Source organism: Zingiber officinale, chromosome 6B (assembly GCF_018446385.1).
Source record: "Zingiber officinale cultivar Zhangliang chromosome 6B, Zo_v1.1, whole genome shotgun sequence".
NCBI classification, from domain to species: Eukaryota; Viridiplantae; Streptophyta; class Magnoliopsida; order Zingiberales; family Zingiberaceae; genus Zingiber; species Zingiber officinale.
The window spans coordinates 57,519,284-57,591,372 of record NC_055996.1 but is presented as its reverse complement, the minus strand read 5'-3'; the positions used below and the strand labels follow the sequence as shown (position 1 = coordinate 57,591,372).

The window sequence follows — 72,089 nt, the reverse complement described above, 5'->3', positions numbered from 1 at the left end:
GGCAAGGTCGTGTCCCATACACAGTTGTGTAGGAATTCCCGAGAAGAAGAACGACTTGGCTATGTCTCACACACGGCCGTGTGAGGCTAGCTTAAGAAGGAAAGGAATAAGGTCATGTACCATACATAGCCATCCAAAAGAAGCCGAGAAGGAGCCTGCATTGCCCGTGTCAATTGACACGGTCGTGTGGACTTACTCGAGAAGGAGAAGGATTGGGTCGTGTAGATCCACATGGTCGTGTGGAGCAACTTAACCCTGGCCATGTCTATAAGACACGACCATGCCTAGGCCATGTCGGCCACACCCCCAAGCTACTTCTCTCTTCCAAACTCTTCTCATCTTCAACTTTTCTTCTCAACCTCTTAGATCTAGACCTCAAACCTCTTTTCCTAAACTTCATCAAGATCTAGATCTCAACAATAATTCTCCTCTCCTATTTTCAAGATCTATAATTTCTTTTCCAAAAGATCTTACTTTTTAAGATCTATTCTTGCAAGATCAATCCTCTCCAACAAAACAACACCTTTCTCTATTTGAGCTTGACAATATATCTAATCTTTTGAAGAAACTTTGTAAGGGAAGCGGTGGATCAAGTGGAGGAAGGGAGCCAACAAAGGAAAAAAGGAAAGGAAAAGGTCACAAAGGGCAAAGGAAAGAGGATTTCATGCGACGAAGGTAACGACAATGAATTCAATATTATTTTTAGAAATGAAGATCAAAAATCTAGATTTGATATTCTTGTCAATAGAAAGATTGTGTGTATATGTTATATGGACCCAACTATTTTGAGAAGTAGGAGGCCCAATGTGTGATGTTGGAAGGTCATTTTTCTTTATCAGATGATCAGTTTAGAGAGGTGCGGATCATTTTCAGTTTACGAGAAATTTTCAAGGTCAAGTGGTTGAGTTGGTTCAGGACTATGATATTTATCAAGCTAGGATGAGAGAATTCATGCAGGGTATGAGTATTACTAGTCAACAAGTTAGTGCCCTTTATGAATATCATAAGTTCCTGAGTGAAACTCCGGATTTCCCTAGTTTTCCTATTGGTCATCCACGTAGACCTCCACCTCCTCCTCCACCACCATATTGATTTCATCTGGATGATGAAAAGTTTAAGTCGCGGGGGGGAGGGGGGGGGGGTTTGCAACCTGAATTTTTTGCATTTTCAGTTTTCAATTTTCTGCATTTTGTTTGTTTTTGTCTCGCATTTATTATGCTTGTTTGGTTTTTTTTTTTATTGTCATTTGACTGTCTTTTGAAGTGTTTTGTGGAATTCATTTTGGAAACATCAATCCTCACTTATATGCTTACTTGTCTAAAAGCAAAATTTGTTAGCACGTTTTTATCTTGATTCATGATGTTGTAAATGATGCTAGTATATTTAATGTACCTCTTTTCTCTATCTTAAGTAGCATGATGTGAGCTAAGTATTGTATAGAGATAAGTTTGAGTTTTGGCTTAACCTTAAGGATCTTACCCTCACTTACTTGAGCTTGAATAGTTGATATCATTGAAATAGTCATAATTCTTCCTATTTGTTTAGTACTTGGTTTCCTTGGTGATTTCTCAAACTTCATTTTGGTTACTGGATGAGGCTCGAATCATGTAAGCTCATTTGGAAAAATCAAAATATCCCAATATTTATGCTTATGTACATATGTGTTAAAGTGTTGCACCTTGCAATCACTTAGAAAAAAATGAAAAAAAGTGAAAAGGAAATGAAAAACAAATGTTGAATAAGAGACATAAAAAACAGTTGTTTTGAGTGGAAACTAGCAAGTTACCCCTTTGAGACTGCGTCAGGTTACTAGGGAAATAACTACTATGATTCTCTTGATATCAAGCACGCCTTTGAAACCTTGGGTTGATTGAGAAATATGAACCAAGTGTGTGGCAGGTACGTGCCTATCACCAGAAATATTAGGAACTCAATTGGATGACGACTTGACTAGGATGAAGATTGAAACTTGAAAGGTTTGGGTCATTTATTTGCACTGTGCATAAGAGACTTATGCTTAAGCCATACTTGAGTTATTTCTATGATCATGTTTATCAATGAAACTTATAGATAGAGTTAGGAAAGTGCATTAGGGATTATGATGCATTATTGAGCACGTGAGTCTAGATTGCAACATTATGCTTGAGGACAAGCAAAAGTTTAAGTCTGGGGGTGTGATGTGCATAGATTTTATACACTTGTTTATCATGTTTTGACTCACATTACTATACTTTACGCATGCTTTATTTACGCAGTTTAATAAAAATCAAACTGAACAGTAGTACGATGACTCGAAAACAACCCTACTCAACTACATCCATAAAGCTCAAAACATATTCCTACTCCACTACACTCGTAAAGCTCAAATCCGACGATAAAACCAACTGACCTCTTCTGCCATCTAGACAGGCATGTAGTAAAAGCAAATCCAAAATCAAATCCATCGACATCACAAAATCCATACAATGTCCATACCATCAAACAGAACAAGTTTAGCATAATCTAAATAAGAAAACAAAAGACCAACAATATCCTCGTGGTCTGCAGGGGACTAGCGACTGGAACTCCCTCCTGACAGCATCAACCTGAAATATCAACGGAGGAGAGTGTGAGTCCAACACTCAGCAGGTACAACTGATATACATAGTAAGAAAGTAACATCTAGCACTAATCATGCGTACAGTCTCCTGACGTAATAAAAGTAAATGCAATATGAAATGAACAGGAGAATACTGTACTAACCAGGACCTGGGACAAGGATAAACAGTCCGAGAGGTATAGGAATCCTGTATGCATGTCAAGCATGGACATCCAACTAATATGCAGCAAATAAATGCAACAAACACAATCACAAGAAATAAATGCATCAATGTGTATGATGGCAATGCAGTCATGGTCACCCCTGACGCCAGTCAGCCATCTCACACCCAATGGTGGAACCGATGGGTAGGGCTGTGACAACCGTGCACTCTGCATCACTACTCCTGATTAGTGACCGAGTGGACGGGATGTTATCGGAGTACACACATACTCCTACCCCAAATCATAAATGGGGGAGCGCAATGCTCTCATCTCCTGGTACACGATGACGAGGAGGGGTCTCGACGCGCTACCACGCTGCAATCACACTACCCATGAGCGGACCAACGGAGCACCGAACGAGCAAATTGATGTGCTACCACGCTGCGTCACGCTACCCATGAGCGTCACAACGAAGCACCGAACAGTGATGAAACTGGCGATGTGCTCGATAATAATGGAGCAATCTATCACACAGCATGCAATCATGCGAATGGTGCATGAAACTAAGTATGGTAATATACTGAACCAATCTATATACATATATGATGTGCACCATAGTCAATAAATCATATCATGGGTACACAGATCAGATAAGGTATCACACCTAGGTCTGAACATGGTGAAGCATGGTTAAATCATTACCCCTAAGCATGTATAATCAGGTAAGTAATAACATGAGATGCAAAACAAGCAATCAACCAAACATGTAATAGGTATCGGGTAGTGACTAACCGAAACAATTAAGAAACATAATTGTTGCTATTTGTTAAATTCACTACTATGCATATCAAAGACATAAAGTCAAAAGTACCCGCCTCCGATAAGAAATGTCCAAACTGGTAGTCAAGATACGTGTCTCGCGTCAAAGTCCTGTATCAAACATATAGATATATTTTATTTAACTACAATTCTCACAAATAGCTAAATAAAACCTCTAACCCTAAATTAGGGTAAAACGCTAATCCTACTAGTAGACAAATTCCAAACCTAATCCATATATATATAACCAACTTAAACTTAACTAAGTTTATGTATTATTCATTTCTTATCTTTTTCATAGCTCCAATTAGGTGTATGTTGTAACAAAAAAAATTACTTTCTCTACACCTTACCTCATTTCACAGCCACTGCTTATCCACAGCTAGGGATCGTAGTTGCTGGGAATCCTCAGAGGAACACCATTACTCTTGTTGGAAACTTCCGCACTGCCCTGACAAAAGAGGATCAATGAAGCAACCATGAAGTTTATTTACTACCACAATCCAGCAGCAACATTATCTATCAAAAACTTTCCAAATGCCAACAATTCGGACTAAATCAACCTCCCATTAAAAACCCTCAACTGACTCAAGATCAACCACAGTAGATTAAAACTCTAATATGCTATACAAACCAAATTTAAATCAAGTATTTATCCCTCCACAACAGAAATTGAAAAATGAGATCCCTACCTCTACTCCAGATCAGTGGAAGGAAGAACTCGGCATCTGGAAACCAGAGGACAGCATGAAGGAGGCCGGCGCTGTTCGAGTCGAGAGACGGCAGCATCGGCAGGGCATAGTGACGGCAGCGAGGAACAGATCTATGGCACGGTGTCACTGACGATAGTGGGGGATGAAGCTAGGCGGCTGCGACAGTGGAAACTAGGGCAGAGGCAAGGAATCGGCAGGGTCGCAAGCCCAAAGAGGAGGAGGAGTCGGCCGACTCATGCTCAAGCGTTGGCAAGGAGGGAGAATCGGGAGGGCGGCTCGGGAAGGAGGAGGAGAGACCGGCGCTAGACTGAGTTGACGGCGGCGTCGCGTCCGGCGATCAGCACACAGTGGTGCGACCAGCGTTGTTTCGCGCGGAGGCGGCGCGCTGCAGACCTAGGGCAATGGCACGGGATCAGGCTGAGAAGAGTCGAGGAAGAGAAGAGAATCGACAGAGGTGTGGCGCAATCGAGAAGAAATCAAATGAGAGGAGAAGAAGAAACTGCCGCGGGCGGTTAGGGCTTCGGCATCGGCACGCGCGGGGAGGGAAAGAGTCGGGCACGCGGGGGAAGAAAAAAAAAGGAAAAAGAAAAAGAAAAGAAAAGAGGAAAAAGGAAATAAAACTTTTCCACATTAAAACAGGGTAGCCTAAACAGGCCTTTCCCGGGCACCGTTTTTATCCCCGTTAACTTGTCCGTACGAGTTCCGAAAAATTCCTGAAAATTTTCTAAAAATTCTGGAAAATTCCCTTATTAATATTCGCCTATTTTCGGCATTTTACATTCTCCCCCACTAATAAAAATTAGGTCCCCAAATTTCGTTATCTACCATCAGCAAATACTATCAACAGATATAGAGTATAAATGTTGAACGATAAATTAAATCACATACCTCAAGTGAAAAGATGGGGATATCGAGCTCGGATAGTATCCTCGAGCTCCCAAGTAGCCTCCTCATCCGAATGATGTTGCCATCCGACTTTAACTAGCCGAATAGTCTTGTTCCTCAAGTAATGCTCCTTCCGGTCCAGAATCCGTACCGGAACCTCCTCATAAGTGACGTCAGGCTGAACCGAAACTGAGATATTTGTCAGCACATGCATCGGATCAGGTACGTATCTCCTCAGCATAGATACGTGGAATACATCGTGGACGCCTGCCAGGGACGGTGGTAGTGCTAGCCGGTAAGCTACTGCTCCAATCCTCTCCAGGATCTGGAAAGGGCCAATGTATCGCGGAGCTAGCTTACCTCTGAGGCAAAATCTCTTCACCCCTATCGTGGGTGAAACTCGCAGAAATACATGGTCGCCAACAGAGAACACTAGTGGTCTACGTCTCCGATCAGCATAACTCTTCTGATGGTCCTGCGCCTCTGACATCCTCCGTCTGATAGTACGGACCAACTCTGCATCCTGCTGAGCTCTATGAGGTCCCAACATCTGGGCCTCTCCAACCTCATCCTAGAGGCTGGGCGTCCGACAAGGCCTACCATACAACTCTTCAAACGGTGCCATTTGGATAGCCGAATGAAAGATGTTGTTGTAGGCGAACTCTACCAATGGCAAATGGTCCTCCCAACTGCCTCCGAAATCCATAACACATGACCTCAGCAGATCCTCTAAAGTCTGAATGGTCCGCTCTGACTGTCCATCTGTCTGCGGATGGAAAGATGTACTAAATCGGAGCTGTGTGCCCAAGGCCTGCTGCAGACTCTGCCAGAAACGAGACGTGACCCGGGGTTCTCTATCCGAAATGATAGTCAAAGGAACACCATGTAATCTAATGATCTCCCGGCAATATAGATCTGCCAATCGATCCAAGGAATCAGTCCTCTGGATTGCTAAGAAGTGTGTGGATTTGGTTAATCGATCAACGATTACCCAAATCGTGTCATGGCCTCGTCGTGTTCTCGGCAAACCCACCACAAAGTCCATGGTAATGTGATCCCACTTCCACTCAAGAATAGGAATCCGCTGACGTAACCCTGCAGGTCTCTGGTGCTCATCCTTCACCTGTTGACAAACAAGACATCTAGCTTCAAAATCCGCGATGTCTTTCTTCATGCCGTTCCACCAGTAGGAACGCCTCAAGTCTCGATACATACGGGTCCCGCCTGGGTGGATCGTAAATCGAGAGCGGTGGGCCTCCTGAAGTAGCTCCTGTAAAACCGGATGAGACTGAGGTACACAAAATCTGCCTCGGAAGTATATAATACCCTCCTCGTCTCGTGTAAACTCGGTCTACTGCCTAGAAGCTATCTAACTGCTAATGAACTGCAAATGCTGATCACCAGCCTGGGCCTCTCGGATCCTCGTCCTGATCGACGACTGAGCAACCATGGTAACAAGTATACCCTGCTCTGTATGTCCCTGCTCCTCAAGGTCTAACTCGGAGAAACCCTGAACTAAGTCTGTATCTGAAACTCAGTGGCAAGCCAAAGTCGCTCTGGACTTCCTGCTGAGTGCATCGGCAACCACATTAGCTTTCCCCGAGTGGTAGCTAATGGTACAATCGTAGTCCTTCAGGAACTCCATCCATCTCCTCTGTCGGAGATTAAGCTCCTTCTGAGTGAAAATATATTTGAGACTCTTATGATCAGTAAGAATCTCAAATGAAATACCGTATAAATGATGCCGCCAAAGCTTCAGAGCAAAGATGATGGCAGCTAACTCCATATCATGAACTGGGTAGTTCATCTCATCCTCCTTCAACTGTCGAGAAGCATAGGAGACTACCCTGCCGTGCTGCATCAGAACAACGCCCAAACCCTGAAGAGATGCGTCAGTGTAGAGTACAAATCCATCCTCTCCAGAAGGTAAAACCAAAACAAGAGGCGACACTAATCTCCGCTTCAGCTCCTGAAATCTGGTCTCGCAATCCTCGGACTACGTGAACTTCACACCTTTCCTGATAAGATGTGTCAGCGGCATAGCAATACGCGAGAAACCCTCGACAAAACGTCGATAATAACCGGCCAGTCCCAAAAAACTACGAATTTCCTATACTGACTTCGGCTGCTCCCAACTGGTGACAACCTCGATCTTCTGAGGGTCTACTGAAATACCTCTGCTCGAGACCACATGTCCCAGAAAACTGACTGAGGATAGCCAGAATGCACACTTGCTAAACTTCGCGTACAGCTGATGTCGTCTAAGAATCTCCAAGACTATGCGAAGATGCTGTGCATACTCCTCCTCAGAATGCGAGTAGACCAATATGTCATCAATGAAAATGATAACAAACTGATCCAGATACTCCAGAAAGATGCGGTTCATCAAGTCCATAAACACAGCTGGAGCATTGGTAAGCCCAAATGGCATTACCAAAAACTCATAATGACCGTATCTGGTACGGAAAGCTGTCTTCTGAATATCTGAGCCTCTGATTCTCAACTGATGATATCCGGATCGCAGATCAATCTTAGAATACACTGATGTACCTCTGAGCTGATCAAACAAATCCTCGATCTGTGGTAAAGGATATTTATTTCTGACGGTCACTGCATTCAGCTGTTTGTAGTCAATACATAACCTCATAGTGCCGTCCTTTTTCTTGACAAATAATACCGGAGAACCCCATGGAGAAACACTAGGGAGAATAAATACCCTATCCAAAAACTCCTGGAGTTGAACCTTCAGCTCGTTCAACTCTTTTGGTGCCATACGATAACGAGCTTTTGATGCCGGTGCGGTCCCCAGAATCAGCTCAATAGCGAACTCGACTTGCCTTCTGGGAGGCAAACCTGGTAACTCCTCTGGGAATACATCCGGATACTCTCGGACTACCGGAACATCGGAGAGCTGCGAACTACCGCTGTCCTCAGTACTAATCAAAGATAACAGAAAACCCTGACAGCCATGTGACAGCAGCTTCTGAGCCTGAATCACCGAAATGATCGATATGTCGTCATCTCTGATGCAGTGAAATCCCACGAGGGTTGGTTCGGAGGTCAGAATGTGACCACCCTCGTCTGGCAATCAACTGTGGCATGATATGCTGACAAACAGTTCATGCCAAGTATAATATCAAAATCGACCATTTCCAATACTAAAAGATCCACCGTAAGTATTAGGTTTCCAAAATCTAACGGGCAACCTCTGACCTCTTGGGTGATGCCCAAAGTATCACCAGACGGTAGAGAAACAGTCAATCGCTGGGGTCTGCAAGTGGGTAATCTACCAATCTCCCATATAAAAATACGAGATATAAAAGAATGTGAGCTACCAGTATCTATTAGTATATCTGCAGATAAGGCATAAATAGAAATCATACCGCGGAAAACAGATCCGTTGGCTCGCTGCACATCCTCTCTGGTCATCGCATGAATACGCCCAGTCTCTGGCGGAGCAAGAGGTGGTAACGCTGCCTGCAACTGCTGTGTCTGGGCAAGAGTCTGCCACTGAAGTGGTACTGGATACTGCGCCAGAGAAGTCTGCAAGGGTGACGACTGATACTGTACCGACGGCTGACACTGCGTCCGATACTGAGCATGTGGCTGGGGCTGCGACTGATACTGCCCCTGTGTCAGATAATGAGGTCCCGGAACGGAGCTCTGGGGTACTATAGGAGTACTGGGGTACTCCTCTCCGAGCATGACAAGTGCAGCTGCTGAAGGGGAAGCTGTCCCCTGTTGGCGATGTGAGGGTGAAAATCTCCGCCCTCCTCGTTGAACCCATGCCTGACTGTGCTGTCCTCCCTGAGCAGTAACTCCGAAAGAAGTATGCTGAGCCTTCAGCTGACAATCTCGACTCTGGTGCCCAGGCAGTTTGCAATAAAAGCAAACTGACTGTCCTATAGTACAGGCTGTGGTGATGTGATCTCTGGACCCACATCTGAAACACCGAATATCACTGGCGGGTTGTTTCCGGTTCTGCTGTGGAGACCGGAAACGTCCTGAAGAAGACTGCCCTAATTTCTGAGGCCTACGAGATACCCCAGAAGTACCCTGATCTGACCGACTGCGCCTTCTCTGCAGTGGTGTAGCCTGTGATTGCTAGATCTGTGCAGATGTCTGACTCGGCTACTTCCTTTTCCTATCTGGAAAAAACTCTCTACTGAGCTGACTCAATAATGAGGGCTCTGTCCAACATCTCCGCATAAGATGTGATACCAAGACCGGCAAGTCTTAGTTGCAAATGTCCATCCCGCCCCTGAATGAACTGCTGCATACGTGAACTGTCCTCAGCAACTAGCTCTGGATAAAATCTGGCCAATTTGTCAAACTCTGTATTATACTCTGTCACCGACCGGTTGTTCTGTCGTAAACTCAGAAAATCCTGCCGGTGAGCCATCTGATAAGCTCGTGGAAAGAAACGACTCTCAAAAGCCTCTCTGAATCTGGCCCAAGTGATGTTCTGCTCGCCGATGATGGAACGCTGAGTAATCCACCAAGTGTCGGCCGCGTCCCGTAAATGAAAAGCAGCTAGCTCTGCTTTCTCCCACTCGGAGCAAGCTATATAGAAGAAGGTTCGCTCCATAGTCTCAATCCAAGACAGGGCCACACTCGGATCACGGTCTCCTCGGAAGAGTGTGAAGCGACTCTTCATCGACTCTGCCAACACTGGAATCCTGGCTCCTGCCGCCACAATGTCAGTGAGGTGTGTCGGAACGACTGTCGGGACTGGCGGAACCACTGGAGCTGGTGCTACAGGTGGTACCGTTGCATAAACCGGAGGAGGTACTCCCGGTGCTGCTGGGTAAACTGGAGCATATGCCGTCGGTGGCACTGTAGGGTGAACATAGGTGGTCGCGACTGGAGGTACAGTAGGTAATGGTACCGGATGTGGAGCAGTCGGTATCCCTGATGCAGGTGCTGCTGGGTACACTGTATGTACTGGGGGCACAGGTGCTGCTGGTGCCGGATACACAGTGGGTCCAGGTGGCGTTGGTGCCGGGTACGCCGTAGGCGGCGCTGGAGCAGGTGTCGGGTATACCAATCGTACCCCTGATAGTACCGTAAATATGGTAGGAGTGGATACCGTCGGTGCAGCCGAAGTAGGTACCTCTAAAGGAGCCATCGGGGTCTGAGAGCCCGACGCGCCTGCAGTACCCTGAGTCTGTCCCTGAATGACAGGCTCATCAACAGTAGGCATCTCTGGCATATCCAGAGATCCCGAGGTCCTCGTACGTGGTCGCCCAACACCACGTCTCGCAGCTATTCGAGTAGATCTTCTCATATCTGTTAAATTATATCACAAATATTACTACAAGTATAAATAATTACTAAATAACATCATACCTAATTGTTGTCTGGAGATGTTCCGTCGCTGTCCAGTCTCTAAATTGACCTCCAAATTCCGTACAAGAAAATCACCGGAAATCCATAATAAAATCCGAAACGGAAGTCCAAACATATACGTAATGGAAAAATCCGTGCAACCTAAATAACTACCCAGTTTGACTCGCAAACTTGGGCTAGCACAATATATCCAGAATACTAAAAGCAGGTATCACACCCTGCTCTGATACCAATAAATTGTTATCAGATAAATCCCGAAAATCCAACACATGGAAATCAAACAAGTATCGCCAAACTTTGGCGCTCAGATACCATATCAATTGGTATCAGGTTATCCCAAATATCCAAAATATGAAAACAAAGATCGTAAAACTTAAGCTCTGATACCACTAAATTGTCACGCCCCAGAGGAGTCCCTGTCCGAAGAAATTTCGGCAGCATCTCACCTGTACGGCGGGCAATCTGAAACTTTACTACATCACCATATACCTCAGCCACAAGCGGCTGGAATAATAACAATAATAAATAGACAACAACACAGACAACCTCACAGTTTATATAAATTTCAGCCTCTGGCTAACACAACCACGTAGTTTAATAATGATCAAACTGAACAGTAGTACGATGACTCGAAAACAATCCTACTCAACTACACTCATAAAGCTCAAAACATATTCCTACTCCACTACACTCGTAAAGCTCAAATCCGACGATAAAACCAAATGACCTCTTCTGCCATCTAGGCAGGCATGTAGTAAAAGCAAATCCAAAACCAAATCCATCGACATCACAAAATCCATACAATGTCCATACCATCAAACAGAACAAGTTTAGCATAATCTAAATAAGAAAACAAAAGACCAACAATATCCTCGTGGTCTGTAGGGGACTAGCGACTGGAACTCTCTCCTGACAGCATCAACCTGAAATAGCAACGGAGGAGAGTGTGAGTCCAACACTCAGCAGGTACAACTGATATACTTAGTAAGGAATTAACATCTAGCACTAATCATGCGTACAGTCTCCTGACGTAATAAAGGTAAATGCAATCTGAAATGAACAGGAGAATACTGTACTAACCAGGACCTGGTACAAGGAAAAATAGTCCGAGAGGTATAGAAATCCTGTATTGATGTAAAGCATGGCCATCCAACCAATATGCAGCAAATATATGCAGCAAACACAATCACAAGAAATAAATGCATCAATGTGTATGATGGCAATGCAGTCATGGTCACCCCTGACGCCAGTCAGCCATCTCACACCCAATGGTGGAACCGAGTGGGTAGGGCTGTGACAACCGTGCACTCTGCATCACTGCTCCTGATGAGTGACCGAGTGGACGGGATGCTGTCGAAGTACACACATACTCCTACCCCAAATCATAAATGGGGGAGTGCAATGCTCTCATCTCCCGGTACACGATGACGGGGAGGGGTCTCGACGTGCTACCACGCTGCAATCACACTACCCATGAGCGGACCAATGGAGCACCGAATGAGCAAACTAACGTGCTACCACGCTGTGTCACGCTACCCATGAGCGTCACAACGAAGCACCGAACAGTGATGAAACTGGCGATGTGCTCGACAATAATGGAGCAATCTATCACACAACATGCAATCATGCGAATAGTGCATGACACTAAGCATGGTAATATACTGATCCAATCTATATACATATATGATGTGCACCATAGTCAATAAAACATATCAAGGGTGCACAGATCAGATAAGGTATCACACCTAGGTTCTGAACATGGTGAAGCATGGTTAAATCACTACCCCATAAGCATGTATAATCAGGTAAGTAATAACATGAGATGCAAAACAAGCAATCAACCAAACATGTAACAGGTATCGGGTAGTGACTAACCGAAACAATTAAGAAACATAATTGTTGCTATTTGTTAAATTCACTACTATGCATATCAAAGACATAAAGTCAAAAGTACCCGCCTCCGATAAGAAATGTCCAAACTGGTAGTCAAGATACGCGTCTCGCGTCAAAGTCCTGTATCAAACATATAGATATATTTTATTTAACTACAATTCTCATAAATAGCTAAATAAAACCTCTAACCCTAAATTACGGTAAAACGCTAATCCTACCAGTAGACAAATTCCAAACCTAATCCATATATATATAACCAACTTAAACTTAACTAAGTTTATGTATTATTCATTTCTTATCTTTTTCATAGCTCCAATTAGGTGTATGCTGTAACAAAAGAAATTACTTTCTCTACACCTTACCTCAATTCACAGCCATTGCTTATCCACAACTAGGGATCGTAGCTGCTGGGAATCCTCAGAGGAACACCATTACTCTTGTTGGAAACTTCCGCACTGCCCTGACAAAAGAGGATCAATGAAGCAACCATGAAGTTTATTTACTACCACAATCCAGCAGAAACATTATCTATCAAAAACTTTCCAAATGCCAACAATTCAGACTAAATCAACCTCCCTTAAAAACCCTCAACTGACTCAAGATCAACCACAGTAGATTAAAACTCTAATCTGCTATACAAACCAAATTTAAATCAAGTATTTATCCCTCCACAACAGAAATTGAAAAATGAGATCCCTACCTCTACTCCAGATCAGTGGAAGGAAGAACTCGGCATCTGGAAACCAGAGCACAGCATGAAGGAGGCCGGTGCTGTTCGAGTCGAGAGACGGCAGCATCGGCAGGGCACAATGACGGCAGCGAGGAACAGATCTAGGGCACGGTGTCACTGACGGTAGTGGGGGATGAAGCTAGGCGGCTGCGACAGTGGAAACTAGGGCAGAGGCAAGGCCCGGCTTCACTCACCGGGACTTTCATCACCTAGCTTCACTCACTAGGGCCCGACTTCACTCATCGAGACTTCTACTTTGCCTAACCTTTGGTTAGGACTTACCTTTGCTAGTCATCTAGTCCTAACTAGACTTCTCTCTCCCAAACATCAAGTCTTGTTTGGGTCAACCCTTGGTCATATTGTCAAACATCGAAACCCTAGAGGTCGATTGCACCAACAGATCCAACTTAGGTCCATTTAGAAAACCTAAGCTGAGACCTTGATTTGATCCTTGTCTCGTGGAGACAAGATCTAATTACTACTACTACTACTATCTTGTTATATTGTGCTAACCTTATTTAGCAAGATAAACATATTTTTATTGTCTGGATTAACTCTTTTATACAAGAAAGAAAAGTCTGAAAAAGTGTGGTTCGAGCGCCCAGAAGGGATCTAGGTGCCCAGAGTTGGTTTGGGCACCCGAACCAGGTTTGCCAGGCGAGTGCTTGGCCAAACACCTAGACGTTCTGAGCGCTCGGAGCTGGCCTAGGTGCATGGACCAGAAAATTTTATCTAGAAGTTGAGTTTGAGCGCATCACTTGGCCGAGCCCACGTTAACAGTCTAGTCGCCCAGAGGTGCCCCAGAGGAAATCACCATAAACTTCACGGACATTTATGAGAAAAGGCCCCAGAGGGAACCTAATATCATATAAGTTGACTGTAAAAAAATGATAATGATTTGATGGGAATACCATAAGGGGAAAGGCCCCAGAGAGATCTCGTTTATGGGACAAGGCCCCAGAGGGAGTCCAATATCGGTTTTCCATGTTAGGTCATGGCCCAGTGACGAGAGTTGCTAATGCCTAGCCACCAGATATCATGGTTTTATAGCTGAGATTGATTAATTGACCATATGATGATAGCTAGTCACTGTCAATGATCAACCTTGCCTTATAAAGATTTTACGATAAATGATCAATTTTATAAACATGGTTGCGATAACCATATAAATTTGTATGATCTGGGGACCCATGCCGATGATCATGCTAAGCTACAATTTTGTTCATGCTAGCCCATACTATATACATATCCATGTTATGATAGAGTTATGTTCAGGTTCATGATATGTTATGTTCAAGTTCATGTTATACTATATATATGTTAGGTTCATGATATGCTATGTTCCTGTTCATGTTATACTATGTATATGTTAGGGTTCATGATTGTTAGGGTCGATTTGTAGCTAAAGGAGGGGGTGAATAGCTCATCGTGCTTCATTTGCTTGCTTCGTTGTTGTTGATATGCAGTGGAAAGACTCGAAACAAGACTCAAAATGCTAACACGAGGATTTACTTGGTACTCACCTCAAGAAGAGGTGACTAATCCAAGGATCCAGCCCTCACTCACTCATTGATGTGCGTAGATTTTATACACTTGTTTAGCATGTTTTGATGCATATTACTATATTTTACACATGCTTTATCTATGCATTTTCATACTCCTTACTTACTTTTATTATATTTACTCTTCTTTGTTCGGAGATCTGCTTTTGTGTGTTTTTTCTGTCTACAGGAGTGGAATTTGGAGAAGAAATGAATAATTGAAGGAAGATAGTGTCGGCCATGTGTGCCACATGGCCATGCCAAAGGAACAGGAAGGAAAATGACCTTGGCTATGTGGAGCAGACCGGGTGTGCAACATCAGCAGAAGAGGGGGTTGACATGGCCTGTGTGGTTTCACACGACCATGTCACCTTTGAAGCAAAATCAGCACACAACTGTGTAGATCTACATGGTCGTGCAACATTTCCAGAGGCCAAGCATTGCCAGGCCGTGTATGTTATGCGGTCATGTAGTGTTACGAACTGCAAGTGCACGGTTACGCCATAAATAATACAAAAGATATTGAACTCACAGAGACGGTTGATTAAACACTAGTTAACCTTGCATGGCGAATTATCTAGACAATCTAAAGTTGTAAACAAACACTTAAGAGAAAGAGAAGATAAAAGAGAGAAAGAGTAAAGAGAGTAAATGAGTATGGAATGATAGATACTAGGATTTGGTTTCGTTGTTATGCTAGTTAATGTCCCTATGCATTGTTCATCTCCTTAACTCCATGCTTACACTCGTGTAGGAGTTCTAACTACAGTCTGGTACTATCCCGTGAAGATCGTATCGAAGAGTTTACCCAAGTTCTACCGCCATTAAGTAGAAGAGGTAATTTAGGAAATCCGATTATAGGGAACATCCTTCTGTCATAAGGGCCCATGGTCCTACGTTCCTAGATTACACAGATCACTTCCTAACGGTAGATTAATGTAATTAAGAAGAAGAGGTAATTTAGGAAGTCTGATTATAGGGAACATCCTTCTGTCACAAGGGCCCACAGTCCTAGGTTCCTTGATTACACAGATCACTTCCTAACATTGATTTGGGAGAACCCTCTAAACTCTAATAAGTTTTCCTAGTAGAGAGTTGAGCCCCGTTTCAAGGAAACACCATAGAAAGTAAGGGATACCTTCTGTCACAAGGTCCCATGATCTTACATTCCAGGGCTTTTGTTGGTTAGTCCTAAGAAAATTGTACCGGTTCCACTGTACTAAAATTTTTTGTACAAGTGCCAAATCTTTCCTTAAATAACCTATTGTGTTCTTTAGAAGTTAAATTAGGAATCGCAGACGGAACTTAACATCATTGATTCCAAATTTAACTTATCTGTTCTTATTGGTTTAGATTTGAATCGCAAGCAGAACTTAACACTATTGATTCAAATCTACCTAAGTTATTAATTCCATAAATATTAATTTCCAAAATTGGCTTCCAGAACTGCATGGCGAGGCACATGACCTTCTTAGATATGGGAGCAACCACCACCACCTAGGCAAAGTATTTTAAGGAAAGCTAATATTTATTTCCTTAAATAACTCTAGGTTAACCAAAAAGAACAATCGAAACACAAATTCGAAAAAGAAAAAAACACAAACTCAAAAAAAAAAAAACTATTTCAAAAACTCTAGAATCATATGCCTCTTGTATTTGGTATTTCCATAAATAACTATACAAAGAAAACTAGTATGATGCGGAAAATAATTACTAGTTATACCTTTCTTTGTAAGCAAAATAACCTCTTGATCTTCTACCGTATTCCTCTTCTAATCTCGGACGTTGTGTGGGCAACAATCTTCTGAGATGAGAACCACCAAGCTCCTTCTTCTCCAAGCTAGATTTGGCCACCAAGAATTCTCCATGAGAAGTAGAGGTCCGGCCACCACCACCAAGCTCCAAGGGATGCTTTCTTTCTCTCCTTCTTCTCCAACCTAGAATCCGGCCACCTTCAAGCTCCATGAGATGATGAGGTTCGGCCATTGAAGAAGAAAGAAAAGGAAGAAGAGAAAACCAATATAGCCGGCCACCACCAAGGAAGAGAAGAGAGGAAGAAAAATAATAGAGTTGTTCGCCATGAAGGCACCTCTACCCCCTCTTTTATATTCCTTGGTTTTGGCAAATAAGGAAATTTTAATAAAAACTTCCTTAATTCCTTTGCCATGAAAAAGAAATTTTAATTGATTTAAAATCAATTCCTTTTTTCAATTTCAATGGCCGGCCACACTAAAAATCTCCAAGCAAATAAAATTTTAAACACAAATTAAAACTTCCTTATTTGCTTCCGGAAATTTATAAAAAATTTCTCCAATAATTTTTCCCTTCATGGTGGATTATAAAAAGGAAATTTTATAAATTAAAATCTTTCTTTTAAACATGTGGATAATTTTTCAAAAGGGAAGTTATCTCTAAAATTTAAAATCTCCTTTCAATCTACAAATAAGGAAAGACATCAAATCTTTTCTTAATCTTTTGTAGAAACTTATAAAAGAGATATTTAATTTTTAAACTCTCTTTTAAAACATGAACATGGTTTAAAAAAGAAAAGTTTTCTCAAAATTAAAATCTACCTTTCAATCTACAAATAAGGAAAGATTTCAAATCTTTTCTTAATCTTTTGTAGAAAGCTATAAAAGGAAAGATTTAAATTTCAAACTCTCTTTTAAAAACATGATATCCACATAAGAAATAATTTTAATAAAAATCCCTTTTTAATATGATGTGGCCGGCCACCTAAGCTTGGGCTCCAAGCTATTGGCCGGCCACCTTAAGGCTCAACCTTTAGACTTGGCCGGCCCTAAGCTTGAGCTTCAAGCTTAGCTTGGCCGACCCCTATTGGTTGGGTAAGAAGGTGGGTATGTGGTGGGTATAAATCTCTATATACAAGAGGCTACGATAGGGACTAGAGAAGGAATTAGTTTTGGTCTCCCGATGAAATTAAGCATCCTATGTTCGCCCCAAACACATAATTTAATTTCATCAATAATAATTCATTCCACTAAAGAACTATTATTGAACTACCGCACCAATCCCAAATTACATTTTTGGGCTCCTTCTTATTATGAGTGTGTTAGTCTCCCTGTGTTTAAGATGTCGGATGTCCACTAATTATGTGAGTTTCTGACAACTCATTTAATTAATATCTTAGTCCAAGAGTAGTACCACTCAACCTTATTGTCATGTCGGACTAAGTCCACCTGCAGGGTTTAACATTACAATCCTTATGAGCTCCTCTTGGGGACATTATCAACCTAGATCACTAGGACACAGTTTCCTTCTATAATCAACAGCACACACTATAAGTGATATCATTTCCCAACTTATCAGGCTTATTGATTTATCGAACTAAATCTCACCCATTGATAAATTAAAGAAATAAATATCAAATATATGTGCTTGTTATTATATTAGGATTAAGAGCACACACTTCCATAGTAACTGAGGTCTTTGTTCCTTTATAAAGTCAGTATAAAAGAAACGTCCTCTAATGGTCCTACTCAATAAACTCTAAGTGTACTAGTGTAATTATATAGTTAAGATAAACTAATACCTAATTACACTACGACCTTCCAATGGTTTGTTCATATCCATCTTGGTCGTGAGCTACTGTTTATAATTTATAAGATACTAATAGCATGATCCTCTGTGTGTGACACCACACACCATGTTATCTACAATATAAATTAATTGAACATCTACATTTGGTATATATAAATGTAGACACTTGACCAATGTGATTCTTATAAATGTATATACAAAAGCTAGGCTTTTATTATACACTCCAACATCTTTTACTCTACATGGTGATCTAAACCCTACATTTACATGGATTGACCTTATACATATCTCGTCAAACACACACAAGGCACAACACACATAGATGATGATATAAGTACTTCATTACATAGGAAAATGCCCAAATACATAGTTCATACATTCACAATCACATCACAGCTACTTCCTACATCCTAGATCTAGAGATCTACTCCATAGCAAAGGATTTACAAATAAGAGACAAGAAATTAAGCATTACACACTCCAAAACAAGAGATAGAGAAGAGAGGAATGCTTATCTATGATCCGCCAATCGTCTTACTTGCAAACCTTGCTCCAGAGGTGGACGGATTGGTGAAGATTGAAGATCTAGGGTTCCCCCAAGGGGGAGAACCCTTCCCCAAGGAATGGGGGTGAGCCCCAAGCCAAAGATGCCCAAGATGAGTGAAAAGGGAAGAACAACCCTTTTTATAGAGCAAGGCATGGCCACCACAAGACCCGTGACACAACCGTGTGGATCTCACATGGCCTGGAGGCGTTTGCTCTCGGCCAGGGTCACATGACCGTGTGGCTTTCACATAGCCGTGCCATGGTCCCTCTCTGGATGCTTACACAGCCGTGTGGTGTTAGTATTAGCTCTAGTACTAATTATGAGATGATTATAATGGGCTCATTTTGTATCACATATCATTATTAATAAAAGATAAAGTTAGTTATTATATTTATTTTAGTTCAGTACCAATTGAATAAGTATAATAATGTCCTTGGATAGTAGGTTCTTATCTACAGTATATCGATTGGTTGAATTGATAGTGAGATATTGTAGAGAACACTACTCTTAACTATTCCTAGTCGAGCATTAATATACAAGGATAATATTAATACTTTGAGACTAGCATGTAGTTCAACGGATAATTTGATCTCACAAGTCATGGATATGAAATATCAGGTTGACACATGGATATATATTAGAGAATATATACTGAATGACCTTCCATAAAATATTTCATGAATCATCATATGAGTGTCGTAAACATTTTCATGTGACTATTGGTATGAATAGTCCTTAGACCTGAAATCACTACGGTTTCCTAGATAAGGAGTTGTATACTTTGGTATCATCAAATGTCACCCATAACACGGTGGACTATAAAGTCAATCACTGGGTATACAATAAATTATGCGGAGGGATGTGAGTGATGTAGATGGGATCTATCCCTTCCATATGACGGAAGCGATATCTGTGGGCCCCTTGATTAGTAGGACACAAGAAAGCAATGCCATGTGTAAATGAGTCAATATGAGATATTGAACTTATTTGATTGAGTGTGTCTACTTAGAGATCAAGAAACACAAAGGTTGATAAGAGGATGACACGGTCTATGCCTCATTGATCAATCAAGATATCAAGGATAGAGGGACCAAGTCATACAAGATAATAGCCACGGATAGGTTAGGTCGGATCTCGACTTTCTCATCACTTGGGTAGCAATGATACGTTGCTAGATGTCACTCATGTCTTATGTATCTAAATGGTGATTTGGGTACATTGCCAATGTTACGAGAACCTATAGGGTCACACACAAAAAATAAGTTGATATGGAGAATGGATCATGTGATGAAACATTGGATTAAGTGTAATTCGAATTTGACTCACCAGTTGCCATGCTCAAGTCCATTCAGATCATGCTTGCTATTGCTGCTTACTATGATTATGAGATCTGGCAGATGGATGTCAAAACCACATTTCTTAACGAAAATCTACTCGAGGATGTGTACATGACACAACTTGAGGGTTTTGTAGATCCAGAGCATGCTGGAAAGGTTTGTAAGTTGTAAAGATCCATTTATGGATTGAAGCAAGCTTCTTGAAACTGGAATCTTCGATTCGATGATGCAATCAAAATGTTTGGTTTCATTAAGAATGAAGATGAACCTTTTGTCTACAAGAAGGTTAGTGAGAGCGCAATCATCTTTCTCATATTGTATGTAGATGACATACTTCTCATTAGAAATGATATCCCTACTCTTCAGTTAGTGAAGACTTGGCTTTGGAATTATTTTTCAATGAAAGACATAGGTGAAGTAGCCTATATTTTAGGTCTTAAGATCTATATAGATAGATCTAAAAGATTGTTTGGCCTAAGCTAGAGTATATACATTGACAAGGTGCTTAAACGTTTTACCATGGAGAATTCCAAGAAGGGATTCCTACCTATATCACATGGTGTGAGTCTTTCGAAGACTCAATGTCCTTTTTTAAGGTAAAAAGGGATCGTATGGATCAGATTCCTTATGCATCTGCTATAGGGTCTATCATGTACTCCATGCTTTGTACTCACCTAGATGTCTCGTATGCGTCAAACATGACGAGCAGATACCAGTCAGATCCAGGTGAAGGTCACTAGACAGCAGTCAAGAATATTCTTAAGTACTTGAGAAGGACTCAAGATTATTTCTTGATATTTGGAGACAATGAGGAACTTGTTGTAAAGGGTTACACCGATGCTAGCTTCCAAACTGACAAGGATGATTACAGATCGCAGTTAGGGTATGTATTTTTCTTAAATGGTGGTGTTGTGAGCTGGAAGAGTTCAAAGCAGGACACAATCACTGATTCTACAACAGAAGCCGAGTACATTGCTACATCAAGTGCAGTAAAGGAGGTTGTTTGGATCAAGGAGTTCATTACAGAGCTTGGTGTCGTTCCTAGTGTTGGAAGCCCAATATACCTCTATTGTGATAACAATCGGGCTATTACACAGGCTAAGGAACCTCGCTCTCATCAGAGATCTAAACACATACTCCGACGATTCCATCTCATTCGAGAGATCATCGATAGAGAAGATGTAAGGATATGCAGAGTCCCGACTGATGCTAACATTACGGATCCCTTGTCCAAGGATTTTGCACAGGGAAAGCATGATGGTCACACTAGGTCAATGGGTATTCTATACCACAGTGATTGGCACTAATGCTAGTGGGAGATTGTTAGTATTAACCCTAGTACAAATTATGAAATGATTGTAAAGGGCTCATTTTGTATCATATATCATTATTAATAAAAGACAAAGTTGGTTATTATATTTATTTTAGTTCACTGCCTATTGAATAAGTATAATAATGTCCTTAGATAGTAGGTTCTTATCTATAGTATATCAATTGGTTGAATTGATAGTGAGATATTATAGAGAACACTACTCTTAACTATTCCTAGTCGATCATTAATATACAAGGATAATATTAATGCGTTGAGACTAGCATGTAGGTCAACGGATGACTTGATCTCACAAGTCATGGATATGAGATATCAGGTTGACACATGGGTATGTATTAGAGAATATATACTGAATGACCTGCCATGAGAATGTTTCATGGATCATAAACTTTCTCATGTGACTATTGGTATGAATAGTTCTTAGACCTGAAGTCACTATGGTTCCCTACATAAGGAGTTGTATACTTTGTTATCGTCAAACGTCACCCGTAACACAGTGGACTATAAAGTCGATCACTGGGTATGCAATAAATTATGTGGAGGGATGTGAGTGATGTAGATGGGATCTATCCCTTCCATATGACGAAAGCGATATTTGTGGGCCCCTTGATTAGTACGACACAAGAAAGCATGGCCATACGTAAATGAGTCAATATGAGATATTGAGCTTATTTGATTGAGTGTGTCTACTTAGAGATCAAGAAACACAAAGGTTGATAAGAGGATGACACAGTCTATGCCTCATTGATCAATCTAGATATCAAGGATAAAAGGACCAAGTCATACAAGATAATAGCCATGGACAGGTTAGGTCGGGTCTCAACTTTCTCATCACTTGGGTAGCAATAATGCCTTGCTAGATGCCACTCATTGCTTATATATCTAAATGGTGATTTGGGTGCATTGCCAACGTTACGAGAACCTATAGGGTCACACATAAAGAACAAGTTGATATTGAGATGGGCTCACGTGATGAATCATTGGATTAAGTGTAATCTGAATTTGACTCATTGAATTAGACTCAAAGGGATCGGATCCAATTATTTGATTGAGTCGAGTTGCATGAGAATCAATGGGTTGGAATCATTGGGTGAAATTGAGTTCACCAAGGAAGTTTAATGGTCAAAATTGAACCATTGGATTGAATGGTTAATTTTGAGCCATTGGATGGGAAGATGAAAGGGCAAAACCCTTGGTATTCATGTGATGAGTATATATCATTTGGATGATAATTTTGATAAGATGAGAAGGTGAAGAGACCTTTTGCATTCTTCTTCTTCCTCCTTCCCTCTCTTGTCCGAAACACTCATTGAGGTTGCTAGCACAACCTTGTGTATTTTCTTCTCCATCTTGCTTTGTTTGTGTGACAAGCAAAGGCAAGTCTTGTTCGTGTGGATACCATAGAGGCGCGGACGCGTGATCGTGCTGAGATCCAAGCGGTCAGGAGATTGTGTGCACGCATCAAGGGTATAATCCTATCATGTAACTTAGTATAGATTATTTGTATGCAATGTTTCTTCCCTTCGCATGGATCTGCTGGATGGAGGATCTAGTAAATTTCCACTGTGCTTTCGCGTGTTTAGCGCGCTAGATCCCAACATGTGGCTCACACGGCCGTTCCAATCTTAGCCTCTGAAAATGTTACATGGCCGTGTGGCACACACGGCTTGGAAATGCTTAGTCTCTGGAAATCTTGCACAACCGTGTAGATCTACACGATCGTGTGCTGGATACACTGCCAAGGTGACACGGCCGGTTTGCACCACATGGCCATGTGGCACGGCCGTGTGGATCCACACGGCCGACTTCTTCTTGGCCTCGGCTTTGGGTCACACGACCGTGTGGGTCACACGACCATGGCTTTCTTCTTCTCTACCAAAGTCACACGGCCATGTGGATTCACACGGCCGTGGTCTGATTTGCCTATGGTAGGGAAGCACGCCTGTGTGGGTCACACGACCTTGGCTAGATTTCTTCCAAAGTTGTTCTCGTGTGCATTTTCACTCCATTTTCGCTCCAAATAGTGTCCTGTTAATAAAAACAAGTAAAGACCAGATCTCCGAACAAAATATAATAGAAGTATGACATTGTAAAGAAATATGGTGCAATAAACATAGATTATGCTAATGAAATACAAGTAGATGTGCGTCCAAACATGCATAAAAGTGTATATAATCTACGCACATCACACCCCCAGACTTAAACCTTTGCTTGTCCTCAAGCAAAAACTGCATCTAGACTCATGTGGTTAAATAGTGCATCATAATCTCTAGCAAGTCAATCTAATTCTATCAAATGATTTCATTGGTGAGCAAGATACAAAAGTAGTTTAAGTATGACCTAAGTAGTAATCCTCTGTGCTCAGTGCAATAGTGGCCTATGTTTATCAAATTTCAATCCCTAAGCCTAGTCAAGTCATCATAGAACCGTATTCCTTATGCTTCTAGCGATAGGCACTTACCTGCCACACGCTTGGTTCATCCTTCTCAATCTACCCAAGGTCTCAAAGACGTACTCAATATCAAGAGAAACATAGTAGTTATTTCCCCAGTAACTTAACTTGGTCTCAAAGGGATAACTTATTAGTTTCTACTCACGACAACTATTTTTTATATCCCTTATTCATTTTTTTTCATCATTTCATTTTTTTAAGTGATTGCAAGATGCAACACTTTTACACAAATGCACATAAATGTAAATGTTGGGATATTTTGATTTTTCCAAATGAGTTTACATGATTCGAGCCTCATCCAGTAACCAAAATGTAGTTTGAAAAATCACCATAGAAACACTAGTACTAATCAAATTCTATGAATCATGACTATTTTCAGAGTTATCTACCATCAAAACTAGGTAATGTGTAAGATATCCTAAAACAAGGTCAATACTTAAACTCTTGCAGTAAAAATATTGCTCACTTCATGCTATCATAGATAGAAAAAGATAGATTACTAAACATACTAGCACCATATGTAACCCATAAACCACATAAATCTAGAACAAACGTGCTAGTATTTTGCAATAAGGAACAAGTAATTATAATGTGATGAGTGATGCAACTAGGAAAAATTTATTATGTAAAAAGAAATAAGCAAAAACTAAACTAAACCAAATGCATCTAATGCATCCCCCAAGACTTAAACTTTTCATTATCCCAATGAAAACTAAAAATGATATATGGAGTAGATTTTATGAAGTTAGAGAAGTTACCAAGTGATTAGCTCCAAATGCCCACGTTATGAACTTCTCATTATGTAATTGCCCTCCTCCTAATCTTTGAGTCCTATAAAAGAAGATAGACAACAAAAATTAAGTAGAGGATAGAACTAAAGACATAAAAGAAAACAAGGAAAATGAACTTGGGTTACCTCCCAAGAAGAGCTTATTTAAGGTCATTAACTCGACCACCTCATTAGATTCATCTAAATCTCACTCTTGGAGGGGGAAGATATTCTAGAACCCTTCTACCAGGGGCTCTTATTATGGAGAAAGCTTTCAACATAGGAGAAATAAAGTGAAGTATCGCTTTCCCCATCTTCGTCTTCTTGAAAATATTTTCAGGTGGTCGAAGACGGTTCAGATTGAGCTTCCATAATTCGGCCCAAGTGAAATCTACACACACAAAAGAAATACAAATCTCCTACAAGCATGTTAAATAAGATAGAACCATAACCATATCAAAATAAGCTGAATAAGTAATAAAAATTGAATCACATCCAACAAAGTCAACAATGGATACCTCTATAATGTTGTCCAAAAGATCACAAGAAATACTAACTTTGCTTTGCTAAGAGATACCTAAAATTTCTAAACATCTGGATGTGACTTTCTTTGAATCAAATGATGGTTCTAGCTCTGGCTCAGATGTTGGTGCTACCAAAGGTGGTGATTCTTGAGACTCTGCTAATTCTGTATAAGTCCCTATACATTGGTCCATAACATGTTCAATCCTTGAAACTCTCATAATCTCAGAAGGTTGTGTGGACAAAGGTGGTGATTCTTGAGATGCTGCTTCCACAACACAACTCCCTACACATCCTTCCATATCATCAACAACACAAGCATCAAAAAATAAACCAACATCAATATCCTCAATAGGAGAATCAATTACAAGAGGATTAATAACTTCACTTGCAGTTTTAAGTTGATCTACCACATCACATTCTTCATCTGAAAATTCAATTTCATCATAACACCCTGTAAACCCAGAAGATAAATCTGAAAACTTGTTATCCTCTGCATTATTATTACAATCCTCATCTGAAGAGTCTTCATCTTTATATACATCTAGAAATTTCCATTCAACCATATTAGAATCACAGAATTTTTTAAAGTCTTTGTTTTCATCGACCTTCACTAGCCTTTGTGGAAAAGGAACCCTTAGTAAAGGTCTTGGGAAAGATTGAACTTCCTTTTTCCCATATTCCCTTTTGGCTTTCTACGGAGATCCAACTTGTTTGTCTAGTATTTGTGTGATAAATCATTGAGGGAAAGGTACTTGTGCCCTTTGGGAACTTCTTAGAGTAATGGAGCTGAGTTCTAGAGGTCTTCTATTGTTCATCTCCTCAATTCTATACAAGTCCTTTTTCATAAGTTCTTCATGATTATTTTGCACTTCTCAACTCAATGTCATTATAATGTTCACTAGACCTTGTTTGTGTAGGAGGGAGATCATGTTTAAACCATTTTGAACTATGCTATCAAACTTTTCCCCCAAATGTTTGAATTCCTCATTCTGTGACTTGTGAATTTCAAAACTCTTGGATGGTTAAATTGCAATTTCTTTGACAGACTCTCTTGCATTTATGGCTTGCACTTCTTGAATTTTTTAGGGAGATTCCATCCAACTTTTGTTTGACCATTCATGGAGGTTTAATGTCACTTGATCAATTAATGTGTATGCTTCGTCCACACTTTTGTTCATAAAAGAACCTCCAGCTAATGAATACAAATAACATTTATCTGATAAAGAAATTCCCCTATAGAATATGTGCAGGGTAAACCATTTTTTCAAATAATGATGAGGGCTCTATCTTTGTAGACTCTTGAATCTGTCTCATGCTTCAAATAATGATTCTCCATCTTCCTGAGCAAAATTTGTGATGCAATTCCTCATGTAAATTGTTCTACTTGGAGGGGAAAAAATGATTCAAAAATTTCTTCTCCAATTATTCCCAACTTGTGATGCTTTGAGGACAGAGGGAATATAACCAAGTCCTTGCTTTATCCTTGATACTGAAAGGAAATGTCATCAATCGAACTGCATCCGCTGACACTCCTTCATAGTTCATCATATCGCAAACCTCAAGAAATGTCTCAAGGTGCAGATAAGGACTTTTTGATACTTCTCCTCCAAATTTGTGACCTTATATCATAAAAATTAACTCTGGGTTTAGTTGAAAACTTTTTTGCTTCAATATTAGGTTGCACAATGGGAGATAAAAATCTTGCAGAAATGGGTGCAGAAAAATTTCTTAAGGGCCTACTTGACATGTTAGTGCTCATATATATCTAAGAGAAAAAAATTTGAGAAAAAACAAAAATGAATAATTAAAGATAAGAAATAAAATGCTATATGAAAAACGAGAAAGAAAATGCAGAATTTAAATTGCAAGAAAGAAAGTGTAGGTACAGCGGAGGCCGGCAAGAGGGGGGTGAATTGCTGCAAACAAAAATTAACTATAGCCTCCTCGGATTTCCACTCAGAAAAGTAATAGTAAAATTAAAACAAGCAAGGAAATAGAAATTAAGTAGTAGACAGGATTTAACCTGATTACATCCAAGGAGGTTGTTAATCCAGGGCAATAGAAAAAGCTCAATAGAAAAATCTCCTTTGCAGAAGGCGGAGAAGCCTTTTACACTTTGGAAGCTTAGAACTATTGCTGGGAAAGAGTACACAATTGATTGTTTGGGTTGTTATTCTTTCCTAGCTCCAGGGGCCTTTATATAGGTCCTGGAAATCTTATCCCGAGAGTCCAAGACGCCTCCAACTGGGTTCAAGGTGCCTCCAGCTCGGTCAGCGGATAAAACTTTATCCGCTGTGCAAACGATCAACTTTGACTGCTGAAGGCACCTTGAACAAGCCTTGAAGGCGCCTTCAAGATTGTTGAGGCGTCTTGAGCTAGATTTTCCAGCACAGCTTCTTTTTCCAGCTCCTTTGCGTGGGCTTCCGATGCTCCGTTCTTTTGGGTGATTCCGACCAACCAGAATAGGGCTCACCCGAACCTAATTCCCGGCCTTCTCCTCGAGCAGCCTTCCGTCCCGGCTTAACGTCCCTCGAACGCTGCGCACGCTCTTCACGCCCACCGGAGTACTCTTCCGCAGCTCTCTCGTCCTTCGGACGCATCGAGCCCGTCGGCTCCCTTCCCGTGCTGTCCTTCTCGCTAGCTGCGTCTTCCGCTCGACTTCCTGTGCTCCTAAGCTCCTGCACACTCAGACACAGGGATCAAACACAAAGCAGGACCTAACCAACTTGGTTGATCACATCAAAACTACCACGGGGTCCAACAATCTCTCCCTTTTTGATGTGCATCAACTCAAGTTCAAGTTAGGGTCAAAACAGATACAAAAAGTAATTTTAAAGAAAAATTACTAAACTAACATATTTAAGCATAAATTTGCAATATGTAAAATTGCAACACAGTTTAAAAAATACTAAAATATTTAATTTTTAATTTTCCTAACTCCCCCTAAACTTGTACCTTTCTCTCCCCCTTTGATCACAGAAAAAATGGGGTACCAACAAGAGAATGTTAAGCAAATTATCAAGCAGCTAGCGAGAATTTTACAAAAAAAATTTCTAAGTTAAACTGAATTTTCCCAAAAAAAATTCTAAGTCAGAATTTTCAAAAAGAGTTTCTAAGTAAAAAAAAATGGTTGATAAACTTTCAAAGAATTATTTAATTCTTGTTTTTAATGCTTTTTCATAAAGTTAAATAAATATTTTCTTTCAATATTTTAGCTTCCAGGTCGTGGTGAGGCACTAGGCCTTCTTGGTTATTGGAGCAACAATCACTTCCTTAGACAAAGCTTCGATAAAGAATTTCAATGTTTAATTTTCTCACTGTAAGCTCTAAGTCTAATATTTCAACTTAGATCAAATATTATGATTTTTAAATTTCCATTTTAACTTCTCATAATATCTCAATTCACAGTTTTTTATAATTGTAGCAAAAAATATTGAGCATGCAGAAAATTGTACATTTTCTATTGTTAGTTTGTCAAAATCTCTTAATTGACAAATTGTGTCCTTTAACTCAATATTATTTAATAGTTTTTCAGTTTTTAATTCAAAATATTCTTTTGACGAAATAATTTGTAATTTACGAAAACCTTTCGGCAATATTTCAATTGAATCAATTAATTTGCCAAGAGGTGGAGACCATACCTGACTTACCTTGTCGGCGGTTGATTCTCCCCCTGTTAAGTTGTTTTCGTCTTCTGATGTTTCTCCCCCTTCATCGATGCTCATTTGTGATGAGCATTCTAGGTCTTCAAGTTGGAGTTTGGTTACTAGTTTTGTCTCGGCACTTACCTCGGTTTCAGACTCTTCTGACGTCGGGTCAGTGTCCATCGAGGAGTCGGATTCAACTTCAATTTGTTCTTCGTGGAGTCTTAAGAACTTTTCCCAAAGTTCTTTTGCACTTCGGTAGTCGCCAACTTTAACGAGATCTTCATCTGGTAGTACGCTTAGAAGATGAAATTCAGCCCGAGCGTTTGCCATAGACTCGTCACATTGGTTACTGGTCCAGAGGTGCATCTCGAGTTCTTCTCCATTCGTTGTCTTTGGTGCTTCATAACTAAATTTCATTATTAATAAAATATTTAAATCTGTGTTAAGATATACCTCCATTCAGCGTTTCCACATCGCGAAGTTTCCGTCGAATTTCGGGGGATCAATATTCGCTCCGGTCATCGTCTTGATCGTTGTGCTTCAGTTGGCTGTTAGTCCTTCTGAGGCGGTCTGGCTCTGATACCAAATGTTGGTGCAGCGGAGGCCAGCAAGAGGGGGGTGAATTGCTGCAAACAAAAATTAACTATACCCTCCTCGGATTTCAACTCAGAAAAGCAATAGTAAAATTAAAACAAGCAAGGAAATAGAAATTAAGTAGTAGACATGATTTAACCTGGTTACAACCAAGGAGGTTGTTAATCCAGGGCAGTAGAAAAAGCTCAGTAGAAAAAGCTCAGTAGAAAAAGCTCAGTAGAAAAATCTCCTTTGCTGAAGGCGGAGAAGCCTTTTACACTTTGGAAGCTTAGAACTATTGCTGGGAAAGAGTACACAATTGATTGCTTGAGTTGTTATTCTTTCCTAGCTCCAGGGGCCTTTATATAGGTCCTGGAAATCTTATCCCGAGAGTCCAAGGCGCCTCCAACTGGGTTCAAGGCTCCTCCAGCTCGGTCAGCGGATAAAACTTTATCCGCTGCGCAAACGGTCAACTTTGACTGCTGAAGGTGCCTTGAACAAGCCTTGAAGGCGACTTCAAGATTATTGAAGGCGCCTTGAGCTGGATTTTCCAGCACAGCTTCTTTTTCCAGCTCCTTTGCGTGGGCTTCGATGCTCCGTTCTTTTGGGTGATTCCGGCCAAGCAGAATAGGGCTCACCCGAACCCAATTCCCGGCCTTCTCCTCGAGCAGCCTTCCGTCCCAGCTTAACGTCCCTCGAACGCTACGCACGCTCTTCACGTCCACCGGAGTACTCTTCCACAGCTCTCTCGTCCTTCGGACGCACCGAGCCCGTCGGCTCCCTTCCCGTGCCGTCCTTCTCGCTAGCTGCGTATTCCGCTCGACTTCCTGTGCTCCTAAGCTCCTGCACACTCAGACACAGGGATCAAACACAAAGCAGGACCTAACCATCTTGGTTGATTACATCAAAACTACCACGGGGTCCAACAGAAAGTGCATAATAAAAACAAGAAAGAAAAGGCAAAAGGAAAAATAAAAATACCTAGAGTAACTCATATGCTAATCAACTAATATTAATCGAAAACAATTCCCGGCAACGACGCCAAAAACTTGTTATGAACCGCAAGTGCACGGTTACGTTGTCTGTAATACAAAACATATCGAACCCATAGGGACTGTTGATTAAGCACTAGTTAACTTCACACGATGAATTATCTAGACAATCTAAATTTGTAAACAAACACTTAAGAGAAAGAGAAGATAAAAGAGAGAAAGAGTAAAGAATGTAAGTGAGTATAGAATGATAGATACTAGGATTTGGGTTTTGTTGTGATGCTAGTTAATGTCCCTATGCATTGTTCATCTCCCTAACTTCATTCTTGCACTCGTGTAGGAGTTCTAACTAAAGTCCAGTACTATCCCATGAAGATCGCACCGAAGAGTTTACCCAAGTTCTACCGCTATTAAGTATAAGAGGTAATTTAGGAAGTCTGATTATAGGGAACATCCTTTTGTCACAAGGGCCCATGGTCCTACATTCCTTGATTACACAGATCACTTCCTAACGGTAGATTAATACAATTAAGTAGAAGACGTAATTTAGGAAGTCCGATTATAGGGAACATCCTTCTGTCACAAGGGCCCACGGTCCTACGTTCCTACATTACATAGATCACTTCCTAATATTAATTTGGGAGAACCCTCTAAACTCTAATAAGTTTTCCTTGTAAAGAGTTGATCCCCGTTTTAAGGAAACGCCATAGAAAGTAAGGGATACCTTCTGTCACAAGGTCCCATGATCTTACATTCCAGGGTACTACTCTACATGGTGATCTAAACCCTACATCTACATGGATTGACCTCATACATATCTCGTCTAATGTACACAAGGCACAACACACATAGATGATGATATAAGTACTTCATTGCATAGGAAAATGTCCAAATACATATTTCATACATTCACAATCACATCACAGCTACTTCTTACATCCTAGATCTAGTGATCTACTCCATAGCAAAGGATTTACAAATAAGAGACAAGAAATTAACCATTACACACTCCAAAACAAGAGATAGAGAAGAGAGGAATGCTTATCAATGATCCGCCAGTCTTCTTACTTACAAATCTTGCTCTTATTGGTTAGTCCTAATAAAATCAAACCGGTTCCACTGTACAAAATTTTTTGTACAAGTGTCGATCCTTTCCTTAAATAACCTATTGTGTTCTTTAGAAGTTAAATTAGGAATCACAGACGGAACTTAACATCATTGATTCCAAATTTAACTTATCTGTTCTTAATGGTTTAGATTTGAATCGCAAGCGGAACTTAACACTATTGATTCAAATCTACCTAGATTATTAATTCCATAAATATTAATTTACAAAATTGGCTTCCAGGACTGTATAACGAGGCACATGGCCTTCTAGGATATGGGAGCAACCACCACCGTCTAGGCAAAGTCTTTTAAGGAAAGCTAACATTTATTTCCTTAAATAACTCTAAGTTAACCAAAAAGAAAAATCGAATCACAAATTCGACAAAATAAAAAAAAAACACAAACTCGAAAATAAATTCGAAAACTCTAGAATCTTATGCCTCTTGTGTTTGGTATTTCCATAAATAACTATACAAAGAAAACTAGTATGATGCGGAAAACAATTACTAGTTATACCTCTCTTTGTAAGTAAAATAACCTCTTGATCTTCTACCGTATTCCTCTTTTTATCTCGGACGTTGTGTGGGCAACGATCTTCCGAGATGAGAACCACCAAGCTCCTTCTTCTCCAAGCTAGATTCGGCCACCAAGAATTCTCCATGAGAAGTAGAGGTCCGGCCACCACCACCAAGCTCCAAGGGATGCAAGAAACAAAACCTCCTTTCTCTCCTTCTCCAAGCTTGAACCGGCCACCATCAAGAGCTCCAAGAGGGGATAAAACCGGCCACTAGAGAAGAAGAGAAGAGGAGAGGGAGAACCTCTAAGGGCCGGCCACACCAAGGAGAAAAAGAGAGGAAGAAAAGAATAGAGTTATTCACCATGAAGGCACCTCTACCCCCTCTTTTATAATCCTTGGTCTTGGCAAATAAGGAAATTTTAATAAAAACTTCCTTAATTCTTTTGCCATGAAAAGGAAAATTTATTTAATTAAAAATAATTTTCTCTTCTCTAAATTATTTGGCCGGCCACACTTCTCCCCAAAACAAGGAGAGTTTTAATTAAATCAAAAATTAAAACTTCCTAATTTGTTTCCGGAAAAATAAAAAAATTTCTCCAATAATTTAATCCCTTCATGATTGGTTAGTAAAAAGGAAATTTTATAAATTAAAATCTTTCTTTTAAACATGTGGATAATTTCCAAAAAGGAAAGTTATCTCTAAAAATTAAAATCTCTTTTCAATCTACAAATAAGGAAAGATATCAAATCTTTCTTAATCTTTTGTAGAAACTAATAAAAGAGAATATTTAATTTTTAAACTCTCTTTTAAATTATGAACATGGTTTAAAAAGGAAAGTTTTCTCAAAATTAAAATCTCCTTTCAATCTACAAATAAGGAAAGATTTCAAATCTTTTCTTAATCTTTTGTAGAAAAGTATAAAAGGAAAGATTTAATTTTAAACTCTCTTTTAAAACCATGATATCCATATAAGAAATCATTTTAATTAAAAATAAATTCTCTTTTAATATGGCCGGCCAATCAAGCTTGGGCTCCAAGCTATGGCCGGCCAATTAACTTGGCTCAACCTTTGGGTCTTGGCCGGCCCTAGCTTGGGTTCCAAGCTAGCTTGGCTGGCCCCATTAGGATGGGTAAGAAGGTGGGTATGTGGTGGGTATAAATCTCTATATACAAGAGGCTACGATAGGGACCGAGAGGAGGAATTGGATTTGGTCTCCCGATGAAATTTAAGCTTCCCGTGTTCGCCCCGAACACACAACTTAATTCCATCAATAATAATTCATTCCACTAAAGACCTATTATTGAACTACCGCACCAATCCCAAATTACATTTTTGGGCTCCTTCTTATTATGAGTGTGTTAGTTTCCCTGTGTTTAAGATGTCAGATGTCCACTAATTAAGTGAGTTACTGACAACTCATTTAATTAATATCTTAGTCCAAGAGTAGTACCACTCAACCTTATCGTCATGTCGGACTAAGTCCACCTGCAGGGTTTAACATGACAATCCTTATGAGCTCCTTTTGGGGACATTATCAACCTAGATCACTAGGACACAGTTTCCTTCTATAATCAACAACACACACTATAAGTGATATCATTTCCCAACTTATCGGGCTTATTGATTTATCAAACTAAATCTCACCCATTGATAAATTAAAGAAATAAATATCAAATATATGTGCTTGTTATTATATTAGGATTAAGAGCACACACTTCCATAATAACTGAGGTCTTTGTTCCTTTATAAAGTCAGTATAAAAAGAAACGACCTCTATATGGTCCTACTCAATACACTTTAAGTGTACTAGTGTAATTATATAGTTAAGATAAACTAATACCTAATTACACTATGACCTTCCAATGGTTTGTTCCTTTCCATCTTGGTCGTGAGCTACTGTTTATAATTTATAAAGAACCGATAACACGATCTTCTTTGTGTGACACCACACACTATGTTATCTACAATATAAATTAATTGAACATCTACATTTGGTATATATAAATGTAGACACTTGACCAATGTGATTCTTATAAATGTTTATACAAAAGCTAGACTTTTAGTATACACTCCAACTGCTCTGGAGGTGGACGGATTGGTGAAGATTGAAGATCTAGGGTTCTCCCAAGGGGGAGAACCCTTCCCCCAGGAATGGGGGTGATCCCCAAGCAAAAATGCCCAAGATGAGTGAAAAGGGAAGAATAACCCCTTTTATGGAGTAGGGCATGGCCACCACACAGCCCGTGACACGGCCGTGTAGATCTCACACAGCTTGGAGGTGTTTACTCTCGGCCAGGGTCACACGGTCGTGCTATGCTCCCTCTCTAGATGGCTTACACGACCATGTGGCTCACACGACCGTTCCAATTTGGCCTCTAGAAATATTACATGGTCGTGTGACACACACGACCTGACAATTCTTAGCTTCTGTAAATGTTGCACGATCGTGTAGATCTACACGGTCGTGTGCTGGATACACTGTCGGGGTGACACGACTGGTCTACACCACACGACCATGTGGCACGGTCGTGTGGATCCACATGGTCGGTTTCTTCTTGGCCTCAGCTTTGGTCACACGGTCGTGTGGGTCACACAGCTGTGTGGATCACATGGTTGTGACCTTCTTCTTCTCTGCCAAAGTCACACCGTCGTGGCCTGATTTGCCTCTGGTGGGGGAGCACGGTCGTGTGGGTTACACGACCTTGGCTGGATTTCTTTCAATGTTGTTCTCGTGTGTGTTTTCACTCCATTTTTACTCCAACTAGCGCCCTATAAATAAAAACAAGCAAAGAGCATATCTCCGAACAAAATATAATGGAAGCATGAAATTATAAAGAAATATAGTGCAATAAACATAGATTATGATAATGAAATACAATTAGATGTGCGTCCAAACATGCATAAAAGTATTTATAATCTACACACATCATGTAGCATTTCCAGAGGCTGAGATTGGCACAGCCGTGTGAGCCACATGATTGTGTGAGCTATCCAGATAAGAAGATTGACACGGCCATGTGAATATCACACGATCGTGTGACCTTGGCCGAGAGTAAAACAGCCGAGGTCGTGTGAGATCCACACGACCGTGACACGACCCGTGTGGCGCCCAAACCCCTTGCTCTATTTAAAGGGCTTCTTCCTCTTTGAAAGGGGGAGGCTCTCCCTTTGGAGAGATCCAATCTTGAAGCTTTCTTTGACCTTTTGACGTTGATTCCGACGATCAAGTGACGTTTCCATCCAAGATTCGACTCCAGTGGCAAGGATTGGTTTCGAAGATCACTCGTCATCTTTAGAGAAGCATTTCTTCTCTATCTTCTTGATTTGGATCGAAATGTTTACGATCATCTTGTCTTTGGTTCTTTTCTTTTGTTTCATGGAGTAGATCTTCTTGTTCTAGGATGGAGGGAGTATTTGTGATGTGAGTTGATGTAAGATTTCAAGGATTTACCATCTTCTTGTTTCAATGATGTTGTTATGTTTTGTATCAATTCAATCTTGTATGGATTGTTGTGTTTTGAATCTAATTACCATTCTTGATTGGTTGTTTGTATTTCTTGTGGATCTTGTAGAGGAATTCTCTAGATTGTATAACCGAGGGCCTCATGATAGGGCTGCCCCGTTAACAGATATTTAGGGGATCACCTTGAAGGGAGAAGCAAGAATCTACAAAGAAGAGGGATAGATAAATGTGTTGTACCCTATATCTTGATGAGAATTGATTAGTGATGAGTTTCTATGCTATATAACCAAGGGGCGTCGTGATAGGGATGCCCCATTAACATACTTTATAGGGATCATTTCTATTTAGTTGCTTAAGGTGTAGATTAATGTCCCTTGCCGATGTTTTCTGCATAAGATAACCGACGACTTCTTGCAAACACATAACAATTAAGGATAGGGTTGGTAGACCATATCACATTGATAAGTATCACAAAGAAACCAAATCTCCTAGAACTTTCATAAAACCTAGTTTCCTACATTACCTTTCTATTTCTATTTTCTAGTTTTGTCTTAATTCGTGTAATTCTTGCTTTGTTGTTTAGCTAATTCGCATTAAGACATCTTTAGTGATTATAACCAGTCCCTGTGGATTCGATATTTTTTTATTACTGATGATGTAACCATACACTTACAGTTCGTAACAAGTTTTTGGCATATTGTCGAGGACTGCGTCTATAACATTAGAGATTATCATTTGAGTTAGACTAAACTTTTATTTTCTTTTCTTTTCTGACATCTAACTTGTAACTAGTTTTCTAATTCTATTCTGAAATTCTTCTTTGCATTCTTTATTCTTTTTGTTTATGAATCAAATTCTTTGTGTTCTTTATTCTTTTCTTTGTAAATTAAATTATGTAATCTTGTTCTTGTATGCGAAGATCTAACTTTTCAAGAGATTTATTTCCTCTTGATCCTGAAATTGATAGAACCTTTCATAGAAGGAAAACCTCGCAAAGACAACAAGAAGAACAAGAACACTTAAACATGGCGAACAAACCACTTAAAGATTATGCAACATTATATGCTAGAGGGCTTCGTTCAAGTATTATTAGAGCATCTATTGAAGTCAATAATTTTGATATAAAGCCTGCAATAATCACTATGGTGTAATAGAATTAATTTGGTGGAGGACTGCATGAAGATCCTAATCAACACTTGGAAGTTTTCTATGAAATTTGTGGTACCATGAAGATGAATGGTGTTCCTTCAGAAGCAATGAGATTGTTATTGTTTGGGTTTTCTTTACAAGATAGAGCAAAACAATGGTTAAATTCTTTACCTCCAAATAGCATCACCACTTGGGAGCAATGTGAGCAACAATTCTTAGATAAATTCTATCCACCAAGCAAGACTGCTCATATGAGAAATCTTATTGCAAGCTTCAGACAATCTGACTCAGAATCTTTATTTGAAGCATGCGATAGATATAGCAACATGCTTAGACAATGTCCACACCAAAGATTGGAGCAATGGTTAGTGTTGCATACATTTTATAATGACATCAATTATCATACAAAGGTGTCCCTAAATTCTGTTGCTGGAGGAGCACTTATGAATAAAAGTTTGGATGAAGCCGAATATATTATTGGAAGTGTAGCACAAAACTATCATCAGTGGGCAACAGAAAGAAGTGGAGGCTATTCTTTTTCAAACTCAACTAAAGCATCAGGAAAATTTGATGTAGATGCAATCACTATGATGTCTGCAAAACTAGATGATCTTACAAAGAAGCTGGAAAATATGGGAACAAGTACTAGTACAGTCAATGCCATTGTATGTTGTTGTGAAACATGTGGGACTTTTGATCATGCTTAAGACTCATGTCCTCTAGGAGCTATCTCAGTACAAATCAATCAATTAGAACAATGTGATGCTATCATGAGCTACAATCAGAAACAGAACAATCCATTCAAACACATACAACCCTGGATGGAAGAATCATCCTAATTTTTCCTATAGAAACAATCAAGAACAAGGACCATCTATGGGGGCAAGACCAAGTTTCTCGCCTGGACAACAAAATTTCCATCAACAACAATCTTCTCAAGGCTATCAATTCTCAAAAATTGAGAAAATGCTTGAGGAAATTATTTCCAATCAAAATGAAATGAAGTAAGAACTTAAGGTGCTATCTCAAAGAATGGATAATTTAGATAAGTACTAGAAAATTTTAGATAGCCAAATTGCCCAGTTAGCTTCATCATCTTCAAGAGCACCAGGACAATTTCCTGAAAAACCTTATGTTAATCCAATGGAGTACTGCAATCGAATTGAACTTAGGAGAGGACGGACCTTGGGGGATCCTCAAGTGACTGCTATAAAAGGGATGAAAATTGAAGAAGAGCTCTCACCTCCAGCACTTGAACCTATTCAGATTCAAGATGAAGAGGAGAGTACCAATAAGGTTGAAGAGACTCTTCCACTTAACCCACAAAATCAAGTGGTCCCTTTTCCTCAAAGATTAGTTATGCTAAAAAAAGATGAAGGGTTTGGCAGATTTGTGAAAAAAGTAAAGGAAATTTGTGTTGAAGTTCCTTTAATTGATGCAATCCTACAAATGCCAAAGTTTTGCCAAATTTCTGAAGGACATCATGCCAAATAAAAGAAGAAGGGGAGACATCGAGACCATAGCACTTACCGAGGAATGTAGCACTTTGTTTGAAAAGAACACTTCCCCAAAGCTTAAAGATCCAGGAAGCTTTTATATTCCTTGCAATATAGGAGCTGAATTTATAGAAAAAGCTTTTTGTGATTTGGGGGCAAATGTTAGCCTCATTCCATATTCAATTTGTAATAAATTAGGTCTAAAAAACTTTAAACTTACGACCATGGCACTACAATTAGCTGACCATTCTTGCAGATATCCTATGGGTATTATAGAGGATGTGTCGGTAGAAGTTGGTGGGATCATAATTCCCACAGATTTTGTGGTACTCGACATGATTGAAGACTCAAAGATCCCAATCATATTAGGAAGACCTTTCTATACAACAGCTGCAGCAATAATTGATGTTAAAAACCATAAACTTTCATTGGTAATTGGTAAGGAAAGGCTGGAATATGATTTGTCTAACTCTTTTAATCATGTTTCTTCTCTTTTAGTAAGTGTTTGTAGTGGGTCGGACGCTTACAAGCTAGAGGATTGGAATTTCCATCCTCATGGGAGGCCGTCGGATGAGGAACATGGTCCGACAAGTGATGTTGGGAGAAGGCCTCCCAATAAAAATGAAAAACATATCTGCCCTCCGAGGGCAAGAAAATGAAAAGAAAATGGGGATCGGTTGAGCTAAAGATCTTAAACAAGCACTTCTTGGGAGGCAACCCAAGGGTTTCTTTAGTTAGTTTTAATTCGAGTTTTATTTTTCATTAGTTAGTGTTTTTATTTTGTTGTCTTTTTTGTTTTTAGGTTGGAAATTGTGTCCATGAGCTGACCATGATCATTTCATGGGCATGGAAGCAAACGAGAAGGTGGAAAGGAAGAAATATAGCATTTTGGGTCTTGAAAGAGCTTGGCTGTGTGACATACACGACTGTGTAAGACTTACAAAGAAGGAGAATGCATTGTCCATGTACCATACATGGGTCGTGAGATTTTACTCGAGAAGGAGAAAGGCAAGGTCATGTCCCATACACAGCTGTGTAGGAATTCCCGAGAAGAAGAACGACTTGGCTATGTCTCACACACGGCCGTGTGAGGCTAGCTTAAGAAGGAAAGGAATAAGGTCATGTACCATACATAGCCGTGGAAAAGAAGCCGAGAAGGAGCCTGCATTGCCCGTGTCAATTGACACGATCGTGTGGACTTACTCGAGAAGGAGAAGGATTGGGTCGTGTAGATCCACACGGCCATGTGGAGCAACTTAACCCTGGCCATGTCTATAAGACACGACCATGCCTAGGCCATGTCGGCCACACCCCCAAGCTACTTCTCTCTCCCAAACTCTTCTCATCTTCAACTTTTCTTCTCAACCTCTTAGATCTAGACCTCAAACCTCTTTTCCTAAACTTCATCAAGATCTAGATCTCAACAATAATTCTCCTCTCCTATTTTCAAGATCTATAATTTCTTTTCCTAAAGATCTTACTTTTTAAGATCTATTCTTGCAAGATCAATCCTCTCCAACAAAACAACACCTTTCTCTATTTGAGCTTGACAATATATCTAATCTTTTGAAGAAACTTTGTAAGGGAAGCGGTGGATCAAGCGGAGGAAGGGAGTCAACAAAGGAAAAAAGGAAAGGAAAAGGTCACAAAGGGGCAAAGGAAAGAGGATTTCATGCGACGAAGGTAACGACAATGAATTCAATATTATTTTTAGAAATGAAGATCATAAATCTAGATTTGATATTCTTGTCAATAGAAAGATTGTGTGTATATGTTATATGGACCCAACTATTTTGAGAAGTAGGAGGCCCAATGTGTGATGTTGGAAGGTCATTTTTCTTTATCAGATGATCAGTTTAGAGAGGTGCGGATCATTTTCAGTTTACGAGAAATTTTCAAGGTCAAGTGGTTGAGTTTGTTCAGGACTATGATATTTATCAAGCTAGGATGAGAGAATTCATGCAGGGTATGAGTATTACTAGTCAACAAGTTAGTGCCCTTTATGAATATCATAAGTTCCTGAGTGAAACGCCGGATTTCCCTAGTTTTCCTATTGGTCATCCACGTAGACCTCCACCACCTCCTCCACCACCATATTGATTTCATCGGGATGATGAAAGGTTTAAGTCGCGGGGGGGGGGGGGTTTGCAACCTGAATTTTTTTCATTTTCAGTTTTCAATTTTCTGCATTTTGTTTGTTTTTGTCTCGCATTTATTATGCTTGTTTGGTTTTTTTTACTGTCATTTGACTGTCTTTTGAAGTGTTTTGTGGAATTCATTTTGGAAACATCAATCCTCACTTATATGCTTACTTGTCTAAAAGCAAAATTTGTTAGCACGTTTTTATCTTGATTCATGATGTTGTAAATGATGCTAGTATATTTAATGTACCTCTTTTCTCTATCTTAAGTAGCATGATGTGAGCTAAGTATTGTATGGAGATAAGTTTGAGTTTTGGCTTAACCTTAAGGATCTTACCCTCACTTACTTGAGCTTGAATAGTTGATATCATTGAAATAGTCATGATTCTTCCTATTTGTTTAGTACTTGGTTTCCTTGGTGATTTCTCAAACTTCATTTTGGTTACTGGATGAGCCTCGAATCATGTAAGCTCATTTGGAAAAATCAAAATATCTCAATATTTGTGCTTATGTACATATGTGTTAAAGTGTTGCACCTTGCAATCACTTAGAAAAAAATGAAAAAAAGTGAAAAGGAAATGAAAAAAAATGTTGAATAAGAGACATAAAAAATAGTTGTTTTGAGTTGAAACTAGCAAGTTACCCCTTTGAGACTGCGTCAGGTTACTAGGGAAATAACTACTATGATTCTCTTGATATCGAGCACGCCTTTGAAACCTTGGGTTGATTGAGAAATATGAACCAAGTGTGTGGCAGGTACGTGCCTATCACCAGAAATATTAGGAACTCAATTGGATGACGACTTGACTAGGATGAAGATTGAAACTTGAAAGGTTTGGGTCATTATTTGCACTGTGCATAAGAGACTTATGATTAAGCCATACTTGGGTTATTTCTATGATCATGCTTATCAATGAAACTTGTAGATAGAGTTAGGAAAGTGCATTAGGGATTATGATGCATTATTGAGCACGTGAGTCTAGATTGCGACATTTTGCTTGAGGACAAGTAAAAGTTTAAGTCTGGGGGTGTGATGTGCATAGATTTTATACACTTGTTTATCATGTTTTGACGCACATTACTATATTTTACGCATGCTTTATCGATGCATTTTCATACTCCTTGCTTACTTTTATTATATTTACTCTTCTTTATTCAGATATCTGCTCTTGTGTGTTTTTATATCTATAGGAGTCAAATTTGGAGAAGAAATGAACAATTGAAGGAAGATAGCGTTGGCCATGTGTGCCACACGGCCATACCAAAGGAACGGGAAGGAAAATGACCTTGGTCGTGTGGAGCAGACCGGGTGTGCAACATCAGCAGAAGAGGGGGTAGACATGGTCATGTGGTTTCACATGACCGTGTCACCTTTGAAGTAAAATCAGCACACGACCGTGTAGATCTACATGGTCATGCAACATTTCCAAAGGCCGTGCATTGCTATGACGTGTGTGCCACACAGCCGTGTAGCATTTCCATAGGTTAAGATTGGCACGACCGTGTGTGCTTTCCAGAGAAGAAGATTGTCACGGCCTTATGAATCTCACATAGCCGTGTGACCCTGGTCGAGAGCAAAACAACCGAGGTCGTGTGAGATCCACACGACCGTGACATGGGTCGTGTGGCGCCCAAACTCCCTGCTCTATTTAAAGGGCTTCTTCCTCTTTGAAAGGGGGTATAATCTTTGCGAGATGTAGATTTTGGTTTTTACCCTAAATTAGGGATCATGCATATCTATCTAAGCATTTTAGAAATGTTGAATATCCACCTAGGATGTCACTTGTTAGTAAATGTCATTATCCTTAATCATAAGGAAATTAAAATAATGCATGATGATTTATGACATACATCAAAAAGAATAATTTTCAAAAGAAAATATACTATAGATACATGATGTATGTATGACATGACATGATATTTTTATTGTGTTTTTCATAATAAACATGAATGTAAAATATGATGTTATGGCATATGATGGGCAAACAATCATGGAAAATTAGCATAAAGAAAATATACCTAGATAACCTATCTAAATATCCTTAATCCTTGCTAAATTAAAATACAATCCTAGATTGCCCATATTTTTTCAAGAAAATGTCAAACCCCAACTTGGCATTTATTTTCCTTTCCCTATTTGTGCCAATTTAAATTATGTATAATTTCTCAAGGTTTGGCACATTTTACTCTTCCAAAGAATAATCATTTAATTCTTATCATTTTCAAAGGTTAACAAAAACCTTGAAAATGCTTGCAAATATCAACTTTATCAAGGTTGGGTTAACCACCCTTCCCATTTGGAGTCGGCACTCTCTAAACCCATCTAGGGTGTAGAGAATATGCTCCTCGGAATCCAAACCTATTGGTGCTCCTTGGATGCTCTAGGTACTCACTAGGGATAATTTCTCTAGATACCTTCCTAATAACCTTTCTAGGCTTTTTAGATGCCTTGGTCACTTTCTCTAGGTCATCTCTAGGGATAGCTTCCCTTGTGACCTTCTTGGTGACTTTCTTTAACTTTTTAGAAGTCTTAGTCATATTTGTTGTTGCAAAGATACTCTTAGGGATAACTTCCCTTGTATCCTTGACTTGACTCCTAGACCTAGGATTTATTTCATAGGTATATGAAACCCTATGATATGAACTTACATCCTTCTTAGCCTTAGGTTTGTATCCCAAACCTCTATGGCCATTGGATGACTTTTGGTTTCCTAAACCTAGGTTATGCTCTTTTTACCCTTAAGGATACTTTCCATCCTTTTTAGGGTCTTTTCAATTTTGTCAAGTCTTGACCTCAAGGCTTGGTTTTCCAACCTTAAATCCTTAGATTTTGATTTTTCTTGATTTCTATGAGCATTTCTATTTTTAGGTCTATAACTAAAATCCTTAGAGTTATTTCCTAATTTGTCTACCTTCCTAGCCTTAGGTGTGGTAGTCTTAGCATAATAAGCCACATGATTTTCCTTAATTCTATCATGCTTTCTATTTTCATGATAGATAGTATTAAAATGATATAAATTAGAATTAGCATGCTTTTTACCATGATTAACGCAATTGGCTCAATAAATGATACCTTGGGTTTGCTCATGAGGGGTCCCCCTTGACTTGAGCTTCCTTCTTTAAGCTTGGTTTGTTTCTTCCCCATTGGACATTGGCTTCGATAATGTTCATTTTGCTTGCACATGAAACACACAATGTGTTCCTTGTTCTTCCTTATCATGAGGCTAACCTTCTTAGGCTTCTCCTTAGCCTTGGGTGCCACTTGACCCTTCTTCCTGGTCAATTTGGGGTACTTACTCTTGTAGTTCCCATATTCCCTACACTCAAAGTAAATAATATGATTTTTATTATTAATTGAACTACTTATACCTTTAGATGTAGGGATGGCACTTGATCCTCCATTTGATGACTCTTGATTTTTGGAGGATGCCCCATCTTCTTCACTTGACCCGGAAGTAGAAGCTTCTCCTTCTTCTTGGTCCGGAGTCATCGAATGTCGCTCCCCGTCAATCCTAGAGGTGGAGACTTCTTCATCTTCATCTTGTACATGGAACAAAGAGTAAGCTCCCTCTTTGCCCTTTTCATTGCATTCCGTTGAGGATGAAGCCTCTTCTTCTTCCTCCGATGTTGAGCATCTCTCAACTTCGGTCTCCTCTCCTTCTTGATCCAATGAGTTACCCTCTTTGGATTTTTCTTGAATTGGTACAGTGGAGAATTCCTCATGAACTTTAGCCAATTTGCTCTATAGCTCTTTGGCATCTTCAAATTCTCCAATTTACTTTAAAATATTGCTCGGCAATAAATTAACCAATAGCTTGGTTACTTTATCATTAGCCTCACATCTTTGAATTTGCTCTTGGCTCCACTTGCTCTTCTTGAGAATTTTGCCTTCTCCATTTGTTGGAGCTTGGAAACCTTCCACTAGAGCAACCCATTGCTCTATGCCCATCATAAGAAAATTTTTGATCCTTGATTTTCAAGAATCTAAGCTCATTGATATGAATAGTGGAGGCACCCTTGTGTTGAAACTGAATCCATTTTGGAATTTCATCTTAAAGTTAAGCCTTTTGAAGTCTTTAACTTTGATGAACTTACTTCAACTTCTTCTCCCTCTAGCTTTTTACCCTTTCCGGCGGTGATTTCGGTGAAGAGCAACCTTGCTCTGATACCACTTGTTAGGGTCGATTTGTAGCTAGAGGGGGGGTAGGGGGTGAATAGCTCGTCGCGCTTCGTTTTCTTGCTTCATTGTTATTGATATGTAGCAGAAAGACTCAAAACAAGACTCACAATACTAACACGAGGATTTACTTGGTATCCACCTCAAGAAGAGGTGACTAATCCAAGGATCCAGCTCTCACTCACTCATCCACTATAAAGACACTCCTTCTCAGTAACTACCGAAGGTGGAGAAGACTTGTACAACGCTCACAATAAAACAAGAAGAAAAAGGAAAGAAAATACAAGTAAAATCTTACAAGATTTAGAACATAAAGCTGAAACCCTAACTTCTTCTTCTTGCTTGAATACACCCCTTGACTTGCTTGGAAGTGTACCAACACTCCTCTCTAAGCCTCCAAGATCTGGTGTGTGTCGGTGAGCTCAATGGAGAAAGTCACATGAGGTTGGGGATGAAGCTCACGAAGAACTGACGAAGAAATCACTAGCCAACGGCTTTAACCTACGCAACGGTTACATCCCAATCAATCGGCTGATCGATTGGGGAGGTTGTATCAATTGGCTGATCGATTCAGCCTTCTGCTGTGTTTCTCGTGACCGTATGAGAAAATTAGCTCCAATCGATTGGCTGATCAATTGGCAGTGCCCAATCAATTAGCTGATCGATTGGGAAGCATTTTGTTTCTGCGATATAAGCTCCCAATCGATAGATTAGCTAATCGATTGGGAAGCATTTTGTTTCTGCGATATAAGCTCCCAATCGATAGATTGATCGATTGGGCCAGCCTTCACTCGCACACACAACCAATTGATCGACTGATTGATTGGACAATAGTCAAATCGATTGGTTGATCGATTGATCTCCCTTTGACTTACTTAAATCAAGTCTAGGAATCCCAATTCCAACATCCAGTCAACCGTGACCTATTGGAACTCCTCATGCCTAGCATCCAGTCAACCTTAACCTGCTGAGACTTTTCACCAAGAGTCCAGTTAATCCTTTGACCCACTTGGACTTTTTGATGTGCGTAGATATTATGATCATTTATGCATGTTTTAACGCACATTCACTTGCTTTATTTGTATATATTCTTCACACGATCATCACTCCTATTGTTTATTCAGTATTAATTACTCTTTTGTCGAAGATCTGCTCTTGTATGGTTTTGTGTTGACAGGGATAATTTTTGGAGCAAAAACGGTGATTGTCGACGCATCGGAGCAAAAGCAGAAAACCACTTGACAACGGCCGTGGAACCGTGCACAGTCATGTGGCCATTCCCGAGAGAGAGCAACACATGGTCGTGCGACCTTGCATGGCTGTGCCTCATGACCAGAGTTGAAGGAAGACATGGTCGTGCCACTCTACCCGAAGAGGGAGAGGAGTTGGTCATGCGGATCTCGCACGGCCATGGCACGGGTCGTGCGACTCCCGTGCCCTAGCCTATAAAAGGGCTCTTAACCCTTCCCCTTGAAGGAGAGGAGAGCCGAAAAAGAGAGATACACCTTGGTATCGTTCCGCGTTATCCCAGACCTCTGTTCGATGATCCGAGATCACCTCCATCACCGCATCAACTCCAGAAGCAAAGGATTGGATCCGAAGATCACTCAACATCATTGAATAAGCATCTCTATTCCCTCTCTCTTCTTGTCTAGGGATTGAATGTTTAATTATACTATATCTTTGGGTTTTTCCCCTGTGTCTATGGAGTAAATTCTTTGTTCTAGGATCAGAGAGTAGTTGTGGATAGGTTATGATGTAAGATTCATGCTTGTGCTTTCACTCATTGAATGATTTCGCTTGTCTTGTTTCAATTTGATATGCATGAGACTTGTTTGCCATGTCGTATTAATTGATTGTGTTGGGATTGCTAATTTCATAAAGAGAGGATCTTAGATCGTATACTCGAGGGGCCCTAGTGACAGGGGTAACCCGTTCACGAACATCTAGGGTACTCCCTCGAAAGGAGAGGTAATTCCTCCACAAGGAAGTAAGAAACCAAACCAAACTCCTATCTCTATCCTTAATGATACCGATTAGGTTTGCATTCTTGTGATCTTCTGAGGCACCCTAGTGACAGGGGTTAACCGTAACAGGATTTCATAGGGATCTTCACTATTTAGTGCTTAAGGGTAGTGGCTATAACTTCCGACGAGTACATATTGATTGACATTGAGGAAAGGATAGAACATGATACATTAGTTACCACCACAACAAAACTGAACTCCTAGAGCTCTTCCCAAACCAAGTAAAACTCTCTCTCTCTCTTGCCAGTTCTCACATCTACTTCCCAAGTTCTTTTCTTCTCAAGAAATAGTTCACTTACAACCATCGGTAGTTTAGCTAATTCTACGTGAACAATCACTAGTTCTTATAACCAGTCCTCGTGAAATTGATAATATTTTATTACTGACGACGTATCCGTGCACTTGCGGAAGTGTAACAAGTTTTTGACGTTGTTGCCGAGGACTGCGCCTATAACATTAGTGATAATCATATATATATATAAACTATTTCTTTTATTCTGCGCTTGGATTATTCAATATCTTTTTTTTTTTGCATGCGAAGAGCTAATGTTTCAGGAAAACTTCTATCGTTGATCCAAAAATTGATAGAACTTTCCTGAGGAGATGAAACTTGGAAAAACTCCAAGCAGAACAAGAAACTTCAGAAATGGCTGACCAGCTTTTGAAGGACTATGCAGCACCTTATGCACGAGGGCTTCGGTCTAGCATCACTCGACCACCAATTGAAGCTAACAATTTTGAAATCAAGCTTGTAGTGTTCCACATGGTTCAGTAAAATCAATTTGGAGGAGCACCGCATGATGATCCCAATCATCACTTGGAGTTTTTCTATGAGATCTGTAGTACTATGAAAGTGAATGGGGTCCCTCCAGAAATAGTAAGGTTACTTCTTTTTAGATTTTCCTTGAAAGACAGAGCCAAGCAGTGGCTTAATACTTTACCAGCAAATAGCATTACATCTTGGGAGCAGTGTGAGTAGAAATTTCTGGACATATTTTACCCGCCAAGTAAAACTACACACATGAGGAATTTAATTTCAAGCTTCAAACAGGCAAACTCAGAATTATTATTTGAAGCATGGGATAAATTCAAGAGTATGCTAAGATAGTGCCCCCATCATGGCCTCGAGAAGTGTTTGGCGCTACACATGTTCTACAATGGAATCAATTATCATACGAAGGTGTCCCTCGATTCTGCAGTAGGAGAGGCGTTGATGAACAAGAGTCTTGATGAAGCTGAAGACATAATAGATAATGTGGCCCAGAACCATTATCAGTTGGCAACCGAAAGATCTGGAGGTTCCTTTTCTGGGAATCCAATAAAGGCATCAGGAAAATTTGATGTAGATGTAGACACACTCATGTCTTCAAGGCTGGATGCTCTGACCAAGAACCTTGAGACCATAGGAAATAACACAACCAATGCAATAGTGTGTGTATGTGAAACTTGTGGAAGTTCGGATCAGGCTCAAGATACTTGCCCCTAGGGTCAATACAAGCACAAATACATCAACTTGAACAATGTGATGCGATAGTCGGTTATAACTAAAGGAACAATCCCTACTCCAACACTTACAACCCTGGGTGGAGGAACCACCCAAAATTTTCTTACCGGAGAAATCAAGATCAAGAACCAACAAAGCCAAGCTACCAACCTGGGCAACAAAACCACCAATCTGGACCATAGACTTATCAACAACAGCAACCTTCAAACTGTCCAGAATTGAAAAGATGCTTGAAGAAGCTCTCTTGGAGAAAAAAGAGATGAAGAATGAAATCAAGCAATTGAATCAAAGAATAGAGAATTCTAAAAATCATCAAAAGATGCAAGATAGCCAAATCGCTCAGATAGCCCAGTCCTTTTCAAGAGCACCGGGAGCATTTCTGGGAAAGCCCAACATAAACCCGGTGAAACATTGCAACCGCATTGAGCTGAGGAGTGGACGGACTTTGGGAGATCCATAAATGGGTGCTCAAAAAGGAATTGATTTATAAGAAGAGCTCTTTCCTCTCATGCCTAATTTAATCCAGAACAAGGATAGGGAAGAGATTACCAAGAAGGTTGAAGGGACTTTTCCACTCCCCCCACAATGTCAGACGATTCCTTTCCCTCAAAAGCTAATAACTTCCCAAAAAGATGAAGAGTTCCACTGATTCCTTAAGAAGATTAAAGAAATCTGCATTGAAGTACCTCTAATAGACACACTGCACCACATGCTGAAGTTTGCTAAATTTTTAAAAGGTATTCTTTCTAACAGAAGACAGAAGAGCGACTTCGAGACTGTAGCATTGACAGAGAAGTGCAGCGCTCTTCTCACGGCAGACACTCCCCCGAAGGTCCAGGATCCAGGAAGTTTTTCTATACCGTGTAAGATTAGCTCTGAGCTCATACATAAGGCTTTCTGCGACTTGGGAGCGAGTGTCAGCCTATTTCCATACTCATTATGCAAGAAACTAGGACTCCAGAACATCAAACTTACTACTATGACACTACAATTGGATGACCATTCATGTAGATACCCAATGGGTATAGTGGAGGACGTGCTAGTAGAGATAGGTGGATGCATCGTTCCCATAGATTTTGTTGTCCTGGATATGGAGGAGGATCCCAAGATCCCAATCATCCTAGGAAGACCATTCCTTGCCACCGCTGGAGCCCTTATCGATGTGAAACGTCACAAGTTATCCCTGGAGATTGATAAAGAAAGGTTAGAATTCGATTTGTCTGATTCTCCTAATGGCATCTCTTCTTTTCCGGGAAATGCCAGCAAGTCGAATATACACAAAGCTGAGGAATGCAGTTTCCATGGGAGGCCACCGGATATGATGCATTATTTGGAAAAACTTGAGAGGTCGCCCCAACAAGCAATAAAAAGTATATGTATCCTGCATGAGTGAAACTGAGGGCGCAAACTAGAGTATTAACCCTAGGAGGAGAGCCATGCTTCCATGGGTTTAGTCCACATTAACTGATACGGAGTCGAGCTAAAGGCCTAAAACAAGCGCTTCTTGGGAGGCAACCCAAGGGTTTCATTTTAATTCGTTATCCACATGTCGTTTTATTTTAGTTCAATCAAGTATTTTTATTCTTGGATCTTTGTTTTCAGGATGTGCATTAGCCTCCACGAGCTAGCCGTGATCATTTCATGGGTGTGGCAGCGTTGGAGGGGTCAAAAAGGAGGAGAGACAGACACTACGCGCGTAAGGGAGTCCACCGTGTGAATCTACACGGTCGTGCGAAGCTGATAGAGGAGGAAATGGCACAGGTCGTGTGAACCCACACGGCCATGTGGCCTTTGTAGAGAAGGAACAATACATGGTCATGCAGATCTAGCACGGCCGTGCAAAGCTACTCGAGGCGAAGAGTGCACGGGCCGTGTCGGTTGACATGGCCGTGTGATCTCGACCGAGAGGAGGAAAGAAGGGGGCGTGCCAACAGGCATGGCCATGCGATGACCCCATCACCTAGGCGTGTCTTTAAGACACGGCTATGCCTTACCCGTGTACACCGCCAACCACCCTAAATAACCCTACTTCCCATCTCTTTCTCTCCCAAAAAAAACCTTTTCTTCCCCACTACACCTCATCAACCTTCATTACCTACATCTAAAACTCATCTTTACTGAGATCTAGATCTAGATCTAAGTTTTCTTCAAGCCCCAAATTCGAAAAGAGAGGAAAAATTCCCCTATCCTTCTTCTTTCTCCTCCTCTATCTTCAAGATCCACATCCACCCACAAGAAAGTCCTCAAATTCCCCTTGTATATCATGTCTCAAATCTTGAAGAGACTCCGACGAGGAAGCGGTGGAGTTGGCGAAGGAGATGCGCCGGGAGGAGACAAAGGCAAGGGAAAGGCTTCTTCATCCAAAGGCAAAGGCAAAAGGGTGGCACGCGACGAAGGTAACGACAACGAATTTAATATTATTTTTAGAAATCAAGAACATAAAGTTAGATATGATATTCTTGTTGCTAGTAAAATTGTGTGCACTAGATATATGGATCAACCACCATGGATATGTTATGGATTAGGAATGACGTAGATTGGATGATTAGCTCCTTTGATTGGCATGACATGATGTACACACTTCTACTGACTTACCCCTACCTAGTCCTAGAATTTTTAAGTTCAATTAATGTTAAATTTTTTTCTAAGGATGACTACATTGGGGTCATAACTTTTAGGTTGATGAACAAAGAAATTCGGTGGATGTTTAGTGATTTTAATATTTGTTTTGGTTTACCTACTGGAGGTGCCCGTGGATTTGATGGTACTATAGACTGGAATGGATTTTGGGCTTCAATCACGGGATCAAAGAACCCTTATGAACCCTCTAGAGAAAAGGCATCATGCATGCAAAACCCTACTTTTAGATACCTTCACCATGCAATGAGCAAAATAATCTTTGGTCGAGGCGAGAGTGATGGGGTGGTTAGGAAGATGGAGCTTTATTCTTTTTGGGTGATGCTAAATAAAGTCAACTTTGATTCTGGGTTTCATTTCTTACAAAACTTGTTGTGAGCAGGTAAAGCATCTTCAGGGATGATAGTGTTTGGCGATTTAATCACCCAAATAGCAATAAATCTGGGTTGTGAGCTTGATGGGCTGGAGATCGTTCATGGTAATGATAAGATCGACATCGACTCTTGTCTTGCAATGAAGATGATCTGTCGGGATGAAAATTACCCCTTCCTTGTCCCGAGCGCACTTCAGTTCGCAATCCCGTGAACTGGGTGATCATTGATTCAGAACCCGAGTTTATTCCCTCCCTTATAGGAGATACTGAGCACCACCAAGAGCCCTCATCATCAGGACTCTCGCAACCCTCTGGATATCCAGAACTTGCTAGACACTCTTTTTTCCTATGGTATGGGACCTTCAAGATTTAATTTTTCTGATTTTCGTATCTTCTTAGACTCGCTTCATGAGAAGCACGCTACCCAATAATAATTATTGGAGGATCGCTTCAAGTTGTCTAACGACCAGTATAGGGAGGTACAAGACCATTTTCAATTTACTAGAGACTTTCATAGCTAGGTGACAGGATTTGTTCAGGATTATGAGGTTGACCAGGAAAGAATGAGGAATTTCATGGATGATATGGATATTACTAGACAACAAGTAGACTCTCTTTACCAATATCACTAGCACATTGTCCATCTCCCTGGTATGCCTAGATTTCCCTCTGGCACATGACGGGGACTCCCTTATCCCCCTTACCTGCCACCATTTTGATTTCATCGGGACGTTGAAAAGTCTAACTCGGGGGGGGGGGGGTTGTTGTGTTTGCACAAGCTGAGTCAAGTCGAGTCTTTTTCCTTGTCCTTCTGTATATATATTTATTTTACTTTATCTACTTGCATTTCATTTTATTTTTCAGTTTCATATTGCACTTTCTTTTTCCTATTTTTTAGTTTCATATTGCACTTTCTTTTCCCGCATGTAGTTTTTCATCGTGTTTATTTTGAATAGTTTTGAGACATATTTGAGAGCATCGAACCTTCTACTTCTTTTGCTGACTTGTCCAATAGCAAAATGACTAGCACGTGTATTTTCTTAGTTCATGTGTCGTAGAGATAGTATTAGTATGTTTGGTGTACCTCCTTTCTCTATCTTTAGTAGCATGAAATAAGCTAAGTATTGTACGGAGTTTAGTATAAGTTTTGGCCTAACTTTAAGGATCTTACTTTCACTTCACTTAAGCTTGAATAGTAGAAATATTTTGAAATAGTTATGATTCATCCAATTTATTCTGTACTTGTGTTCCCATGGGGATTCCTTAGTTATATTTTGGTTACTGGATAACCTCAGATCATAGAAGCTCATTCGAAAAAATCTAAATCCCAACATTTACATCTTGCATTTGTGATTAGTGCTACACTTCTATAGCACCCAAAAAAAGTTGAATAAGGGATAAAAAAATAGTTGTCGTGAGTGGAAACTAAAAATTTACCCTTTGAGATCGAGTTAGGTTACTGGGGAAATAAATTTTATGTTTCTCTTGATTCCGAGTAGTATCCTTTGAGACCTTGTGTAATTTAAGGGAAATGAACCAAGTGTGTGGCAGGTAAGTGTCTATCACCGGGAACATTAGGAACTCAATTGTATGACGACATGACTAGGATAGAAAATTGAAACTTGAAGAACTTGAGTCACTTATTACATGTAACACCCACTAAGCTTTTAAGATAAATATGAGAATGATGAATTTGCCTTAGAAAAATATTAGTAGAATGTTGAACCAAAAAGAAATAAAAATAGGGAGTGGTCAAGGATTGAACCTTGAACCTCTCATGATGTAAATGATAGGATTAAGGGGTAATAACCAGTTGGGATAGGAATAATATATTGATAGCAAAGGAGGGAAACTCATGATAAGGATGAGAGTAAAAGCTAGCCAAAAGAAAGCAAGAAAAGAGCAAGAGAAAGGCAACTTGCCTTACTTCTTTTCTCTCCCTCTTCCTCTCTCTTTTTGCCGTGACTTAAAGAGGACCATTAAGGGGATTCATTCCCCCTTGTTTCATCATGAATGATAAAAACAAATAAATAAATAAAATAAAAAGAAAATGAAAAAAAGGGCTAAGGGAGAAGGAAAGCAAAAACCAATTTTGCTACCTCTTCCCCCTTAACATAAAAGAGAGCATGTGAAGAGAAGATTTGATTTTTCTCTCATTTCTCTCATTCTCCCCTCTCCATCACCGAGAACCTCAGCCCCCTCTCCTCCATTTTCGGCCCCAAAACAAAGTTCCTCCTAGGATACAAAGGAGGGCTACCAAAGGAAATCAAAGGAGGAGAACAAGAAGAAGAGACCCTTTCTTCCATCACCACACTTTAGAACCACAAGCGAAAAGGATGTAAGCTTCCCCTCACCTGTGGTACAAGGGATTTTAATGTGTTTTTGGATTTTATGAGGATTTTAAAACCTAGAAACAAAGTTGTGAAAACTCGGCCAAAGAAAGGACTTGTTGATCCTAGGAATGTTTAATATAAGCTTTGATTCATGATAAGTTTTCTATGCTTTGTAAGAGGGTTTTCTCTCACATTTTTATATACATGTGATGTTGGATTAGGGATGTATCTAACCCTAGAGTTTCGGCCAAAAAGGTTTTGTAAGGGCTAGGGAATTTAATTGTTTACCTAACTTGCACAAAACCCTCTAAATAAATGGTTAAGGATCCATTATCGTTTTCATACTTGAAGGTTACTTGGAACCAAAAGTATCCCACTCACAAGTTTCGGCCAAGGAAGGGTTTAGGGTTAGGAAGACTTTGAATTTAAACTTACCATGTTTATATGATAGAATATAAAGTTTCTCAAAGAGTTGTATGCTTGTATGTTGATAGAAACTCATGAACATCACTTCTAAAGTTTCGACCATGGTAAGGTGGATGCTTTAGAATAGCTTAAACAGATTTTTAACATGCTCAAAACTTCCATGATAATAAGATATGAAAGTTGTTTGATGCTCCCATGCTTAATTAGAGTATAGGAAAATTGGTTGCATGATATATGTTAATTAAGACCACAAGGGTCCTAGCTTGTTTATGAACCAAACTTGTAAGTATAGTTTCTTTAATATTTTTGCCATGAAACTTATTTAGGTTTTCCATACTTTAGGCCACCTAAAACCTAGTTTAAAGACTTGGAAGGTTTCGGCCAAACATATGCTATGAGATAAAGAAAGGAAAAACCTAGGAAACCTAAGACACAACTTGAATGTATGCTTATAGTGCTTGACTTTTATACATGTTATGAAATGTGTTATGACTTTCTATGCTTTTATTCCATTTGAACAAATTCCATGCTTGATGAGGTTCGGCCATGTAGGGTTTAAAGACCTAGAAACTTTAAAATTTAGACCTCATGTGTTAAAGATGCTTCTTATGAAATTGAGATAACATGTTGATTGCAAATTCAAACTTAATAATTTTAAAATTTAAAAATAACTTAAATCTATCTCACATAAACTCATAAGATTCACATGTCTGATAATCTAGAAAGGGTGAGATAGAAAAATAAAAAAATAGATAATTATTTTTATCTTACTTATTTTAATACTTGAACACTAGGACCCCTCAAAATAACCAATTTATTTTTTTATTAATCAAGGGGAGTGAAAGAAGTTTAGTTACATTTTTCTAAATATTAAATATTTTTTTCAAAATTTCAAAGTACTATTCTTTAAAAAGTTCAAAATACTTTAAAAGTATTTTTTAAAAAGGAAGTTAAAGTTTTTTTGAAAATAAGGTTTAACTATTTATTGAAAAGTAACCTTAAATATTTTTTTAAAAAATATTTTTTTTGAAAAGCAAGTTCAAATATTTTTATCTGAAAAATAAGTTTTTATATACTTAATTAAGTTTTTATGTACTTAACTAAGTTTTCTTTGAACTCTTTTCAAAAAGCTAAGTACTTAACTGACTTTTGATAAAGTTAAGTATTTGATAAAGTTTTGATTCAAAGAAAAAGACTAAAGTCTAAATTAAAAGAAAAAGGCTAAGGTAAAAGTTATACATTTTTGAAAAACTATGTTTCAAAAACTATGTTTTTATCCTTCTAAAACTTAAGTATTTTTCAAAAGGGTTTTCATAGTTTTTAGCAATAATAAACCCTCCACATGGAATTTGTTTTTTTTTAAAGGAAAAAGTATATTTCAAAGTATTTGAAAAACTAAATGTACCTTTCCTCCCTAAATTATTTTTGATATATGGCAAACGGGGAGAGAATGGTCAAAAGTTAAGGGGAGTGATAAATGATGGGGGAGCTAATACTTAGTGAGAAAATGCTATGTTTTTCTTTAAACTGCTTTATATTTACTTAACTTTTGAACTTGGTTGTCATAATCAAAAAGGGAGAGATTGTTGGTGTAGAAAGCACCAAACGATCAAACCTAGAAGCACCAAATGATCAACCCTGTGTTTTGATAATGACAAAGGATTTAAAAGTTAAGATGTCTTTTTATCTAATAAGTGTGATTGAGCTTGCAGGAAAGTCCTAGTGGATCCTAGGCAGGTGGAAAATCCTAGGGGGAGATAACCCTAGGTCCTAGGGGGTGGTAACCTTACGTTATGTAAAATCCTATGGGGAGGTAATCCTAGGTACTAGGGGGTGGTAACCCTAGGTTATGGAAAACCCTAGGCGGAGGTAACCCTAGGTCCTAGGGGTTGGTAACCCTAAGTGGAAAGTCTTGGGAGGTCGAGCGCTTTGGGTAAAATCCTAGAGTTGAGGACTCTAGGTGAAAATCCTAGTGGTCGCGGACCAGGTGAAAGTCTGGAGGGGTCATGGAGCGGGCGGCCAACATGTAGACCTGAAGTCTCGGGCACAGAGAAAAAGTCCAGTCAGTTTGGAGGATCGATCTGGCAGCAGGTAACTTCTCTTGAGAGGAGTAGGTGAGGACGCGTTCCCCATTGAGGGAACAATAGGCGTCGGTTCGGCCTAGGGTATCTGGAGGAAATTCGAAAGTCAAAACTGGACAGTCCGAAGGTTGTTATATATTGCTTTACTTGTTATTTATCTAACTTTGTTTTACAGGGAAACTAACATTTTGCAGGTTAGAGTTTTAGCCTTGATCGATCGATCAAACTGGGGATCGATTGACCAAACCTCCAATCAGCAAGATCAAATTTCCAGCGGGTGAACCGGGTTTGACCAAGGGATCAGTAGATTTAACTATGATTCAAGTGGACACCTTTGAGTCTCGGACATGAAGGGAATACATGCTTTAGAAACCCTAGAACTTACTTGAACATGCTCATGTCACTCTCCATGAAATATGAAATGTAGAAAGCTAAAATTTACATGCTATATGTTGTTAGTGACCTAAATTGATGCCAAGGGAAGTTTCGGCCATGACTACTTGTATGAGGCCACTTATGAATTTATACATGATGTTAGAGTAAGTTCACATGCTTGTATGCTTGCTTGAAAACCTAAATGAGTACTTGTAAGTTTCGGCCAAGACATAAATTTAAGGGCTTAAAGAATTTAGGAACTAACTCAATGGTGCTTACCATATTCCTTGAAATGAATGCTATAAATATGGTTAAGGTTTCCATGCTTTATGTCCTTTAGAACCTTGTTTCACACTTGTTAAGATTCGGCCAAATGAGGTTTAAGGACTTGGAGAACTTAGAGTCCAAGTAAACCTTGTTTATGATATTTCCCATGAAAATGATATGTGAATGAATTAGGTTCTACATGCTTGGATGTGTTTAAAACCTAAATGGGCACCTAAGAGGGTTTCGGCCATGATAAGAACCCAAAGGATTAGGAAGCTTAGTACCCAAATTAATCATGTTACATTGTTCCTTATGATTGGATGAGCACATGATATACTTTTATGCTTAAACATGTATGCTTGTGAGCTATACAAGATGAGAATTTCTACGATATGTTATGAGTTTAGAATATGCATGCTTTATGTTATGATATGTGGGAAAATTATGCATGCTTTGATGATATGATATGAGTTTAAAATATGCATGCTTTATGTTATGATATGTGGTTAAATTATGCATGCTTTGATGCTATGTTAAGTGCTTAAGATATGCATGCTTTATGTTATGATATGTGGTTAAATTATGCATGCTTTGATGCTATGTTAAGTGCTTAAAATATGCATGCTTTCATGATATGCTATGTGGTTAAATTATGCATGCTTGATGATATGCTTTATGCTTAAAATATGCATGTTTTATGATCTATGTCTAAGTGATGCATATTGTTATGATATGATGTATGCCTAAGTGATGCATATTGTTATGATATGATGTATGCCTAAGTGATGCATATTTTGATGGTATGATGTATGCCTAAGTGATGCATACCTTTATGACATGATGTATGCCTAAGTGATGCATACCTTTATTATATGATGTATGCCTAAGTGATGCATACTTTTATGACATGATGTATGCCTAAGTGATGATGTATGCCTAAGTGATGATGTATGCCTAAGTGATGCATACCTTTATTATATGATGTATGCCTAAGTGATGCATACTTTTATGACATGATGTATGCCTAAGTGATGCATACTTTTATGATATGATGTGTGCCTAAGTGATGCATGCTTTTATGATGTATGATATGTATAAGTATGACATGTACTTTACTTTATATGGCTTGTACCAAGGGTGGGCTCCATAAGCGCTCCGGGGTCGATGGAATAAGACTCGGGCTTCGTTAGGGATGGGATCCTAAGTGCCCCTAGGTCGATGGAGTAAGACTCGGGCCTAGTATGTTTGCCTTGTAGGGTTCAAGACTTGCTACCTTGGACCTACATAGGTTGCGCGCAATATGTAAGTGGTACATAGCCGGGATCCCCTTTAAGTTGAGATTATGTTCAAGTATATATATGTAAGAAGAAATGGTTTTTAAAGATCATGAGACATACACATGTTTTACGGATACATGTTTTACAAAATCATATTGCATATACCTTATGATGATTTATGATATGCCATGGTTAGATATGATTATGTTATGTTCCATGATATGTTCATGTGTAGGATATGCCATGACTCCTTATGATGATATACCATGATTAGACACGATTATGTTATGCTCCATGCTATGCTTTACGCTATGATATGCCATGACTAGTTATGATTTCTTCATGTTGCATGATATGCTTAAAAGAGTATGATTCATTATGTCATGACTAGTTGAAGTGATGCCATGTTGAGACATTATTTGATTATACTATGATTTTCGGTTTTAGTGAGTAGGAAAGGAACTTACTGAGCCATGAGTGCTCACAGCTTACTATCCTTGTACCACAGATAAAGGAAAAAGCTGGATGAGCTAGAGGAGCAGCAGGAGAGGCAAGGAGATGTGTGTGGCAGTGGCTAGGCAACCAAATAAGAACCTGCTTTAAAAACTTTTAAAGAACTATGCTTTGGTATCATGAATTGTAGTACCTTATGTGTGACTTGATGTTATGTTTCTACTAATTTTGATATCATGTTATTGAGGCCATGATAGTGTAGTTCGGTTTTGATGAAAAGAAAACAAAAGAAAAGTTTTTATGAAACTAAGAAAATTATTTTAAGTCTTCCGCTGTTATTTGTACATAGAGTATCGTAGCCCCGACCCTTAGGGTTAGCAGGGAGGGCGGGCGTTACATTACACAGAGCACAAAGAACTTATGCTTAGGTCATACTTAGGTTACTCCACAAACATGCTTATCAATGAAACTAGTTGATAGAGTTAAGTGAATGCACTAGGAATTATGATACACTATAGGAACTTATGGATATAGATTACAACATTTTGCTTGAGGAAAAGTAAAAGTTCGAGTCTGGGGGTGTGATGTGCGTAGATATTATAATCATTTATGCATGTTTTAACGCACATTCACTTGCTTTATTTGTATATATTCTTCGCACGATCATCTCTCCTATTGTTTATTCAGTATTAATTACTATTTTGTCAGAGATATTCTCTTTGTTTGGTTTTGTGTTAATAGGGATAACTTTTGGAGCGAAAACGATGATTGTCAATGCATCGGAGCAAAAGCAGAAAACCACTTGACACCGGTCGTGTAACCCTACACAGCCGTGTGGCCATACCCGAGAAAGAGCAGTGCACGGCCGTGTCTCACGACTAGAGTTGAAGGAAGACATGGTCATGCGGATCTCGCACGGCCGTGCCACTCTACCTGAAGAAGGAGAGGAGCTGGCCATGCGGATCTCGCACGGCCGTGGCACGGGTCGTGCAACGCCCGTGCCCTAGCCTATAAAAGGGCTCTTAATCCTTCCCCTTGAAGAGAGAGGGGGGAGCAGAAAAAAGAGAGATACACCTTGATGTTGTTCCGCACCATCCTGGACCTCTGTTCGACGATCCGAGATCACCTCCATCATCGCATCAACTCTAGAAGAAAAGGATTGAATTTGAAGATCACTCGACGTCATTGAATAAGCATCTCTATTCCCTCTCTCTTCTTGTCTTGGGATTGAATGTTTAATTATACTATGTCTTTGGATTTTTCCCTTGCGTCTATGAAGTAGATTCTTTGTTCTAGAATCAGGGAGTAGTTGTGGATAGGTTATGATGTAAGATTCATGCCTATATATGCTTTCACTCATTGAATGATTTCGCTTGTCTTATTTCAATTTGATATGCATGAGACTTGTTTGCCATGTCGTATTAATTGATTGTGTTGGGATTGCTAATTTCGTAAAGAGAGGATCTTATATCATATACCCGAGGGGCCCTAGTGATAGTGGTAATCTGTTCATGGATATCTAGGATACTCCATCGAAAGGAGAGGTAATTCCTCCACAAGGAAGTAAGAAACCAAACCAAACCCCTATCTCTATCCTTAATGATACCGATCAGGTTTGCATTCTTGTGATCTACCGAGGCACCCTAGTGACAGGGGTTAACCGTAACACGATTTCACAGGGATCTTCTCTGTTTAGTGGTTAAGGGTAGTAGTTATAACTTCCGGCGAGCACATATTGATTGATAATGAGGAAAGGATAGAACATGATACATTAGTTACCACCCCAACAAAACCGAACTCCTAGAGCTCTTCCCAAACCAAGTAAAACTCTCTCTCTCTCTCTTGCCAGTTCTCACATATACTTCCCAAGTTCGTTTCTTCTCAAGAAACAGTTCACTTACAACCATCGGTAGTTTAGCTAATTTTACATGATCAATCGCTAGTACTTATAACCAGTCCTCGTGGGATCGATAATCTTTTATTACTGATGACGTATCCGTGCACTTGCGGAAGCGTAACACTTTTCTCCTCGTGCCAAGTGTCTAGTCAACCTTGACCAACTTAGACTTACCGTCTCGTGCCAAGTGTCTGGTCCTCCATGACCCACTTGGACTTCCACCAGATGTCTGATCACCCTTGACCCATCTGGATTTCCTCGTGCGAAGTATCAGGTCAATCATTTGACCTACTTGGGCTTCCCAACACCAAGTGTCCGGTCAACCTTGACCCACCTAGATCTCCACGTGCCTGGCTTCACTCACCAGGTCTTTCCATCTGCCTAGCTTCACTCACTAGGACTTTTCATCTGCCTGGCTTCACTCACTAGGACTTTCACCTAGCTTCACTCACTAGGGTTTTCACCTGACTTCACTCACCAGTATTTTTCAGCTGCCTAGCTTCACTCACTAGGTCTTTCACCTGAATTTACTCACCAGGATTTTCCAACTACCTAGCTTCACTCATTAGGTCTTTCATCTAGCTTCACTCACCAAGATTTTCCCTTGCCTAACCTCTAGTTAAAACTTTCCCAGTCAAGTATTCGGTCAACCCTTTGACCTACTTGACTCTTCTTCACGTCTAACTAGTCAATCCTTGACCAGTGGAGAATTGTATCAACAATCTCCCTAATCGAATGATTGCATTTGCAATCTCCGTGTATTGTCAAACATCGAAACTCAAACATCAAGATTCAAGCTTGAGCCAACTCAAGCTTAGTCAACCAGGTCAACCTTGACCTAGGGATATTGCACCAACAATGATGTGTCACGTTTATATTCATGTTATGCTATGTATATGTTTAGGTTGATGATATGCTATGTTCAAATTCATGATATGCTATGAATATGTTCAATTTCATGATATGCTATGAATATGTTAGGTTCATGATATGCTACGATTATGTTCATGTTATGCTATGTATATGTTTAGGTTCACGATATGCTATTTTCAAGTTCATATTATGCTATGAATATATTAGGTCCATGATATGCTATGTTCAAGTTTATGTTATGCTTTTGGTTCATGATATGCTACGTTCGAGTTCATGTGATGCTATGAATATGTTAGATTCATGATATGCTATGTTCATGTTCATGTCGTACCATGTATAAGTTTAGGTTCATGATATGCTACGTTTATGTTCATGCTATGCTATGTATAGGGTTAGGTTCATGATAGACTATGTTCATGTTCATGTTATTCTATATATATGGTTAGGCTCATGTTCAAGCTTATGTTATGCTCATATTCACGTTATGTTCATATACGTTTGTGTTTATGTTCATATATATTCATGCTCGTGTCTATGCCATTATGTTCATGAGGATGTCCTTGTACGTAGTATGTTTACATTCATGCTTTAGTAAGCATATGCTTGGAAAATACCTTAAAGAGTTATGTAGGCACGTTTCCCGTTATGACACATGGAGATAGCAACTAATTAATGAATAATATAGTTTGAATGTATTGAGTCTCTTAACTCATAGATTTTAACTATTTCAGGTAATGAGATGAATGAGGTAGGAGGCATTGACGGATAAGCAAGCTCAGAACAATGGCAGTACAACCCGAAGACCTTCCAATTTAATTCTGTATTTAGCTATGTTTTCTTGAACTGTCTATGTAATTTTATTGAACTAAGAAACCACTATGGAAGTATGGGTGAGTGACGTCTGCAGTTTATATAAATAAAAAGAAAAAAATTCTAGGGTGTTATAGTTGGTATCAGAGTAAAAGTTCTTGGAAGGGTTGTGTCTACTCCTGATTCCGAGAAGCTCATGAAGTCAAGCCCCAAGTCCTCGAGTCTATAAGTTAAAGCTTTATATCTTATGTGTTTAGAGTAATTTTGTAGTGGTTTGACCATTTACCGCTATCCACCTAAACATTACGACAAAAGAAACAACATCACAAGGTTTGGATAGTGTGACTAACTCCATGCCAATCTAATAAGTCGTTCGTTGTTCCCATGATATAGATATGGCTAGGACTAAGCATACCCTTAGCATCCTCCGACGAGCTGTTAGAGTGCAAAGGACTCCTAAGCAAAGGACAAAGGTACATCTGTTCAGACAGTATAAGATGGACCCCCCACACACAATACCTTAGCAACTTCAAATATGGGAGAAGAATGCCTACATCTGGTGCATCTAGGACACCACTTTGAGATAAAAGACTTATTTCTGCTCCTGAGAGATTCTCTATTAGGACATTGGAAAGATACCTTGATGAAATTCATAACTAAAGACCGACGACCTCCTTTAGCTTGATACAATCCCTCTTGATTACGAGGTGTAGGGAAGAGATTGTGATAGAGACAAGGAAGTTGCTAGCCTTAAGTATGGGTACATCTACTCACGCCATGAAGTTTGCCCCAGTAGATAGGCTCTCACAAGGGATGATGAATATGATAACGCGCATGTGCAATGAAAAGGAAATTTGATTAATTTAAATTACTCTAAATAAGACGACTAGTATTTATCTACCCCAATGAAAGGTTATCTTATTGAACCAAGCCTAATAAGTTTCCAATCTGCCCAACATTCCAGCGCCTACACTTAGGGGCTTGCTTGAAGGGGTCAGACAAGTGTTACAGATGTGGGCCTACGGGGCATATGAAAAAGGATTATCCACAAACTAGATTGCTCTTGCAAGGAAGGGTATTTGTGATGCAGGCCGAGGAGGTAGAACGGGACTCTGCATCCATTATGGGTAAGCCCTAAATTCGGCACTTTTTATTAAACAGTAGGCTTAAGGTGTTAAGCTAGTATGCTAGAATGACTTTTAACCTGAGATCCGAACAACATTATCACAGTCAATTTCTTAATTTGGACACCCATTATTTCGGTTACTTAGGAGTCACTACCTATGATTGACTCAATAAGTATTAATTTCGAGGACAAAATGTTATTTAAGGGAGAAGGAATTGTAGTGTCCAAAATATCAAATTTTCAATTAAGAGGGTTTACAGATTTAAGTAGATTAGATTTAATTAAGAAGTTATTATGGAAGTAGTATTAATGAATTATATAAAGAAAATAGTAGGATATAAATACGTATATAAAAAATGTATAAAGACTTAGTGTATGAATTTTATTCATAAAAATAAAAATATGAGAATTAATATATCAACCTATATATATACCTAACGTGTGTTGTATATAATAACTAAGAACTAGAACTACAATAATATCACCCACGAATTATATATATATATATATATATATATATATATATACTCTGTGTGTATGTGTGTCTTGTATAATTACGAAATTTAATGCACAATGACTTAGTATTAAGAAACAATAATATGAATTATATATTAACATGTATATGCGATATATACATGGATATATATAAATATAAAATTAGTATATGTATATAAATGTGTACAAAATTAATTCAATTAATGACTTAATTTAATACAGTGACTTAGTATTAAGAAACTATAATATGAATTATATATTACCATGTATATGTGATATATACATGGTTATATATAAATATGAAATTAGTATATGGATATAAATGTGTACAAAATTAATGCAATTAATGACTTACTATATATATATATATATATATAAAGGCCAAGTTATAAGCTCCCTTTTCTATTTAATCTTACCTTCAAAAGCCTCACCTTTGATGTTGCTGCCGACGCTAATAAGGTTTCTACTCCCCCCTTTGCTTCTCCAGTGGTGCTAGAGCTTCAAGGGAAGATAAGGAGTTAGTAGCTAAGTACTTATGACATGTTCTATACCTTGTTGTGCTAGTTCCCTTTAATGCATGTGCGTTTAGATACCATGGTAGGTTAAGTGATAATTTCAGAATTTAGATAGTTGTGATGGTATTTATGTTTTCTACTTGTTTTTTCTTATCAAGATAACCTTACAGACCCTATGAAGGTTTCAGATTCTAGATGGGTTGAGTTTCATTTTGGGTTTTTGATTAGGCTCATGCACTTTGTATTTCCTACCATGATATTTCATTTCTAAAGGTGACATGTTAGCATTCAGAAATCTTGTTTAGCATGTTCCCTACTTGATTTATGCTAAGTTAGCTTCCATAATTAGTGAAAATTCAGATCCTATATTTTGATGTTTTTGGCTATTTTTAGAAGAAGATACCATGTTAGTTCTGTTGGTCCCGGTGGGCCAGCAAGAGGGGAGCGGGGTGAATTGCATGTTAAAAAAATTAACCTTTTCGACTTTCAACTCAGATTAGTAGCAATAGTATAATTATAACAAATAAATTAAATAACTACAAAATAAAAGAAGAGACAAAGAAATTTAGATGGATACAACTTAGGTGGTTGTTAATCCAAAATAAATGAAAAGCACTAAAAGTCCCCTTCGATGTAGGAAGAGAAACCTCTTACACTCGTTGAATGCTTAAACAGTTGATAGGAAATAAATACTAGAGTTGATGTCTATTTCCTAGCTCCAGGGATCATTTTATAGCCCTTGAAAAATTCTATCAGGGGTTGGAAGGCGCCTCGAGTGAGGCAAGCAAGGATAAGACTTTATGCTCACCAACAGCTACTTTTTGTCCAGTCTAAGGTGCATTCAAGTGATTGAAGATACCTTCCATGAAGGCTTGAAGGCACCTTCAATAGCTTGAAGGTGCCTTCCACCAGAAAGGCACGAGGGCACCTCCAGCAGCATTAAAGGCTCTTCTGTTGCTCCGTTCGCTTGGGTGATTTCGGTCAACCGGAATAGGGCTCACCCGAACTCATTTCCAGTCTTCTGTTGTTCCTCGAGCAGCCTTCCTCCTCAGCTTTTCATCTGCTGGTGTACTCTTCTGCAACACCTCGTCCCTTGGATGCACTCAGCCCGTCGGCTCCCTTTGTGTGTCATTCTTCTCGCTAGCTACGTCTTCCACTCAACTTCTTGTGTTTCTAAGCTCCTACATACTTAGACACAAGGATCAAATACACAAGACATAACTTAACTTGATTGACCACATCAAAACTACCACAGGGTACCAACAATCTCCCTCTTTTTGATGTGCATCAATCCAAGCTAAAGTTAGGGTCTAATAGAATAATAACAAGTTACAAAAGAAAAAATCTTGCAATATAGAGAATTAACCAAGTTAACAAAAATAGTAAAAATGTTCTCCCCCCCCCCCTCAAATTACGCTTGTCTCCCCCTTTGATCATATCAAAAAATATAAAATATTTTTCTAGGAGTATCTTAAAAAATTTATAACCATTAACCATCTTAACAGTTAGATAATTAAATATTAATTTTAATAATTGGCTTCCAAGCTGTGGCGAGGCACTAGATTTTCTTGGTTATTGGAACAACAACAATTTCTAGACAAAGCCTTTTAAAGAAAATAAATATTTAATTTTCTTTCTAAGACTTCTAAGTTTTTTTTTAAAAAAAATAATTATATCACTTTAATCTATGTATGATCTTGGAACCCAGTACAGGTTCCTACGTACTGGATTTACTAAAAATTTGGGAGGTACGTAACTTCTTGAAATTTTTATAATTTGTCCCTAATATTTTCTAATGTATCAATTTAGCCTACATCACTTTCTAAATTTTAGTTTTTGAAAGTTATTCAGTTTCAAACATTCATGCTCATTTTCCAAACTTTTGATTTGTATTTTTAATTTATCATTTTATAATTTTAAATTATCGAACAAATCTAAGGGGCATGCATTGGCTAATTGTCTTTTTAAGTCTATATTTTCTTTTTCTAATTTTACTAAATCCTTAGAAAGAATCTTAATAAATTGAAATGAATTTTCAAAAGAAAAGGCATGTACCTAACTTACCACGTATTCTAATGCTCCCCCTTCATCGTAACTTTCTTCTAATGATCCTCCCCCTTCATCAATGCTTATCTCTGAGCTGCTTTTATCTTCCTTTTGATGGTCTTCTATTAAGGCTAGTTCGGCATAGGCTTCAACTTCAGATTCTGATGATGAAGTTTCATCCCACGTCGCCTTCAAGGTTTTAAGCTTAGATTTCGTTGATCTTTTGCTCTTGTCCTTCTCCTTTTTCTTTAGTTCTGGGCAGTCATCTTTGATGTGTCCTTCTCCTTGGTAGTTGTAACACCAGACCTTCCTTTTGCTCTAAGTTTGTTTCTTTTCCTGTGACTTATTAAATTTATTAGATTTAATAAATTTATTGAATTTTCTTACCAATAAGGTTGCTTCATCTTCATCTATTGATGCTTCAGAGTCTGGATCTTCCTTCTTGGCCTTCAAGGCAAGAATGTTGTTTGACTTTTCGATTTCTTTAGGATCTTCACATTGAGTTTCATAAAGTTCAAAAGTAGAAAATAAATTCTCTAGTGTACTTGCCTCGAAGTCCTTAGAGATGTATACTTGTATCAGCCATCATTTCATTTCCACGAAGTTAGTTTATTCTTTCTTTGTCCATAAACACTCTTCCTTTCTAGCTCCATGTTGATCCTTGGGGGCTACAAAACCATATTTCATAATTAATAGGATCTCAAAGTCTGTTTTAAAAAATACCTCCATCCGGTGTTTTCATTGTGCGAAGTCTCCCTTGAACTTCGGTGGACGAATGCTTGTATCGGCCATTTTTTCATTGCTTCAGTGGCAGCTAGTCCTTTCTAAAGTGACCTTGCTCTGATACCACTTGTTGGTCCCAGTGGACTGACAAGAGGGGGGTGAATTGCTTGTTAAAATAAATGAACATTTCCCGACTTCCAACTCAGATTAGTAGCAATAGTATAATTATAACAAGAAAATTAAACGACTATAAAATTGAAAGAAGAGGCAAAAAAATTTACTTGGTTACAACCTAGGTGGTTATTATTCCAAGACAAATGGAAAGCACTAAAAGTATCCTTCAATGAAGGTGGAGAAGCCTCTTACACTCATTAAATGCTCAGACAGTTGCTAGGAAATGAATACTAGAGTTGATGTCTATTTCCTATCTCCAGGGGTCTTTTTATAGCTCCTAGAATATTCTATCCGGGGCTGGAAGGAGCCCCCAGCAAGCTGGAATGTGCCTCCAGCAAGGTAGGTGAGGATAAGACTTTATCCTCGCCAACAGCCACTTTTTGCCCAGTCTAAGGTGCCTTCAAGTGATTAAAGGCGCCTTCCATGAAGGCTTGAAGGTGTCTTCAATATCTTGAAGGCACCTTTCACCAGAAAGGCACGAGGGAGCCTCCAACAGCGTTGGAGGTGCCTCCAGCAACTCCAACAACTCCATTTTCTCTTTCGTTGCTCCATTCGCTTGGATGATTTTGGCCAACCGGAATAGAGCTAACCCGAACTCATTTTTCAGTCTTCTCCTCAAGCAGCTTTCTTCCCCAGCTTCTCGTCCCTCAGACCACCATGTGCGTCCTTTTTGTCCGTCAATGTACTCTTCCGCAGCACCTTGTCCCTTGGATGCATCGAGCCCATCAGCTCCCTTCGCGCGCCATCCTTCTCGCTAGCTGCTTCTTCTATTCGACTTCTTGTATTCCTAAGCTCCTACACAATTGACACAAGGATCAAATACACTGGACCTAACTTAACTTAGTTGACCCCATCAAAACTACCACGAGGTACTAACAAGTTCCTATAGATTTGTAGGTTTCGGATTTCATAGATTCTTGAGCCTTTTATTTGAGAAGATGATACCATGTTAGTTCCTATAATTTGTAAGGTTTGAATTTTATAAATTCCTATTCTCTTTTGTTTATTTAGAAGATGATACCATGTTAGCTCCAAACACTTGTAAGATTCAAAATTTGCCTAGTGTGCTTGTGTCTACTCTTGCCTTACAAAGTTGTGCATGTTCCTCTCATATCCATGTATTTCTTACTTCCTATTAACTTGTGATTTGTTTAGATACCTTTAGGTTTGGATTCCAGAAAGTTGGACACCATGAAACTAAACTCAAGTTTATGATAACTCAGTAACATGTGAAGTTTCAGATCTTAGGGATTATGATTCCATGAAACTAACCATGTTATGCTAACCTTAAGAGATATGGTAAATTTTGGATTTAAGTGGAGTTATGTTTAGCTTCTTTTGATTTTTGATCATGATCACCTTGGATATCTAAGGTTAATTTCAGATTGGTGCAAGTGTAGTTTATTCACTATTTTAGGGATGGTTATTAATCATGTTCTTGCATTACAATTACGTACATATTGTTTACTTATTCCCCTTAGAAGTTAGAAATTTTCGTATATCTTATTATGATGCCTTAAAATGATCTAAGTGTAGGTGGATGTTTATGTTTCCTCTTACATCTTATCATGATAATATTTATAGATTATATGCTAACTTTAGTTACGAGTAGCCATTTCTTGATGCTCTAGTTGATTCCCATGTTTATGTTTATGCATGCTCACACTATGTCTATACACAGGATTATATTTAAATCTATGCTTAAGCTTATGTTATGAACTTGCATGCTTATGCTTAAGTTTATGCTCATGTTCTTCTTATGTCTGATTATGATACCTTAATGTGATAGAGGTAAATTATAGAATTTTATGTATAGGTATATATTTATGTTTCTTCCTACATCTTATCATGATAACATTTATAGGTTACATGTTAAGTTTTCTTATCCTTAGGATTTAACATGCTATGAAGATAATTATGTTTGATAACCTTGTAGGTATATATTAGTTTTTGGATCTTTAGGGCTTAATATGCTTGGTAAATAATCATGTTTGATAACCTTGTGAGTATATGTAAAGTTTGGTTCTTTAGGTTCAACATACTATAACGGTGATGATGTTTAATAACCATGTAGTATAGATAAGTTATGGATTTCTTGGGTTTGATAAGATATAACCCTAATCATGCTTTTGATAATGAAAATTACTCAAGGAGAATACCATGAGGGAAAAGGCCCCAGAGGGAGCCCGTTTACGGGAAAAGGTCCTAGAGGGAGCCCAATATCGGGTGGGTTGATTGTAACAAAGTGATAAAGATAATGATAAAGATTTAATGAGGATACTGTGAGGGAAAAGACTCCAGAGGGAACCTAATATAGGGTAAGTTGACTGTGACAAAATAATAATGATTTAATGGGAATACCGTAAGGGAAAAGGTCGCAGAGGGATCCCGTTTATGGGATAAGGTGTTGGAACCCTATGGTACTTTTGATGTGATCAACTAGGTTAAGTTAGGTCGTGTTGTGTTTAATCCCTGTGTCTAAGTGTGCAGAAGCTTAGAAACACAAGAATTCTAGCGGAAGACTCAGATAGTGAGAAGGATGGCACGAGAAGGGAGCCGACGGGATTGGTGCATCCGAGCGACTAGGTTTTACGGAAGAGTACACCGGTGGATGAGAAGGACATGCACGACGTTCTGAGGGACAAGAAGCCAAAGTGGAAGCCTTCTTGAGGAGAAGGCCGGAAAATGAGTTTGGGTGAGCCCTATCTTAGATGGCCGTGATCACACAGGCGATCGGAGTAGCAAAAGAACAAAAAGAAGGTTGGAAATACTGCTGGAGGCGCCTTCAAAGGGAGTTGAAAGAGCCTTCAAGGTGCCTCCGTGCGCCTCAACACCTTCACTGTGGAAGGTGCCTTCCATTGCTGGAAGGTGGCTTCGATGGACAGTCCGAAGGTACCTTCCATCTCTATGGAAGGCGCCTTCGACCAAGATGAGTTTAGTTGTTGCCAAAGGATAAAGCTTTATCCTTTGGTACCTCCAGCGAGGCACCTTCCAGCCTCGAATAAGATTTTCTAGGGGCTATAAAAAAATCGTTGGACTTAGGAAATAGACATAAACTCTATTATTCATTTCCTAGCACATTTTTGAGCTTTTAACAAGTGTAATAGGCTTCTCCACCTATACGAAGGAGATCTTATCAGCGTTTTCTTTTGCCTTGGATTAACAACCACCAAGGTTTTAACCAAATAATTCCCTTTTGTCTTTTGTTTAATTATTTGTCCAATTTCATTTTATAAGTGTGCTATTAATCTGAGTTGAAAGATCGAGAATGTATTACATTTTATTTTTGATAGGCAATTCACTCCCTCAAGTCGGCCGCCAAGGATCCTAACAAGTGGTATAAGAGCCAAACCACCTCAGGAGTAATTGTCGACTGAAGCACCAAAATGATGGCCAGACCGACAATCGACCCACCAAAATTAGAGGGAGAATTTTCATCTTGAAAGGAATGCATGGAGGTATTTTTTAAAAATTAATTTTGATTTATTGTTAATATTAAAATATGGATTTGTAGCATCGAAAGACAAACAAGAGTATCAATGGACTAAAATGTAGCAAGCAGATTTCGTAGCAAATGGACGAGTCGAATTCCATCTACTGAGCGGGCTACCTCTGCAAGAAGTTAACAGAAACGATGCCTACGAATCAACAAAGGAACTTCGAGAGAAGTTCCTAGAACTATATGAAGGTACGTTCGAAGCCAAACTCGCAAAATGGGATCTACTCTAGAACCAAATCAGCAATCTCCGAATGGAAGAAAGTGAATCGATTGCTCAACTACATGGAAGAATCAAGGAGTTAATCACCAGCCTAACAAACCTTGGAGAAACGGTAACCAATCGAGACATGCTAAGGTATGCTTTAAATGTGTTCCTGAGAACACCGAAATGAACATCTATAGTAGACTCCTTCTATATCTCCAAAGATCTCGAGGTGAGTACTTTAGAAAATCTTTTCTCCATTTTCTAAGTACACGAATCTCTATGTATAGGACAAAAAAAAGGACCAAGTCAGAGCATTATCCTAAAGGCAAGAATGGATGATCCAGACTCCGAAGAGTTAATTGATGGAGACGAAGTGGCTCTAATGGCAAGAAAATTTAGTAAATACATTAAATCTAATAAATTTAATAAGTCACAAGTGAAGAAGCACTTTCGGAGTAAAAGAAAGGTCTGATGTTATAACTGCCAAGGGGAGGGGCACATCAAAAATGAATGCCCTAAACTAAAGAAGAAGGAGAAAGACAAGGGTAATAGACCAAAGCACGAGAACTTTAATGCCACATGGGATGAATCATCATCCTCTGAGTCTAAGATCGATGCCTTCTCCAGACTAGCCCTACTGACTGACTACCAAGAAGAAGATGAATGTAGCTCAGAAATAAGCATCGATGAAGCGGGAGAATCATCAAAAGAAAGCTGCGATGAAGGGGAAGCATCAGAACATGAGATAAGTGAAGTACGTGCACTATCTCCCAAGTAGTCGTTTAATTTCATTAAGATCCTTTCCAAGGATTTGGTAAAATTAGAAAAAGAGAACATTTATTTAAAATCACAATTAGATAGTTTAAAACTAGAAAATGATAAATTGAAAATGTAAATCGAAAATGTAGAAAAGAACATGCATGTTTTAAATTAAGTAATGTTCAAAAATAAAAAATTAGAAATTATGGTAGGCTAGACTGGTATTTACAATTTCACAGGGGTCAAATTAGAAAGATCCCCAAAAGTTATATACCTCCAAAATTTCTGATTAATCTAGTAGATAGGAACCTATATTAGGTTCCAAAGTCATGCTTAGACTAAATTTTGTTTAAAACAAGGTTAAAATGTTAGAAAGGAAATTAAATATTAATTTCTTTAAAAGGCTTTGTTTAAAAAAGTGGTTGTTATTCCAATATCCAAGAAGGTCTAGTGTCTGCCACAACCTGCAAGACAATTATTAAATTTAATGTTTAATTGACTAACTATTAAACGATTTACTGTTATAATCATTTAACAAGTTTTAAAATTCTTTAAGGATTAGTCAAATTTTTAGAATTGACAAAATATTTTCTTTAAAACTCTTTCTTGTCAAATACAAAGTATGACTTTGTGGAAAATTTTCAAGTCCCCTAAAATTTATTTCAAACTTTCTAACTTTTTATGCTATTTTCCTATTTTTTTGATGTGATCAAAGGGGAAGGCATAGATACAAGTTTAGGGGAAGATTTTAAAATTT

General features: G+C 39.1%; 1 protein-coding gene and 2 non-coding genes across 3 annotated transcripts; 2 read left to right on the top strand and 1 right to left on the bottom strand.

The window, feature by feature from the left end:
• The first annotated feature begins 26,459 nt into the window (after nt 1-26,459).
• On the top strand, nt 26,460-26,565 carry LOC121993331. Its single transcript, XR_006115192.1, has one exon. It is a non-coding gene; the product is annotated as a small nucleolar RNA R71 (small nucleolar RNA).
• A 20,934-nt stretch (nt 26,566-47,499) lies between these two features.
• LOC121993336 lies at nt 47,500-47,609 on the bottom strand. Its single transcript, XR_006115198.1, has one exon. It is a non-coding gene; the product is annotated as a small nucleolar RNA R71 (small nucleolar RNA).
• A 22-nt stretch (nt 47,610-47,631) lies between these two features.
• On the top strand, nt 47,632-49,381 carry LOC121990997. Its single transcript, XM_042545032.1, has 2 exons — nt 47,632-47,915; nt 48,742-49,381. The coding sequence occupies exons 1-2, from the start codon at nt 47,632-47,634 to the stop codon at nt 49,379-49,381; spliced, it is 924 nt and encodes a 307-aa protein (XP_042400966.1).
• Nucleotides 49,382-72,089: the final 22,708 nt, after the last annotated feature.

What these genes read in the sequence shown, in the direction of transcription:
- LOC121990997 (XM_042545032.1), top strand. Translation starts at nt 47,632, where the DNA reads ATGTTCTACAATGGAATCAATTATCATACGAAGGTGTCCCTCGATTCT. An exon ending in AACACAACCAATGCAATAGT is followed by an intron (nt 47,916 to 48,741) that starts GTGTGTATGTGA and finishes TCTTTCTAACAG; the next exon opens with AAGACAGAAGAGCGACTTCG.